The sequence below is a fragment of the Protopterus annectens genome, chromosome 12.part0, assembly GCF_019279795.1.
Source record: "Protopterus annectens isolate FY-2018-M chromosome 12.part0, PAN1.0, whole genome shotgun sequence".
In the NCBI taxonomy this organism is placed as follows: domain Eukaryota; kingdom Metazoa; phylum Chordata; order Ceratodontiformes; family Protopteridae; genus Protopterus; species Protopterus annectens.
This window is the reverse complement of record NC_056746.1, coordinates 983,361,915-983,434,003: the sequence shown is the minus strand read 5'-3', so window position 1 is coordinate 983,434,003 and position 72,089 is coordinate 983,361,915.

Here is a 72,089-nt window from a genome sequence, read left to right as displayed (position 1 = left end):
AAATTGGGTTAGATTGGAGGTAGTTCTAATGTGGTATGGAAGTAAGCTCCACTGTTTAGAGACATGGCATGAATAAAGTGAGCTCCCTGCAATATTATTAGTTTTATTTGTAGAACAAAGTGTAGGTAAGCTGGTATATGGCTGAACTACGTTTAGGAGTGAGGGAGATTCAGGATGGTAAAGAGGTTTGTGAGTAGTTATTAGCTGGTTATATAATAGAAGCTGTGGTAGTTCAAGCCAGGAGAGATTTTTGAAAGCTAGGCAGTGGTGTGTCCTATTTATGGAGTCAGTGGCAAATCTTGCCATTTTATTATAGCATATCTCCAGTTTGTCGAGGTCTGAATTTTTTAGATTAGTAAGTAAGGGTGTTGCATAGAGGAGGGTTGATAGGTGGATTCTGGCAATAGCTACCCGGGAGCTGTCTGTTATAAATGTTTTGCTTCTATAAAGAGTCCCCATTTTTTTGTGTACTTTTGTGATTGTTTGAAATATATGAGTATCAAATCTCAGTTAATTATCAATTATAACACCAAGCAATTTGGTCTGTGGGTCAGGAGATATTCTTGTGTTATCTACAGAGGTAATATCGAAGGTGTAGAGGGTTCTGTGAGTTTGATTTAATGGAAGATCATACATTTGGTTTTATTGGGGTTGAGGATAAGTTGTGAGTTAATTAGCCATGTTTCGATATGAGTGAAGGGCGTTTGTGTTGTAACTTCATCACATTATCACATTATCGGTATAAAATTTCACCTATTTCAGTCTAAGAATTTGAAAAAGAACACATTGCACACTTCTTATAACTAACTGAGATGCTTCACACTCTTCTTGTGCCTTGTTAATTTATCATGCTGCATTGTTTAAGCAATTCCATTATACCTTTGTCTAATTACACCTTATTTACATAGTTCCCTCTCTAAACACTACAGTGTAGCTCTTCGGCTGACACTCCAAATCCCCCCCCCCCCCCCACACACAAACAGGCACACAGGCACACGCACACACACACACACACACACACACACACACACACACACACACACACACACACACACACACACACACGCACACACGCACACACACACACACACTGCGTTCACCACCCACATACTTGCTGTTTTTAACTCTGGTTCATCATACTTTTTGATCCTCCCTTATCATAATTCTTCCTGTACCACTCTCTTTATGTTTCACTTTACCAGGTTACTTTTATCTTTTCTAACTTGTTGATGTCTTACAACCATACTTTATTGTTTTCCCACTTCACAGCCATAGCTGTAAAACAAACCAGGTCACTGCTGGATAAGCTTAATTCACCAGCAGCCAAATCCAGTGTACTATATCACACATTTCTAAAACTATTAAATGAAATAATTCCAAAACCGCTTACTTGTATCTTTAATGTCTACTTCACAACAAATATAGTCCTACCTGCATTCAAGCATTCAATCATTATTCCATTACCCATAGTCCAATATAGCCATCAAATTACAAAGGCTATAGACTTAACTCTAACCTATATCCTCTTGCAAACATTTAAAAAATGAATATACCAGCTACTATTTAAATACAGAAATCATGATAATCTTCTCTGTGATAAACAGCATGGTTTTAGAAACTCCTTTAGCAACCAGACTATTCTACTATCAGACACTGATACCATTTACATCAACATTAACAAAGGCTTCATTACTGATTTTGTCAACGTCTCAATCATTTGAGAATGCAGACCATAGCCTTATAGTAGACAATAAAAAAGAACTTTCCTTTCTAATCTACTCAAATAACCAGTTGTCTCTAAAAGGCACACTTAACCTAGGAGTCCCACAAGGCTCTGTATTAGCCCCCCCCTTATTTTTCACCACTTAATAATTACATAATTCAAGATTTACATGACCATAGCATATTATAAGGTCTATATTACTATATCGAATGGTAATAATCGCGAATGCTGATATCAGTGAAAATGCAGGTAAACAAACTTTTTTGGGGGGTTGAGGTACAGTGAGGATTGTAATATTTGCCCTTTCCTCACTGTAGTGCGACCTCGGAGTTCGAATATATATTTACCGGGGGGTGTGGGGGGCACAGCCTGCCACAATAGCAAGTTTGTTTACCTGCGTTTTCGCTAATATTAGCGTTCGGGATTATTACCATTCGATATGGTAATATAGACCCTCTTCATCCACCAGTAGGTAGTGTGTGTGTGTGTGTGTGTGTGTGTGTGTGTGTGTGTGTGTGTGTGTTTAACTCAAAAATTGCAGCAATTTATATACATAGGGAACATGAAGAAAATAAATAGTGGTGTATTTTTATGACTAAAAGACAAACTGCAAGAAATCATATTTACAATGAGTACTAGAATTGAATTTTGTGACACTCTACACAGATGTTTTATTTTTTGGTTTGTGTCAGCTGCTGTCACAAAAACAGGTACACTTTAATTAATTTTATAGAAATAGTTATATATTTTATTGAATAATCATAATGTTTCTGAGTTGTGTAGCCCTTTGAAGGGTTTGGTGTTTTATTAGATTCCAGTAAGAGTATATCATATACATATATAATATGGGATCTATATTGCCATATCGAATGGTAATAATCCCGAACGCTGATAACAGCGAAAATGCAGGTAAACAAACTTGCTATTGTGGGGAGGGGCTGCACCCCCCGGTAAATATATATTCCAACTTTGAGGTCGCACTACAGTGAGGAAAGGGCGAATATTTCAATCCTCACTGTAACGTGACCCCCAAAAAACATGCCATTCCTAAAACTTTATGCCAGTTACCTTCAGCCACTCTAATTTTAAATTTGACCTCCTCATCATACCTCTCAACTTCTTAGAGCAAGAAATCTGGACAAGGCCATAAATAAAAGTGGGGCAAAGGCCCAAAAATAGGGACACTTTTTAAACATTGCTCTTGCAAACTTAGAAAGTTGATAGAATAACAGATGTTGCTTTAGCATGAATTTTAAGAAGGACATAAAATCTGAAACTCAAGTGTCTGGGCCGGATTCACGATGACTTGCACAGAGTCTAAGAGTAGAGTAAGACTCCATGCAGCCATCATGTCCGACGAGCGATCCAGGAACAGCCTGCAGGGGCATGCAAGAGAGCTCCTAAAACGGCTCTTACATGGACAAGGCTGGGATATGCAAATTACCTCAATTGCAGGCGAAAGGCATGCAAATGAGGTAGATTTGTGATTCAGGAAACCCGAACCTGTCCGAGTAAGAGCAGTGTTATTTGCAGAAATGTACTCAGTTCACAACTGAGTACCGTTCTGCAAATAGCAAAACGGAGCTGTGACAGCTCCAAATAAAGGTCGCATCCAGTGCAGGAAGCATGCCAATGGCCAAATATATGGCCATTGGCAATGTTTCCCGATGCAATATGAAAAAAAAATATTTTTTTTTTCCGATTTCCAATCTTTAAGCATAGCGCAGCGCCATGCAAATGGGCTGCACTCTAAAAACCAGAAAACTAAAAAGTAAAACCCACAAATGTGGATCTTATTTAAATTATTTATGTACAAGGGAATGGCAGGCTGAAGACAAGTAGAGGTTGCTAAGGGGGGAAGCTCAGTCTAAGAGATGTAACCAAGCATTAGTAGGCAATCCTATGCAAAGGAAGGTTAGGACAGTGAATCGCAAGTTTACATAGCAAATGAGCACAGTCAGTGGAGTGTAGGAGTAGGATAAGGGGAGTAAGAGAGTAGAAGATAGGTGACATCACGAGTGGGGTATGTATGAAAGAAGTGAAGCTCATTGGAGCAGAGTGGAATGTGTCAGCTGCTATTTACACATCATGGAAAGAGGTGTGTCAACAGGTAGTCTAGGTAAAGGCAAGAAATGGAAGGTGTATGCCGTGGATAACACCAAAGTTTCTTGCTGAGCGGGTATGCTCGCGTGTGCGCGCCTGTAAACCCGAGTAAGACAGAGTGCATGCGTGTAAGCGTGAGTGTGCGCGTTTAAGCCGGAGTAAGCATGTATAAGGCTGTTTAAAGAGTTGTAAGCGCGTTTGCGCTGGTATGCACATGTTTTAACCCGAATAAGCAAGTTTTAGTCCGTGTAAGCATGTGTGAACACGTGTGAGCTGCTGTGAGCATTTTTTCACTTGTGTGCGTGGTGCTGCCCCCCCCGAGGAAACAGAAAGGAAAAAGGAAGCACAACAAACAGTAGGAAGCTACCAGGGAGTACTAGCAGAGCTAGCAGGTGAAAACAATCAGAATCAGGCAATTACACAGGCAGTACACTAGCCCAGCCCAGCCTAGCACTTAAAACTCTGCAAACAACAGTCCATTATGTTTCTCACAAGAGACACTGCAGTAAGCTAATAGAAGTGAAAACTGAAAAAGCTTTACTGAGACAAAGAAATGTTAGGGGCTGCCATTGCTGTTATAAGGCGACATATGCAACATGCTGAGGGTGGTGACAATGGAAATGCTGCTGGACAACCCACAGTGAGGAGACAGAGAAGAGTATACAGGCCCAGGGTAACCTACCAGGGGCTACATGAGCTGGAAATAGTGGAGCGCTATAGAGTGGACAACGACCTCCTGCAGGAAATTGTTGAGCTGTGCAGGTCACGCCTCACACACAGAACCAGCAGAGGGGAACCCATCCCAGTGGAAACCAAGGTATGTGTTGGCCTAAGAATATTAGCAACAGGTACCTTCCAGAGACCAACCGGTGATATGATGGGGATATCACAGGCATCAGCATCCAGGGTACTGCACCAGTTCCTGGATGCCATGTCAGCACATGTTGGTGATCATGTATATTTCCCCAATTCCTGTGAGGTATTGGCCAGCAATATGCGTCTCTTCCAGCAAATAGCGGAATACCCTGAGGTAGTGGGTGCAATAGACTGCACACACATACGCATCAAAGCACCAGCCGGCGAGCGGGGTGGGGTCTACTTCAACCGCAAGGGCTTCCCCTCCATCAACTGCCAGGTCATGTGTGATGCCCAGGGCATAATACTGAATGTGTGTGCTGGCTGCCCTGGAAGCTACCATGATTCCTATATCTGGCATCTGACGCAGCTGTACCAGACATTTGCCAGTGGGGACATCCCACATGGTCACCTAGTGGGGGATGCTGGCTATGCACTGAAGCCGTGGCTGATAACACCCATCAGAAATGCACACACACCTGAACAGGAACGCCATAATGAGGCACACACACAAACACGTAATGTAATCGAGCATGTGTTTGGGCTGCTCAAGTCACAGTTCCGGTGCCTGGAGACATCTGGTGGAGCCTTGCAGTACTCACCAAGTACATGTACCCAAATTGTCATGGTATGTGCTATGCTACATAATATGATCCTGTGAAAACAGTTGCAGCAGGACCAGCATAGGCCTGGGCCAAACAGCTCCCCACCATTGCCAAGGCCATCACAGGCAGAGCGTGACTTGGAGGAGGAACAACCTGAGCCTGCCCCAGTAGGCAGAAGGAGGCATGCCCAGTATGCTTTGGCCTTGGCAAAGAGGCAATGCATAGCACATACACTGGCTCAGTAGGAGCTCTGGAAATGATACCTCTCTCTGACTTGCACGTATAGTAAAAGGGATGCCTATGTTGACACTACCTGCTTTCAAACATGTACAGGGAGTGTAGTATGTGCATCCAACATAGGCAGCCCTGCAGCACCACCTGTGACATGATTGCCATGTGTTAAGCAATATAAAGCAATGCTAAACAGCATTTACCACCATGTAGTATATGCAAACAAAATCACACACACCAACTAGCGCAACTGTGGTCAATGTTGAGTAATATTGGGCAACGTCCAGCAATGTTGGTGAATATTGAGCAATATCGGACAAGCCTGGTCTAAGTAGGGCATAGCTGAACAAAAGCCAACATTCTCATATTTGCTTAACTGGCCCTTAAGCAGTCTGGTCTGCTCAGTATGAAAATATAAAGCAGTGATGGGTCTCAAACCCAGGATACTGTGCACTATAGTTAAAGTACTGAACCACTAAACCATGACAGCATTGCAGTGGTCAGCCCGTATGAAGGAATGTTGATAAGTCTATGCAAAGTATCTCATGGAAACCCTGCAGGCACAGCATAATCCCTGTCGAGTTATGACACAAAGGTGAGTCCTACAGTAAGAACAGAACCGGACTTCCAACACACACAGTATAAATGTTAATATTGGTCATGTTCACACACATCAACAAATGTAGTGGACCTCAGACAGCAACATACTGAAAGGTCACACTGGGCATGCTCACACACTTGAATAAATGAGACAAATGTCAGGCAACAGAACATGGAAAGCCTGAACTGGGCATGCTCACATACTTAGGCCATGTCTGAGTACAGTAGTGGGCCACACATATCTGGCAGTTGCATGTGTTAACCCAGGAACCTTTCACTATCCAGCAATCTGGCCTGTGCACACAGTTATATGACAACAGACACATATATAATATAGTGGAACCCTGTCATAATTAAATATGTTCTACAGATACTTAAGTTGTTCATAGAAACTGGTAAAGCAAAGACGATAAAGACCTGCAAACAGTATCAGCAATAAACATTGTGCATCCCAAACATTAGCATAGGTTCAGAGGTCGATACTGGGCTATCTGCCCTAGGGCATGTACAAGCCTAGCCAGAATGTGTTTGTCATTCGCAACCCTGTCAGATTACTACACTGTGCGTGTGAATAGTAGATCACACAAGATAGCCCATGTATGTTTAGGCTAGTGTGCCTCTGTCTAGCAGTGGCACAGAAGATATCCCAGGGGTAAACATACGATCATCCATGCAGTCGTCAAGATGTCTCCTGTAGGTGGTCAGTGGGTGGCTCTGCCTATGTGAAACTGGGATTACAATCTGGAGTGAGTGGAGCCTCTGGGATAAGAATCTGTCCCTCCAGCATGTCCTATTAACATCTGTGCTGAGGTATATGTCCCTGGAGTGTGTAGCTCCAAGGGAGTCAGATACCCTGAGGTGGAGCATGTCTAGTAATTCTGGGTTGGGTATATCTGTAAACAACAGGCACACATCATATCCGAGTAGGTGGTAAGCGACTGAGTAGAGCTGGAGTTACTGCATCTGAACTGTGCAGGGCATCCGTGTGAGTCCCTAGATTTGCTTGGTGAGGAACGTCTGTGGCCAGTACAGTTGCTGCAGGTGTCGGGTAAGGTACACCCCAAATATGGCATTGTAACCAAGCATGGTTGTGATGAGTATAGGGGCACAATGACCTCACTCGATCTAGATGTGAAACCATATGGGATAAGGTGGCCTATATAGAAGGTCTGTCCAACCACTTTGGCAAAGTGATTGTCAAAGGCGACAGTACGAACAAGTCATGTCCCCAAACCCCTAACAACTCCTACCGTATGTAATGGAGTACTATCTATGTGGTAATGTGTGGCCATGTTGTTATTCCCAAAGGGGATGACTATGCAACTAATGGCATTTAGCTGTAGGCCATGGCTCAGGCATCAGTCATCCATCTCTGTGAGACCCTGTTTGAGTATGCATGTGGCAGCTGGAGAGTTGATTATGGCACCCAGTTTGCAGTCAAGTGCGAACATGGTCAGCCATATTCCCCCCTGTGGTAGCCTGTACGTCAGACAAATATATACTGAACAAGAGAGGTCCCAGGACTGAGCCATGTGGGATGCCACATGTAACTGGTGTATAGTCAGACATGGCACATGCAATTCTGACCATGTGGGAGCTATCCCTGATCCAGGTAGCAATCCATCGTGTGAGATATGTGTCCATATCGACGCTGGTGAGCCTATGCATAATGGCCCAGTGGGTTATTGTGTTGAAGGGTTTTGCAAGGTTCAGGTAGGCTGTGTGGACAACCGTCCCTATGTTGATAGACCTGTTAACCGTTTCAAGAATACAAACAGGTTCAAGAGGCAAGATCTGCCCACAACAATGCTGAAATGTGTAGGACACTGTATCTGTAGTTTCCCGATGTCTATGTGTATGAGTCCCATGACAAAACGCTCCATAGCTGTGCAGAACAGGCTAGTTAGGCTTATAGGGCAATATTGTCTGTGGTCCGTTGTGGCACCAACTCTGTGGAGTGGGACCACTGTCGCTGTACGCCATTCCTTGGGTACATATCCTGTAGTAACTCCGATATTGAACAGTGATGTAATGTGAGGGTTACGTCTGTCATAAAGCTCGTGTAAAATGCAGGCTGGGACACCATCTGGTCCCACTGATGCTGTGATGTACACTTTGGGGAGGGCAGCACTCACCTGTTACTATGTGATGTCAGGGAGGTTACACTCTGTGGGGATGGATAGTTGCTCCTCAGGGGGGATGGGGGTGAGACATCTGCACTGAACCTGTTTGCCAGGATGTTGTCAATGCTAGTGGGTTCAGGGTAAGTTTAGTCAGTATGCAGTAATTCACAGCATATCAGTGAGTGTCCACCCAGGTTCCTGAAATAATTGAAGAAGGCTGTGTGATAGTCCTATGTGTCTGGTGCAATTGTCCAGTAGAAGCGGCCCTTAGAAAAGTTCATGAGTGATCATAGCTGTCTGCTAGTACAGATCAAAGATGCTTTCCCGATCTGGGATTGTGCTCTATCATGAAGTAGCTTCCTCCTGACGTTGTACAGTTTATTAATGGCTGGGGTCTACCAGACAGGTCCCCTGCCATTGGAGGACTGATTCCTGCTGTTATTTGGGATAGCACAATCCATGCAGTCCACTATGTGTCCATAGAATGTGTATGTAAAGGATTCAGCAGTCTGAGCCATATTTGCCACTGTCTCTGGGTCTCTGAAGGATACCACCTTGCTTTGGTGAAGTGAGATGTTGGCACATGAGACATTCACCAAGATTACCCAGGATGGGTGTGTGGAGGGTATATGTATGTCCAGTGAGATACATGTATGTTCTGACCTTACCAATGAGGGGTATATCGCGGGTGTGAAACATAGAGTCCCCATGTTGGTGATGATCAGGTCCAATATGTATTCCCCCTTGTGGCTGTGCTGACTGGTTGTGCCATAGCATATGAGTCTACAAATTGTAGTGACTGTTGGGCGAGGGTGTTGTGGCTTGAGTAGTATCCCCAGTCAATATTTGTGTATTTGAAGTCACCCAATATAATGGTGTTTGTGGAGACCTTCATATTCTCCATAGTTCTCATGAAAGCCGAGTGTGGTTCCTGAGTTTGGGAGGGTGGTCTGTAGCAGGCAACAAACTGAAAGGCAGCTTTGCACAATGGTAGTTGTATATGTATGGTCTGTGATGCTTTGTGCAGTGCTACTAACCCGGAGGTGTGTGTATGTGTGATGTATATGGATACTCCCCCTAGTTGTGCTGTCTGTTACAAGTCTTGTGGTCAGAAAACATGGTATGAAACATAACCTGGTAGTGCTGGTGTGCATAAGTGAGCCTGAACCAGGTGTCTGTTAGTGCACAGATATCGCTAGCCTCCATACTGAGGAGAGTCCTAAGTGGCTGCAATATGAGGGTAACAGATCTGGTGTTGAGCAGCATTACCCTTAGTTTCATTTAACCTGTAATGTCTGTGGAGGTTGGTTTGTCTTCTGAGCCCTGCTTAAAAAAGGCACTATGGTGGTAGCAAGAGCCTTAGCCAGCATTCAAAAGTCCAAGGGTGACAGGTGCAAGCTGCCCATAGTGAAGCTACGTGGCATGTTGTGCATGTCACCACAGGCTGACAGACACTGTATCCCCTATGAATGACACCAATTTGTTAGCCAACTGTTAAAATTGATATGTTTGTCTGTATACTGTGACATCATAATTGGTGGGTGTAAGATGCTAGACAAGGTCAGGGTCATACTGGCCTGGGCTACATGATCAGAGTGTTCCTCCATGTATCATGTCATGTGGTCCAGGGAGTAATGTCTGAGGTTTTATGCACCAGCATGGACAATGATGGTGCCAGTCTTGTACTTGCTTTGGAGTGACCTGACTGCATGTGTTATGTGGCAGATCCTGTAACCTGACAGACAGCCCAAAGTGACTATTCCCTTGTTTGGACTGGTGAGTGGTACATCAGTGTGTCTGACAATAAGTGCCGCCTATTGCAGGTGTATTAGGTGTGTTGTTTAGCCCGAAGGGTAGTGACTGTGTGGCACACTGACATTGTGAACTATGTGATATGTGGGTATTGTTGCGGGGTAGCAGTTGTGTGTGTGTCTGCTTTGGAGGTCTCTGCTGCTTAGGCAGAGTTCATTTATAGCATCCGAGTATGTCTATGTGTGATAATGTGGTTTGAGTGCTGTCGCTAGAGGATATGTGAGACTGATATGTGGTGTGTGTGGTTACCTTCACCACCTGATAGACTGTGCCAGTCATGGGTCGACAGAGTTCAGCACCCTGTATGTCTATATAGGTGCATCTCACACATATATCTGAGTTTGACGGGTGGAGGAGAGGGTTGTCTGTGTACATGAGGCAGATGTGACATTGTGTCAAGATCACAATATTCACCAGCTGGACTGGAGAGTACACACGAAACTGACCCCTGGACATGCCAGGATATTATAATGACATACTCTGTAGCCTGATCACAAAGGATCAGTAGGGTGTTAAGTGTGTAAAAGAGTATAACAGGGATTAGTGCTCAGGTTCTTTGGTGTTTTGTAAAGAGTAGCTGAGAAGGAGTCCAGACTGAATCATGACACCTCCTTCAGCTATGTCATAAATAGCAATGTACACCCATATATGTCCTGAGTCAGGGCCAACTGTACCTGACTGACAATGCCGACATCCTGACAGACAGGCCCATATATACATACCCACCTCCCACTGATGATAGTCCATATCATCATACCAGGAGATATCAAATGTAGAATGGATGAGCAGCTACCCCCAATGCCAAAAGCATGGCAGCAAGTGGAATATATTGATTCCCATATGTGTCATGCATAAACTACAGAACAAACAGATCCTGCACCTGAACAGTCAGCTGAGCCTCACCCCCTACACAGGATGTGGAACCGTTGAATGTGTTACAGCAACATATGGCACTCTCCACAAGTGTTGGTGCACAACACACCATGGGAAGTACAGTCCAGTACACCTATGAAGTCTGATCTGCAAGGTCATGGAGTCCATCATGGTTGAAGTCATAAACAGAGCTATTGGAAGCTGACATACACACAACCCTACCAACTGTGGTATGTTCATGTGCGGATCATAGTTCCCAAACATGCTATACTGTTTGCAAGGCAGCCACCCAGGACATACATCACTGAACACAGCTACACATGTCTCCCATAGACTTTGAATAGCCCTTTATCAACATCCCAGACATATGTAGTATCCACAAAACCAACAAGCTGTGCATAAATATGTGTTGACATATGAAGGAATGTCAATGTGTTCACAGATAGATTACACAAGGTAAGGATTATGAGGTCCTGTTCAAGCTGTTGACACCTTCTGACCCACATGGACCATTCCTGGAATGGCATAAAACAAAGTGTACACACATCACCATGTCCAGTCTGATGATGTCACCATCCTACAAATACAGCAAGAGAAGGGAAACCAGCTAGTAAAGCAAATAGCGTGCCGTGTTAATGCGTCTCTTTCTAGTAACATAACATAGTTAGGTAGGGGTTTGAATCCTGCAAACATTGACTGTGCGTGTGTGTGGGGGGGTGTGTATGTGTGCAGTTTCCTTTGAGAGGAGTGCCCTTTTCGGAGACTGGGAAAACTCACTAAAAGAGGTACATTCCTCTTTGGAAAGTCTGATGATGTCACCATCCTACAAATACAGACGGAGAAGGAAAACCAGCCAGTAAAGCAAATAGCGGGCCATGTTAATGCATCTCTCTCTCTCACTGACAGTGTGTGTGTCACTGTTGGTCAATGCGGTGTGGGCTTTGGTTTTACTATGGTAGGACATATTATGATTAAAACAGTAAGTGCATTGCACACATCAGGTATCTGCGTGGCAAATATATATGTGTACATGTTCCCTCAATCAGTACATAGGTGTGAAGCCTGCATACTACATGAATACATCTGTTTCCATTGACAGGTTGTGCCGCTGCTTCTCACATTGTAGGTCACATATGTATGTATGTGACAAGGCCATCCACTGTTGTGATCTGTGGCCAAGGTCATCTGTGCCACACACACCCATGACAGTTACTAAAGAGTAGTGTGAGTGAGGGTATATGCCTGGGGTATATGTCAGACATGTACATACACAACAACGACTGGCAATAATGGACAGTCTGTATAGGTGTACAACTGGCTTGTGGATATGCATTCAGGCCTCTAATGTCTTATGTGATACACCGAGGGACTCCACAATACCTATGGATATGTGGATACCAAGGGACACATGACATAACATGAGGCTGTATGTACACATTGGTACCCAGCATACATGTTGAGGTCTACCATCGATGTGGTACAGACGGGATAGTATGTATAGTAAATGTGGATAACTATGCCATAGCCGGCGTACTGCTATACAGCATGTATCAGACAACAGGTATCTGTCTGTATGATACCCTTGTGTAGGATATGCGTCCCATCCAGGGAATGCATTGTAGGCCAATGCATGCATTTCCAGATGTGGATGGACACATCCCTAGTGTGTTTGCATGTACCTAAGGGGGCTATATGCCAAACAGGTGTGGTCCCAGGAATGGGTGGAGTACTGGAAGGATCCAACTGTTACGGAGTTCCCTACAACTGTGTGTCATTTGTCAGGACATCATCCAATGATTGATTATAGTCATGCTGTTGAGGTTGTGTATACTACCAGACTGCAAATCATTGACAGATATTAACAGTATCACCCACAGCATAGTGTCAACCCATGTCAAACACACATGCGGACCCATGTTAGTACATAATTGTAGTAGAATGCATACTGGCCATTGAAAGATACTATGAGATGTTAACAATGTGTACAACAGGGTATGCCACATGTCCCATGTGTCCACCATACACGTACATGCAGACAGTGCACACCCACCATGTTCACAGATGTACACTTGCTAATCTGTACTGCACACATCACACACGTACTGTCCACTCACTAACACATGCTGGCAACACATTACACTTCAGCCAAGGGGCACATGGGTGGACAATACATACTCAGACCTAACAGTGGTGTAAACAATGCTACATTGACAATCAGAGCTTTGATGCATAATGCCTGCTCAGACATACCTACAAGAATGTCATTACACTTTCCTGTTGACAACTTGCTAATATTGCTACACTGCTATAATGTCACCCTGTGCATCAGCACTATGTTAGCCTGTTCCTGCATCGATGTTACAGATGACAGGAGGCAACACAGGTATCATCATATGCACAGGGTGTGTTGTTATTTGCCAGAGCCTGACATTGACCCATCTAATCGACATGTCTGTGTGTGTGTGTGTGTGTTTGTGTGTGTGCAAGGGACAACAGTACAGCATGGGCCAACGTTGATGTAATGTGTGTGTGTATGTGTGAGCCCTAGTTGTTTGGTTAATATGCGTGTGTGTGTCTGCATGCACACAGCTCCACCATGTGGCTGCCATATACGGTAGTTTGTGGGACAGCCACAGACTGTACCTGCTAGGCTGTACAGATCACTGTCTCCAGCCACGGACACAGTACCTGTACCTGGCAGGGGTGCTACGGACAGTATCGGGTACCAATCCTGACTGGGTACTGTCATCAGAGGCAGAGGTATGATGACTGGACCCATGTCCCTGCTGGGAATGGCCAGAGCCACGTGCACATGGTCTACTGGGATGGTCAATGGACAGGCCAGCCCCAGCATGGCTGGGGCTTGTACTGCCATTACGGGAGCAGCTGTGAACTGTGGGCCATCCGCGACCACTGCCAGCTGTTGTTGCTGGCATGCATCCTCGTCGACGTTGCAACCATCCTGCACGGTCCTGGCTCATGGAAGACATATTGTGGAGGGCATTGACTATCTCCCCCCAACGTCTATCAATGACCTCGGTGTAATTCCGGATGGCACCAGGAAGATCACGGATGCTGTCATTGATAGCGGTGTAATGGGCCCTCTGCGCCCTAAGTCCCTGTCTGGTGTACCGTTCCATATGTGCCTGAGCCTGCATTACAGCACAGAACATACTGGACATTGTAAGACCTGTGAGGGCACATCTGCCAGGGGCAATACGACCAGTGGTACTCCCCCGAGAATACCTGGACCTCTGCCTATGTGGTACCGTTCCAGGAATCCGGCTATGGCTGCTGTCAGGGGATGCAAGTGCCATGGGTACCACACTCTCCTCGTCAATGCCAACTGTATGCTGTCCCTCGCCTATGGCCATTGGTGATGAGGGATGTATTGACAGTATGAGTGTGCACATAGATGGGGTTGAACGCTGTGTACTGTCGATTGGCGGACCAATGACAGACCCTGTCAAACCTTCCTGTGCCAGAATACATGTCTCACCATCACCACTATTCGTGGCACTGGCTTCAGGTTCCCTGCTGCATTCAGCCACCCCTAACTCAGCACCTGTGAGAGGAAGACAGGAAACACACTTTACAGTCTGCACATGATGCGTGCACACATGCACACATGCACACATGAACACATGCACACATGCACACATGAACACATGCACACATGCACACATGCACACATGAACACATGCACACATGCACACATGAACACATGCATGCACACATGAACACATGAAGACATGCACACATGAACACATGAACACATGCACACATGCACACATGCACACATATACACTCCTCACTACAGCACATACACACACACACACCAGCAATCCAACACATACTCTATAGTGGATGAAGGCGGGTGTCAGTATCACAAGGCAAACAGTCACCACACATGTGTCAGCATGCTGAATATGTGTTGCACAAGACCATGCAGTGCAAGTGTAGATGCCCCTATTTCATGGCATTGATGCAACTGTGTAGTTGTTCAGTGATTGGCTACTCCCTGGAACACAATGTGTACCTGGACACGACATTGCTGTGCAAGTATTATCAGCTCTGCAATGCAATGTGCACCATCACTCACAGGTATACATGCCATGGCTGCATGTGTTATCTGTGTGACACATAGATTTCCATGTCTGAGTACAATGTCTGTATCCATAGCAGATAATAGTGGGCACAGGTGTAGCACATGCATGCTATGTACACACATGGAATGTGTGGTGCATGTTGACGTGAAGGAATCCCAATGCTCGACATGGCCAGTGTACAGTGGTTATGGTGAGTGTGGGACATATTGTAGATATGTCAGTGCCAGCCATGGCATGGCATGCTACACGACTGCAACATTAAACACCACACATACCCAATGTGTGTCATGTGACCTATACACCCACTAGCACTCCAGGACATATATGTGACAGTTTGTTTGGATGGCGACTGCTGTGCATATTGTGTATACTGGCATATGTAAACAAACACACAACATGCTATGCATATTGTGTATACGTGCATATGTTTACACACACACAACATTGAGGTGCACAGCAATGACTGCTATGAGTAGTACTGTGGTCACTGTAACTGGATGGGGTGTAGTACCCTGTGCCATCATCATCATGCATCTTGTGGTCACTCACAGCTACTAATGTGTGCAAGACCACCGCCTAGCATGCTGTACCTGAACTGCAGTGCTGTGGCTACGTTCACAATTATACAGCCACTTTGTACATGGGTGTGTGAGGTGCCCAATAGGGAGCATTGCCTAACATGACTGTGTTATGCATTGCAGAGTGTTGCATAGCCCCATGATAGGCCTGACATGTGGGATACTGAAGTGTGACCTTACAGCGGGTGTGTGGTAATGCCAAATGTAGCATATTTTCATGTACTGCGTATGATAAATATGTTCTGTTGTGTACAGCTGTAGCAGCTATGCATATCCAATGTGCAGTACAGTGTTGCCACAAATGTGTCTGCTGCTCTGTGCATTGCATGTGATTGAGGCAGCTACTGACTTTACTGAGATGTTTAATGTCTCACAGCAAACATGCACGGCATGCATTATGCGTAGGTGTGTTACGTGTACATGGCCTACACCTCACCTATGACATGCACATGTCATTACCAATATTAAAGTGTTAACACACTCACCAGCATGTATCGTCTGCCCTGCTGTCACACCAGAGGGACCTACAAGAATATGACATAGTTTGTCAGTGGCCACAACTGTGGCATTGCTGCTGTGAGTGTGTTAAACTACAGTTAAACAACAGTCAACAGTCACAGGTGTACAGATACTATTCCAAATATCAGAATTGCACACAACAGGCAGCACAACTGCTGAACACACAGTACACATTTCACATATGCATATTCTAATAATGCAGCTAACAGTAGTCTACAGCTAGGGCATATTACCTGCACGCTACATGTCATCATTCAGGGTGGCTCCGGCCTCCATGATGACACATATGTGATGCTGTTGCTGCTGTAGGCCAGGAGCCACCATGCTTAGGAGCAGCTCCTCCACTCTGGTGAGCGGGGGATTTATGGCCACCCCACCACCTGTGGCAAGCTGTTGCCTATGGATATCAGACGCACGCTGCCGGACATGTCTAATTAAATCACTGCAGTGATGGCATATCTGCTCATATGTCTGGTTATGCATGCCTATGTCATTTACCCGATGAACAAGATCTTGCCACAGTGCAGTACACTCATGCTGGTGCTGGCTTCCCCTGGAAAACAGCAGTGTATAGTGCTGCCCCTGGCTGTTATGTATTTCCTGTTCCTCCGCAGCTGTATATGATGGATTGCATTGATGAGCCATAACCCTGGAAGACAATTAAACGATATGTGTGAACAAGTCATGTGGCAAACTTAACATTATTAAGTACAGATATCACTTAACTGCCATATATAGCATCTGTTTGTCTGTCAGAGGATACACACATTCAATACCACATATCAGTGCTCAGCACACAACTGACTGACAGTGCCTGCCACACTTCATATAACAAACCAGTATACACCAGTACTCGGCACACTGTTTAGGATACAATGCACAACCTCACCACGGGGGTATATATCAAGCTAATGCATGTAGAAAGATGTCATCCGATGCAATGAATGTAAAGTACATTTACAGTATTACCAGTAAACCACCCTAGTCGTTGATGCCATACCCCTTCCTAACATATGTGCACGGTTGTTAATATAGCTGGCATACTGGTGTAACAGGGTAAACATGTTGCTAGGTGCACACACATACCCTGTAACACACATGTGATTGTGGGCATGGTACAGGCATCATTACGCACACATCAGACATACATACAACACAGAAATGTATGCCAACACAGATGAGTATTACCTGTGTACCTTACAGTACTGTGTGCCACTACTTACAATTACCTATGCCTGAGGTATGTAATCTGTGCAGAGTACAGGAAACACACAAGACAGTGTTACCAGGGAATGTGAACATACACCATACTGTACTGTTTAGGCCTACAGTTTCAGGTAGTACAACAGTTCATATGTGAGCTGGATTCACCAGCAGTACCACTTACTGAGTGTACATGTATTGCTTCAGCCTACAATGGGACACCACAGTCGTACACAAGGAACTACGTCACAACATATGCCATCCTATATGTCTGCATCCCAATAACTGACACATCTTTCTCTGGCCTCACACCTAGGACACAAACTACCATGACAGTAACAACCTCACACTAAGCTATCACACCTTTACAGACCTTGCACACATTCACTGTCACACTCATTCCACCTCACATAGCAGGTATTGCACTGAGTACATGTGTGTGCATTGTGTCATAGGTAGGTAATACGCTATTGGCCCTAGGGCCTAGAACAGCCTAGCCATATGCTACCCTGTCCTTTGACACACATGTAATGTGATTTCACTTGCTCCTGTCAACCGGATACACAGAGGTGACTCCCAGGGCATATTACCTATCTCCCAAACAATCATCAGGGGTATGTATAACACCTGCTAATGAGGAGCCTTGTTTGTTAATGCTGGGCAGTTTAGTCCAGAGTATGGCATATTTGTGGATAGGAACATGTACCTCCAGCATGTGCTGTTTAGTGAGGTGGCGAGGATTAGGGCCCTAGGTCATGTAGCCTGGAGGGATTGTGAGGTGTTGACATAGTGGTTGGCTGACTGCTATCGGTGTGACATACCTCTGTATGTCCGGCAGAGGTAACCTCTGGGTGGGCGGTATGCAATGCACTCTAGCTGTGGTTTTGTGAGTCAGTCTGCATAGGGCATGTGTTTGAGGGCAGTATTACTCTTTGTGAGGTATGTCTGTGGCCTTTCCACTTTCTGTAGTTGTCATGTGAGGTACATACCACATGGGGCATTGTGATGAGTAGAGGGGAACACTGACCTATATTTCCCTAGATGACACACCTTTTTTGAAGACATGTACCACATAGACAGATTACAAGACTAGTGTGGCACTGTGATTATCAAAGGTGAGGCTACTGTCCACATGTGTCCCATGTTCCCTTCTGACACCTTCAGTGTTAGGCAGGCTACCACTTATGTGGTAGTGACTGGGTAAAGTGTTTTGGAATGGGGTATGGCACTGCAGTACCAACACTGGTGTTCAGTCCATGCCTTGGTCAACAGGCACCTGTTGCAGTATGTATGACCCTGTGTCTCCCTCTCTCTCTCTCTCTATATATATATATATATATATATATATACATATACATATCATATACATATCTGTACATATCTGTACATAGCTATACATATCTATACATATCTATACATATATATATATATATATATATATATATATATATATATATATATATATATCCATATATATCTATATATATATATATCTATATGTACCTATATATATCTATATATATATCTATATATGTATATATGTATATATCTATATATATATATATATATCTATATCTATGTATATATATATATATATGTATATATATCTATATCTATATATCAATCTATATATATATATATATATATATATATATATATATATATATATACATACATATATACACATACATGCATACATCTATTGCTGTACATATAGATGCACATATGGACACATATACTGCCCACCTTTCATGGTGGGGATGGCAATTATGCAACAGTTGTGAGACATACAGTTATGTAATAATATTGCACAGTGTTGTGCAGAATGCATTTTGCTGTCCCCAGGCCATATAGCTGTAGCAGGCCTCACTGCCTGTAGCTCAGTCCCACAGTGTTTAACCACCACATGACATAAACCGGCACTGCTTGCTGTCTGCAATGCCACACACTACAACCTACACACATATGTGCACATAGCAACCTTCAACAACATATATATGTCCAGCCTTCACTAACAGTTGCAGTATGTCCCTTGCCCTATGCACATGTGCATATACATACAGATATGGACTGCTGCCACATATGGATGATTCACAGTATGTAGAGTACCCTTCAGACGCATCATTAAGATGCCAGCAAATACATATCTGTTACATACCTTACCTTTGTATTCCTCACCTCCGTCTGTTGTAGCTGTTGATTTTTTTTTTTTTGGTTTTGGTTTCCTCTGTGTGTTGGTCTTTCTTTTCAGTGTCTGTCACTTACAGCCTGTTTGTCTCCATCTGTTTGTCTGTCTGTCTGTCTGTCTGTCTGTCTGTCTGTCTCTCTCTCTCTCTCTCAGTTGGTGCAATGATATTATTGCATGTGTGGACAGCAAGTACAAGCTGCTTTTCTAGGTATCTGCACATGTACATGTGATGGCTTCTGCACCAGTTGGTGCCCACCATTTAGTAATTGCATGCAGCCTCCTGTGTGGTAATTGCAGTACTCACTGTGATTGCAGGACACTGATTTAAAATGCTAGGTTAGGTAGGTGTAGCCCTTTCAGTTGTGCAAGGTGGGGCCCATGCTTGTTTGCTGTGGGCACTGTTGTTTCAGTCAGAAGGTTGGTATATGTCTCATATCTGAAGCTAGGGTTGTAGCCAGTGATATGCATGTTGTACTGAAACCTGACTGTTGCTTCTTCCAGTGCACTCTTCTCAGTGTGTAAGTTTACTCACACCTTCTAATGCTAACACTGGATATATGGGAGTATGTTCATTCTTTTCAAATTAGAGAATTAACTGGCATACAACAGTAGTTCTTGCAATGTGTTCCTATGGCTTTCCTATTTTCCCTTTACATTCACTCATTGTAATGCATGATATATTTCTTACATCACCAAGTTATGTTATAACTGCTGTGGCTTAGTGGTACTTCATGCAGACTGGTGAGTCCAAGGTGTGGGGGTCGAGACTGACAAGGGTATTTTATTTTGCTGCTGTGGAGTACAAGGGCCCTGTCATACACAGTGACTAAGGCACTTTTAAGCAGTTGTAAGCAGGTTTGTGCAGGTTTGCGCGACACTTAGCTAAGTGCACACATGCACACACTGGTGCAAACCCGCTTACTACTGTTTACAAGTGCTTACTCTCTCTAACCCCTGTGCTCATTTCTTTGACAAAAATGTAAATGGGGAGATAGGAATGTGGTGATAAAGGGTGCACAAAGAGGGGAAGACAGTAGGGAAACCAGCTCGGGATGTACAGGATGGGTGTGGGGAAGGTCCATAGCTGACCTTTTCTTTACCAGCAACAGCTGTGCATATGCAATACATTAGGAGTGAAATTTGAAACCTTCCACCCCTGAGAGAGGAGTGAGGACAACTAAGTATGTTGTTCTACCAATTATGAATATTAGGCACATGCACTGTTTGTGAACTGCTATACTGTAATTAGTGCGTTACTCACTTCTGAACAGTTTGTGGTTTGTTTGTGTTGACATTAGCACAGTCTGCTCAGGACAACTGGACATATTTCAGTACTGTGTATGCCTACCTACACCCGTGGGTGTGCCTGACTACACAGATATATGGTACTTTTGGTAGGGGTGCAGAACTGCGGAGAGCATTATTTATTATCGTGTGCTGTTTATCTTGCTGAACATGCAGAGTTGCTGTGTACCTGTTAGTCTATAATGGCTAGTAGTCTGTCTCAGTAGCTCCCACCTGTGGACATATCCAGATGGTAGACAGAGGTTATCCTAGTATCCTTTGACTGTGCACCACACCAGTCTTTTCAGCACCTGAACAATGGCATTGTCACAGGTGGTTGCTAGCAGTACATGACTACATCCTTTGATATTTCTGTGGTGTATTCCTACATATGGGCATGCTTGTGGAATTCATTCTACAGCTATTTGCTGAGTGTGTAACAGCAGACAAGATGATATGCCTGTGTGTTTCTGACACTTCCAGGCCTCAGATACTCTCAGGTAAATATTTGAACAGCCTCAGGGAAAGATACATATAAGTGGGATACACCTGTAATATATTTCAGATATTTTGCTGTTGAGACTTTGGGGGATTCAGAGCATATGTATTACTACACCTTTTCTGATGTGCAAGCAGTGTCTACTCTCACTTATTGACATTTTTCATTAAGTGAGATTCCCCACCTTTCTGCCTACTGTTAATACACTTCACAGGGAGTCAGAGTGGTACAGCTAACATTTGTTTGCAAATCAGGGACATCCCTGTATATCAGTCACAGTTGGGAGGTCTGGCCTCTGACCTATTCAAATATGCCAGTGTTTATCCTGCTCTGATACTGTGTGGGGTTTGTAAGCTGCTACTGTAACATTATTCCCTACTAGCATGGCTGGTTCTCTTTTCACAGTCATGTCATGCAGTTCCACAACCACTGCTGGTAAAGACCCACAGAAAATGATTAGTGTTATACCATTCCTAATTTTCATTTACATTCCCTCATTGTAATGCATGATATATTTATTTCAGAATAAAGTTATTTGTATGTCTGCTGTGGCTTAGTGGTAATTCATGCAGTCTATTGTGTCAGTGGTCTGAGGTTTGAGACTGGCAGAGTTATTTTCTTTTGCTGCTGAGCAGAACAAGGGCCCTGCCATGGAGTGACTAAGGCACTTTTAAGCAGTTGTAAGTGGGTTTGTGCAACGCTTAGCTAAGCGCACACATGCACACACTCGCTTAAACCCACTTACTACTGCTTAAAAGTGCTTACTCCCGCTAATCCCCGCACTAATTTCTTTTAAAGAAAAGAAAATGGGGAGATTGGAAAGTGGTGAAAAAGGGGGCACAAAGAGGGACACACAGTAGGTAAACAAGCTTGGGATGTGCAGGATGGGTGTAGGGAAGGTCCATAGCTGCCGATTTCTTTAACAGCAACAGCTGTGCATATGCAATGAATTTGGATTGAAATTTGAAACCTTCTACCCCTGGGAGAGGGGTGAGGACAACAAAGTATGTTGTACTGCCAATTCTAATTATCAGCTTACATGTCTGTCTGATGGACATGCGTGCGAAATGGGCAGCTATGTATGGGGCATCATTTTTTTGTGGGTACAGATTGCCTTTTTTTTTTTTTTCAGGTGAGAGTGGGAAGTGAGGTAGAGGAAGTAGGTATGTCCTGGGAGGTAGGTTGGGAAGGTAAACAGACAAGACAGACAAGACGCATACAGGGGCGGTGTATGACACATGGGGTGGGTGAACACAATTGACAGGGTCGGATGTTTGGAAATCGCAAGGCCATGAGCCCACAGATGGTAACAGTGGAACTGAGATCTCCACCCATGGGCAGTCACCACTGAACCTTCACAGCCCTGAGGGTGGCTGTGCTGGGGGCTGCATAGGATGGGCAGGCTCACCCATGAGACACGCCACTCTCGCCTCAAGCTGGCATAGGGGATTAGCGACTGAACGCTGGATCTCCCTACGCACTACAGCCCGGACCCTTCGAAGGGTGACAGGTGGCCCTTCTTCTCCCACGCTTGCACTGGGGGGACGAGTTCCATCCCCTGCAGTGCTTCCACCCAAAGGTGGCACAGGACCAATGGAGGAAGGGAGCCCGGGCTGGGCACCGGACCTGCTCGTGCCAGGTGCACTCGCGGCTGAGGAGGGACAGTTGGGTCTGCTGGGACCGGCCTTCCCATACATTCTGTTATTAGGTGTGTTTAATTACAACATAAGCAAAACAGCATTCCAGATTAGTTGTAACAGCATGCAATAATATTCCCATTAACCCAACACACCAAGGGTACAACAGTTGAACAGCAAGCATAACACATGCATATATTGAACCACAGTGGTTATTCCAACAGCATGCAGGGATGTTTGGTAGCAACAGGCCACCATGAATGTGGTGTTTAAACAGGGCACCTGCATCAACGTGAATGCAAATATTTATAGAACAATAGGACATATGTCCCAACAAATATTTAAGATTACACATACCCATTGAGGTGTGGAATTGCATGGTTTATGCACATACAGTAGGGTGTAGAAAAAACCTTGGTTAACATCTTATAATGACCTTTTAGTCTACACTACATTCCTAGTGACTGCAAGTGTATATCCCCTACCTGTATTATTACACTTGCCACCATACATTAGGTTGTGTAATGGGTTTGGCTAGTTCAATATATGCCTGACCTATATCTGACATACTAACTGTCCAGGATGCAGATGTTACTGCTACGTATTTCTTGATTGCATTTATATTTCTTTATCTACATATCTGGGATGTTTTCACATGACATTTTCACTTCGATTTGTACAGAACCCTGCATTTCTTGACACACACTCACATTTCTGGGGAAAAAATAACATGCTACACGTGTGCCAGGTTTACTTATTCATGCCAGCCAGTAACTGACTGTTGTGGACTGTATATATGTTTCTCAGCTACTAGCACTTCCATCACCCACTTTATATGGGACTGAACAACTCTGGGTTGCCAGCACCTTTTCAAACAGTACTGTATGTATAATGCAAGGGTAAAACAACATTTCAGAATCTGTGACACAGACACACTCTGGGTTTTAGACCTTTATTAATGACATTACACACTTTTCCACAGGCTCGCTCCTTTATTTGTTTTAACAGTGTATATGGCAGACATGTTCAAGACATATTATACCTTTATTAATAGGTTAGAACAATCTTTTTTCAGGCTCACTCATTTTATATGACAGTGCCTGCAGAGATATTATTCCAGACATATGTTACCTTTCTTAATGGGTTACTACACTCTTTTTCTGCCTCTCTGACATTTTTATCTGACAGTACATGCAGAGGACTTATTCAGGCAATTTTATGGCTGTATTATTGGATTACAACACTTTCTTTCATGCTCTCTCCCATATTTTATATAACAATACATGCAGAATAATCACTAACCTGCCTGGTGGCACAGCCTTAGCAGCCTATCAGCATAGGCTTGCTGATTCGTAGCACGGTCACCTGCAGCTGTAAAGTAAATGAAGGGATATTGAGACATACCTATCCATTATACATACTCCATTATCAATTCTTACATACTGCATTCCATGGCTACATACTCAGTTGTGGGGCATCCCACATCCCACGGGCCTCCTGTATCCATTAGTTCAGGTGGTCCTGCTTTCATCTCTTCAGGTCTGCATGGTGGTTATGGACCTGCTCACCAGTCCAAGGAACGCCTGTGGCACTGGTGAGGTCACGAGCTAACCAGTTCCAAGCCTCTGCCTTGTACTCCGTCCCTTGGAACTGGTCCTGCAGGAGTCTTGACTCATGACAGTGGACAAGGAGCCAAACCATGTATTTGGACTCCTCGATGCCCCAACGTTGCGCTCAGAAGCATGTTCCCTCTCCGACACCAGACATTCTAACTGTAGATGTGAGCTACAATCAGTTATGGTGTGTATTCCCGCCTGTGGGGCTTAAATATGCTGCATTTCCCCGCGCTTTTTTGTGATTGGCCATTTTGTAAAATTCTCGGCTGACTGCAGACCTGCTTAGTAATGGTTAAACTACCATTCGTAAGTATATGAATGTTAATAGTGGCCATTTCTCCTATGTTGTCATGGCTTAGTGGTTCTGTACTTTGCTTCTGATGCACAGAGTCCTTGGTTCGAACCTTGTCATTCATTTTATTTTCATACTATCCAGACAGGCTAGGGGGTGTGGCTGCATTTAAGCAACTTTGCTCTACGTTGCTCCTCGGTGCCCTATGGTGCCATGGTTGGTGTGGCGCACACATCCGCGCAAACACATTGCGTTGGGTAAAGTGCCATTGAACTATGGGCAACTCTATTGCGCTTGGTAAAGCGCTTTGAAACAATGGGCAACTCTATTGCGCTAGGTAAAGCACTATTAAACTATGGGCAACTCTATTGTGCTGGGTGAAGTGCTGCTTAACTGCAGGCAATTTTATATCAGGCTCCTTTAAAATATTTATTTTGTTCACTGATACATTGGCCATTTCACTGCTTTTTAGTAATGTTTAAACATATTTGTCAGGTATTATTTCATATACTGATTTAAAAAATAAATACGAAGGGGAGTGGTGGGACTCGAACCGTGAATGCCTCTTTTTTGTGCGAAAGCTCTACCATTACGCTATTGCTATTTGGTGTGATCTGCATTAACATTCTTTCTTACGCTCTTCCATGTCTGAATTGCTAACTCTAGCTAGATAATGGGCACACCCACGCACACATGTGCAAATACAGGCAGCTATTTTGGGGATTTAACAAAATATATTTAATGTTTTGCATTTTAGAACTGTGATAGGGGTTTACAATATCAGGGAGTGTGGTGTTGGGTGCAGGGACATTTGAGCGGACTCGCTCTTGTGTGTGTGCTTTGTTTAGTTTTCAAACACTTGCAGGGGCATGGACATTTAGACTGCTCGGCAGTCGATGGTCCGTGTAAGACGTACGATTGAGTCAGTGTGCCCTCATGCATATTCATGGCATGCTGACGTCATACCGTTCAACTGCAGCCTCCGAGTAAGACTTATTAAGTCTTACACGGAGGATTAGTGAATCCGGGGGTCTGTCATTATTTTCTAACTACAGTCTTTAATGATTTGCCATGAATTTGCCAGAAAACCACAATTTTATGAAAAACAGACCAAAAGTATAAGGCAAAAATCTGGACATTTAGATATATGCTCCTCATTCAGACCTCTCTTCTCCTCAATTTGAAGTTACTAACCTGCTCCACTATTTCCCCATCTGTCTCAAATTTCAAGCAGACTAAATATTCCTACATCTGAATCTTTCCTATTCATTTTCTGCTTCTAAGTTCCTCTATTTTCTTTAATTATATCCCCATATCCATTCTCCCCAGCAAAATCCAAGCAGAAGCTTTCCTTCTTCTTAACTTTTAGCTTACCTTCAAGCATTTCTCTTTTGTAGCAGTGCTGTCTAAGCCTACAGTGGTTGGCATACCACTAGCTTAGCATAAACCTATAGACGTATGAGTCACATTTATTGTAATTGTCTAAAATGCATTTGATTGGTCCTTCCTTGGGAATCCTTTTTTTTAGGTCAAGCCTGTTTTAACCACAACTAAATGAAAATGCAAAGCAAATATGTGCAGGATGTGTAAACAACTTCAGGACCTTCATCTAGAATGCTGCAAAATATGTTTTTTTTTCTTTAGAAGTAGCTATTTTAAGGTAGGTATCTCAAGCTTGTGTGAGACTAGCAAGACCTGGATAAATTGGTGGACCTCACTTAGATTATATCCATGGAAAGAGAGTCCTGTCTGACAAAATAGACAATGTTCTGAAAGTAATCTAGCATACACAAAAATAAAAGCTGGCATGTCTTCAGATGTGTTTTTTGTTCATTGCAGAAGAAGACAAAATAACTGCTAGACATTTTAAGCAGCTTAATCAAGCTTTCTAATTTAGGTAGAAAGAAGGGCAGTGTTGCATCTCTCCCTCTCTCTCTCTCTCTCTCTCTCTCTCTCTATATATATATATATATATATATTTTTTTTTTTTTTTAAGACGGATTTTGATGAGGTTTTCAAATATAAGAATTACCAAGCACTAGGTTGATTCTTCTATAAATCATTTAAGTTTCTTAATAATGAAAATTAGTCAACTTAAGTTAAAAATCCTGTATTTGAATATATAGCCAACATCCTGGCAGATAGGTTCAGTGCTAACTTTACCCCCCTCTCACCCCCTAAAGAGCCCATCTCTATACTGGAAGAATGCAAAGTTCCTGTACTCATGGCTGCACAAGTAAAACCACACTCTCCAAAGCCAAAAACACAGCATCCATGGGACCAGACAACATCCCAGGCTGCGTTCTACATGAACTACAGAATGAACTGGCATCCCACCTAAGTACCATGTTCAATCATAGCCTCACCTCAGCCTTTGTGCCCGCTGAATGGCGCACAGCGACAGTTATCCCACTCCAGATGGGGGGAGCCACTACGGATCCTGGGAACTACCGCACCATTAGCCTAATGAGCCTGGTCTGCAAGGCCATGGAAGGTATCATCATGAAACTTATAAACAAAGACAATGGTAATCTCCAAACTCTGGACCCAACCCAGTTTGGGTTTGTAAAAGGCAGATCATGTCTCCTAAACCAGACAGACTTCTTTGAAGCAGTCACCAAAGTTGTAGACGAGGGTAAGGTGGTTCACACAACCTATCTAGATCTTGCCAAGGCTTTTGATACCATCCCCCACTCTGGAATTATAGATAAACTCACTAAACTAGGTATAAATCCCTATGTCACAAGATGGATTTCCAACTGGCTCACTGACAGAACCCACACTGTGAAAGTAGCAGACTCCAAATCCGACTTCAGACCAGTGACAAGTGGAGTACCACAGGGTTCAGTCCTGGGTCCTCTCCTGTTTGGTATCTACTTCTCTGAAGTACAGGCTAACACAGAAGGTCTTTGGCTAATGAAGTTCGCAGATGACTGCAAACTAGGAGCCATAATCAAAACTCCTAATGATGTGGACATCCTACAAAAATGCCACACTGAGACAGATGCCTGGTGTCAAAGCCATGGCCTCAAGCTCAAAGCCAAAAAGTGCATCGTCATCCCTTTTGGTAAAAACTCTGTACCCATGAACTACAACATAGGCAGTAGCTTACTTAACACCAAAAGTGTGATAAGAGACTTTGGGATACAGGAGGACAGTAGTCTCTCCTTTGATAATCACATTGCCACACTAGTCAGGAAATCCTTCTATATGGCATACCTCATCACAAAAGGTTTCTCATCCAGAAAAAAAGTGGTCATTGTTCCCCTCTACTCATCACTCATTAGACCCATTATAGAGTACAACGCCCCTTTTGGTATGTATCTCACAAGACATCTACAACAACTGGAAAGGCTGCAGAAATACCTCACAAAGAGGATTACTGGCCTCAAACAGATGCCCTACACAGACTGTCTCAAAAAACTCTAGCTTTACTCCATCCCATATCACCTACTCAGAGGTGATCTCTGCCTAACATACAAAGCTATGTCAAACCCAGAGCTGTTGGACATGCTCCACTTAAAGAAATCCCAATCCCTCTGAGCTACACGCTCTAGGGAACTAAACCTTGTCACCACAATAAACAGAACATGCCGGAGGGATAGATTCCTGTCCCAGAGACTTCCCATACTCTGGAATAAACTACCTATCTATATGAAACAAAGCTCCTCATTAGCACTCTTCAAGAAAAATCTTGATGATTGGATGGGAAATAGGAAATTCACCCCGAGGATCACTTCTGTGGCTCTGCTCAACAGTGGCACAGGAAAGTAATTTTCTTGGGTGGCAAAAGCTAGGGTACCTATTTGACTGGGCTTGTATAGGCCCCAGGGCCAATAGCCTAGTATCTACCTATGAACCTATGAACCTGTATGCAAAGCAAATGATAGCATTAACTAAAGAAAAGGAGTACTTCATACTAGTATTCTAAAATATGGTTTATCCATTAATTCAGATTTCAAGAAATAATATATACATGCCTATCTCTGAGTTAACAGTGTAACTATTATAATAGAAGAAAAAAGTGTTTAGACTGTGAATTACCCCCAGAAATGTAATCATGGCCATAGACCTCAACATTTGAGAGCTGGCATTATTGTCTGTCTTGCATACATTCAGTTCCACCACCCTGATATTTCATGGATTTTGAAACTTTTTACTTCTGACTCCCTTGCCTTACCCCGGCATCACAGGAATGGTGGAATTCACAACTTGTCACATAAATGGAGTAGAAGTAAAGGGTTACATAGCGTACTGTGAAGCCTAATGGGTGTTGTTTCATCACTCCTTACTATGACCATCCTCCAGCTTTCTAGGATGTGATCCTTTTTTCCATAACACTTTGCTTCCCATGAAAACAAAGGCAGCCTGCTAGATACATAGTTAAGTTCCCTCCAACAGCCACTAATAACATGTTTGTGATCCTATTTAGTGGGTATTAAAATGGTAGCAGAAGGAATAGGCAATAGCTGACCACAATGACATTTTGTGTGCCTTCACACATTAATGTGCTGTGCTATGTTATTGCATCATTTTTTTTCTTCTAGTTATGAACACATCACAAGTTGCATTTAAAGATCTTGGCTGTTGTTCAAATTTAATCAGTGCCAGTAATGCACAGCAAAAAGCAGTTAATTTTCACAGAATCTAAAACATTTTATGAAGTACAGATGAAAATATGTATGAATATGTTACTGTTTAGATTAGCATTTTGTGATGCACTTCTGCAGAAACAGAAAGCTTATCAAAGATACAAAAGCATACTAAGGAATGAAAATTAATTTCTGGATTATTGCATAACATTTCTACAAAGTATGAACTTAAAATGATTCATATGCTTAATGTAGCAGTGATTTCAAGACTCTGCCTGCAGGGAGAGACTTAATAACTGCATAATTCTTTTTATGCTCACCTTTTACTCTGTTCTTGTTAGCATATGGTGGAAGCTTTTTCTTTATACTTCATACACTGTATCCTATAGTTCCATTTTTCTTAGTAGAGATCCATTTTTGCATACTAACTAGAAATACAATGTTACCTTTTAGATATTATTTTGCTACTCAGTGATACATTTACATACAGGAGAAACATGAATCAGGTTTTCTGCTTCATTTTAAATTCTGAGGCATGTGTTCAGGAAGAGACACAATGGAACCATAAAATGACTTCTTTCTTCCATTTAGTAGCTATCAGTTAACACAAAGTATTACAAGGTTAAATGTAACATAGGAAATACAAAATCAGTAGGGAATAAATCAAACTGCTTTTTTGAAGTTACCTGACCTTAATTCATTAAAACTGAGCTAGAATTGTGACTCAATTTTATAAGCAATAATTATCTTGTATCTCTTAATGATTTCCTCTGTCACTATGCTTTAGAAAGGAACATTTTGCTCTTGGATGCATTTATAACATTCTACAGTAAAGAAGAAATCATATAAGCCAGAAGGAAAGAAAGAAAAAAGAAATGATATGAAGGTTAAATCTTTGTAGTAAAGCCATACCCAGCACTGATAAAACATCAGGATCTTTAATGTACTTTATGTCATTACCATAACAGTCAAGTAACCCTTTAAAATAATAATAAATATCTGCTACCTAATGTACACTTAATTGTCAGTAAACAAACGATAGGTGAAAGTTAACATAATGCGGCAGGCTGTGTCATTAAGAACTTAAATGCTTAATAGGCTGCAGTGGTACGGGCTGTAGAGAGTACATATAGTCCTACTAACTATACAAATTCAGCAATTGTTACTTTGGGAGATGGACACATTTGACAGGCAGACAGCTACAGTTGTGGCTCCAAGAACTAGTCATACTTGTTACACTGTGGTACTTACTGGTCTACTTATTCAGCTGGCTGTGCCTCCAGGAACTATAATATCCAACATATCATGGTGAAGAGTTATACAGATCCTGCAGACTATATTCTTTGGAGATCTAGGGATTGTTCTACAGGGTGCAGTAGTGTCAATTTTGGTACAAGGACCTGCACATAGTCTACAGTATGCAGCAATAACAGCTGTGGCACTAAGACCTGTACACTGTCTATAGGATGCAGCAATAGAAGTTATGCTTAAACATCAGGCTGAGAACCAGGAGTTACATGTACATACACACATATCTGTCTAACTATCTATCTATCTGTCTATCTATCTATCTATCTATCTATCTATCTATCTATCTATTTATCTATAAGTTCATGGGTAAGTACTAGGCTAGCTGTCCTTGAAGGCCATTTTAAACTTTGCCACTTTCTATTTTTTTTGTTCAGTATAACCTATTCTGTTTGGTTATAGCTTGGTCATACCCATCTCATGGTCAATAATTATATATTTCCCTTAATGAGAATAACTGAGATCATACAATAGATAATTCGATTGGACCCATGCATGGGATAAAACATTTAGGAGCTTCATCTATCCATTAGTAGTACAGGGGCAGTCCTAGGGGAAATTTTCTGTTTTCCATCCATAGTTCTAAGTTGCAATTGAAAATGGACAGGGATGAATTTCATGTCTGTTTAATAGCAAACCATTCTGTTGATGCTGAAGAAGATGTTTAAACCCCTAGACCAAGAATTTATGATGCCATTTGACTTGATGTTGTGTAGTAAAGCCATCAGTAATGGGTCAGAGGATGACTTGTATGCAAGACACAGGTCACCTCTTAGTAATATGTAGGATATCGAGTATAGTGGCAAGGCTTTGAGTCAGTCTATGTAGGACATGTTGTTCTGGCCTAGTATCCTTTTAGTAAAGTATTTCTGTGGCCATTCTAGTTATTGTATGTGTCTGGACACATACATGCCAAAGGCAGCATTATATTCAATGACTGAGGGCTGAGTAAAAGGGGACTATGACATCCTTATATCCAGGCATGATCCCTTTGTTTATAAGCTGTGCAATATAGAAGGACTTTCTTACAACAAGAGTAACATGGTGGTCAAAAGTTTGATCACTGTCTACATAAGTTCCCAAATTCCAAACAACTAGGCTATCTCTGAGGGACATGTTATCAATGTGGTAGTTCCCTGGGATAGATGACTCCTTAAAGGATGCAATAATGTACTTTTTTGAATTTCATTTCAGACCATGATTTTGACACCCATTGTTTATTTGAGATAAACTTTCTTGAAGGATGGCTAATACATTTGGCTATTCAGTGATTGCTCCTCACCTGCACCCATCTGCAAACTTAGTCAGCCAGAGACCTTTGATATTAGCTTTTACTTCAGAAAAGTATATGGCAAATACAGAAAGTGCCAGCACAGAACTCTGTATATATATTAGATATATTTTATACACACACACACACACACACACACACACACACACACACACACACACACACACACACACACACACACACACACACACACACACACACACACACACACACACACACACACACACACACACACACACACACACACACACACACACACACACACACACACACACACACACACACACACACACACACACACACACACACACACACACACACACACACACACACACACACACATACTTATGGAGCATGATGCAATACACAGTAGTGAACGTTATGCTTAAACAGCAGGCTGAGTCACCAGGAGGTGTCTGTATGCTTGCAGCATGATATAAAGATGTGAGCTGTGGTTATGCTACAGTGAAAGTTCTACTTAAACAGCAGGCTGAGTCACCAGGAGGTGTGTGTTTGTGTGTGTACGCAGCATTGTCTCAGAAATTTTAAACTGTCATTAAACAACTTCCTCCTTAACTCTCATATCTGTCATTGCTCCTTGTCAAACCGATAAACTTCTCCTTTCCCCCTTCAACTTTCTCTCTTCTAATCATTTCCACTATATATAATCATATCTTCCTGCCTCCCATTTCCCCTTCTTATTCTCCCCTCTCTCACCTCCCAATCAGCTTACTCCCTCCTGCTGCTCTACTCTTTGTACCTGTCTTTTTATCCCCTCTTCTCCCGTTATTCTATCTCCTCGTTCTCCTCCCTACCCACACCTATCATATTATATCTCCCTTTCCTTATCTCTTCTATCTTTTCCCCTGCTACTACTATGTTCAAACTCAGTAAATCCCTAAGAAACTATTAGTTGTTGTGTCTTTTGGCTTTTCCCGGTTAGGGGTCGCCACAGCAGAACTCCAGTCCGCTAATGATTGGCAGTTGATTTTTACATGCCGAGTTGCCAGCCCTGACGTACAACTTTCAATGAAGGTACGCCCATTCATGCATGTCTCCACGCAGAAGATGCTCTAGCTGAGAATCGAACCGAACAGCGTCTTACTGTGAGGTGACAATGCTACCACAGCACCACCGCCGCGGCTGTCCTGAAATGATGCCTGTCTCACCATGCATACATACACCTAACAATATACTCAAATTACCAACCATTCCTCAACCTTGTACAATATTACTACACTACTGATTCCTTTCTCTAATTTCTATGTTCTAGTTCCCTAGCCTTGAACTTTAAACTTCTTTACGTTCCAGATATTTTATTTCTTGTATACTGCTGCTCTTTAATATTGTACCAATGTTAAATAATAATAAAATCAACTACACCTGGCAACCATGCTGTTACAATGTTTTACTGTTTACAACTTCAGCTTTAACCTTCATTTGTATGTATATGCATTTCTATTGACATAACCAACTCTAGTTGTTAAAGTATAATTAATTTATTAATTGTTAAAGTGTAAGCGTTCCATTATTGTTGGAGCTTTTCTCCCCACGCCTCCACTGAAAATGGGTTCTTGACCTAGACAGACTTTCCAGGTCACCAAATGTCAATAACTAAATAAATAAATAAGCAAATAAATACAGAAATAAATACATAAATAAATACATAAGTAAATAACACAATGATGTGAAATGTGCTTGCACAGCAGTGAAAGTTGTGTTTAAACAACAGTCGGAGACACCAGGAGGTGTGCGTATGTATGCAGCATGATGCAGTGATACGAATTGTGCTTATATGGCTGATTATAGAGCAGGAACAATATGTATTCTACAGGTTGTAGTAATGGTAGCTATACTTATGTAACAGGCCATAGCAGCAGGCCCTGTTCATATTTTGCATGTTGTAGTAGTGTTAGTTACATTTATGTAGCAACCCTGTTATTTATTTTTGTTAGATGTAGTTTCATTCACATCACTTTCTCCTCCTTCATAACAACCTTAGGTTCTGTTTCTATAATAGGCACATATATATATATATATATATATATATATATATATATATATATATATATAAGCTAGTGTGGTATAGTATTACAGCATTCACTATTAGTCACTTTCCAACATTCTCACTGCAGGGCCAGCTAATTGGCTCCTAATCATCCATCCCTACAACTCTAATAAGTATCAAAACCGCAATTAGTTGGTAGATAACAGTACAACATTTATCTTTTAATCCTGTTAATTTTTGTATCACCATCCCTAGAGTCATGAAGCAGGCATTTTTTCCCATTTATTTGTTTGAAACTTTAGATGCTTATTTCAGAATTATTATTGTGATGCATTTGATCAGCATCATTTCGTATTAAATACAGTAAACTCTCAGATAACCAGCACCCATGGGGATTGGTAGATGCCGGATAACTGTATTTTCTGGTTGCTTGAGAGTTACTATTAAAATAGTACTAATACTGTACCATATACTATTTTTTGGTTTGACTAGTTCTCAGACTGGGGAGAGAGGGAATTTATGCCTATCTTTCTTTTTAAAACCTTAAAACTCTAAAAACGTAAGGCATGTTTCTGCAGAAGGGAAACAGAAAGTGCAACACATGAAAATTGTACGGTATTTCGTCAATTTTTTTTTTTTTTTGCCAGTTGCTTGAGAGTGCCAGTTGCTTGAGTTTCTGTTAACTGAGAGTTTACCGTATACCTATAGCCAAAGATTCATAAAAATCTCAACATGTTATTATTGAAAACAACACTTAAAGCTAAGCCAATTATAATTACTTCTAACTAAAGAATAAAACTATATACAATGTATTCAAAACATCTCATAAATATATAACTACAATAATTTTTCTTTGTTATAGAAGTGGATTAGATTTGTGAAATAATTTTTTTATTGTTTATAGTTATTTTCACTTCTACTATGAGTGGTTGAATTTCAACCTGCTGAGGATCAGAATCTCTGAACTCCATCCTAACCCCAAAAAATACTGAAAAAAAAACACATTTTAAGTACTTTTTGCAAGAGGTTAGGCTGCTCTGTACTACCTCCAAACTTATATATATATATATATATATATATATATATATATATATATATATATATATATATATATATATATATATATATGTATATATCAACTCATTCAACAATACATGAATAGTTTTACTAGTATCTCCCAACTAAATACATTATTTTGTGATACTACTCACCCTCCACCCCCATATGTACAAATAAACCTTATAATAGCAATATATAATTGTCTCTGAATCTGATTTATACCTTACCTCTTAACTATATTATTAACATTTTCTGCACTACTTAGTTCCTTCTCTTACTCCCATTTCTTTGAATTTCTAAGCACTTATCCCATGATCTAGTATCTATCAAACAAGCCCACAAAAACACCACTTAAAATGGTCAATGGTCAACATCTACTAATACATAAATATGTTTTATGCCATAATAGTTGCCTCTACTTTGAGGCTATGAATGTAAAGTAATAAGGAACTGCATGTGTAGTTGTTACATATTATTTAATATTTGCTCTTGTATATTACTGAATGTCTGTTTAAAAATGTAATATGTTGGAACTTTTCTCCTTCACTAAAAAGAGTTTTTGAGTAAACCCAGTTGGACAAATATGATAAAATAAATAAAAGAAAGAAAAAAGTTCACTGTTACACCAACTTGTAAAAGGGGGAAATTACCCCTAAAAAGGAAATCACTGCTGGCACAACTCATGACAGTGATTTCCTTTGGAGCAGCTGCAGTCCTTGGTGGGTTAAACTTCGGGCAAATGATGCTCAAGAATTCAGTCTTCATCTACCCATACGTTACCTGTTATTTTCAAGCTTATCTAAAAGTAGAGCTACTTTACACCAGAAAGTAAAATGAATCACTGGAAATATAACCCCTGTTAGAGTAGCATTGTTAATCACTGGAAATGCAACACCTGTTAGAGTAGCATCGTTAATCACTGGAAATGTAACCCCTGTTAGAGTAGCATCGTTAATCACTGGAAATGTAACCCCTGTTAGTGTAGCATCATTAATCACTGGAAATGTAACCCCTGTTAGAGTAGCATCGTTAATCACTGGAAATGTAACCCCTGTTAGAGTAGCATCGTTAATCACTGGAAATGTAACCCCTGTTAGAGTAGCATCGTTAATCACTGGAAATGTAACACCTGTTAGATTAGCATCGTTAATCACTGGAAATGTAACCCCTGTTAGAGTTGCATCGTTAATCACTGAAAATGTAACCCCTGTTAGAGTAGCATCGTTAATCACTGGAAATGTAACCCCTGTTAGAGTAGCATCATTAATCACTGGAAATGTAACCCCTGTTAGAGTAGCATCGTTAATCACTGGAAATGTAACCCCTGTTAGAGTAGCATCGGTAATCACTGGAAATGTAACCCCTGTTAGAGTAGCATTGTTAATCACTGGAAATGTAACCCCTGTTAGAGTAGCATCGTTAATCACTGGAAATGTAACCCCTGTTAGAGTAGCATCAATTTCTTTATTGTAAACTACTGTAGACAGACACATACATTTTGAGAATGAAGGAGTTATGGCTTTTCTAGTCTCTTGTAATTGCTTTCCTTGCTATTAAAAAAGCATTAAAAAAGGGAATTCTGATCTTTACTTAAAAGATGAAATTGAAGCAATACGTTAAACCAAGCAACTTGATGTTTAATTTGTCCATCTATAAAATGTATGTGAATGAGTGAAATTTGTTGTAAAATTGAAATAATTCTGAATGTAGAATTATGCCACCTCTTGCATTCCCTACTTCAACTTAACTTCTAACAACAAGTCCTTTAATAGCTTAGCCTCTATTGCTCAGAAAAATAGTTTTGTAATGTTGTCATTTTCTGTATTACTGCATGGTCCTGTCAACTACTCACAACTTCACCATTATGCCTGCACATTCTCACTCCATTATGTGTTTCTGCATTGCTCATTATTTGTACTCTTGCCTGGGCAAAGTCTGCAATTTGTCTTTTCTGGTCAGTGCTTTACCCAGGTAAATATGAATACATAAATAAATAAGTAAATTCATACATAAATAAATCATTTCAAAGTAAGTAATATCTCAGTCAACATTAATTTGTAAGCTCCATTCCCAAAAGATTTGTTTTCAGTTGTCCATGTTTTCAGATGAATAAAAAGCTTAATGCAGAAACTTCTAACTATATATTTTAAAGAAAAATAAAGTTACAGTTTTTGCCACTGAGTTTAAAAGTACATTTTTCTAAATTTCTTATATCTATATTTTTATTTTTAAACATACATTTCTAATACAAGTCTAACACCAACTCATTATATTTTACTAAAGACTTCTAAAGGTCTGGATAAGACAAAATTTGAGATGACTTTATTAGACAGTCAAATATATATTCTAGAATTTTTGGGTACAATTTCATATAATTTAAGAGACCGTTTTGCAATTTTGCAGTAACATTTCTCACACTTTCTATATTGAATCAATCTAAATACATGATATATATACAAAAATCGACACACATATGGAGCGACATGTAAAGAATCTCACTACAAAATATAAAACAAGAATAAAGAAAAAACTAGCGTAAACAGCAGGCCATCAGGCATAAACAAAACTATAACAAAATAATTAAAAACATGAGATGAGCGCTTTCAGCTTATCCCAAATCCTTCCTCAGATCTACCATTACTTAATCAAAGCATTTTTAAATAAAAAATTGACAGTGTTCTCCAGAGCAATGCCCTCCCATGAACCAATCAGATTTATCTGAGCAGCCCCCACCCTTTTAGGGGTGGTTTCAACAGTAAATTGGCATTCAAACTGCGCTTGTAGCATAAAGAAGAAGCGATGTTCCACATTTTCAATAATGTGACTAACAAGTGGATTTTTCAGATCTTTCAGTCTGGTATTGCTACCATGCTTAGAAGTATGATCCTTAAAAGATCTATCCATCTTTCCAATATAAAATCTCAAGCATAGGCTGCATGAAGCTATGTATAATAAATGTTTTATCCTGCAGTCTGCATAAGTGTAACATCTATATTTCTTTCCTCTATGAAGATGTATAAATTCATTCTGGGATGAGATGTGCTTGCAACCAGTACAAGTCCTACATGGGAATGTACCAACTCTATTTGATTTGGGATGTTCTAGGGTACTGTGAGAATAAAAAACCCAGAGAACAAACCACTTCACAACCAAATTGGCAATGGAAAACAGAAGCAACACAAACTTCACCAACTACTTGAGGAAGCAAACAATCCAGGTTTAAAAAATTTTAACGCTTTCATCCAGTTTATATCAAAGACTTTTTCAGAAGCACATATAAAACAATGATCACATTTAAATACTCTCAATAACAGTCACATGCTCACCCATATCCAATAAAAAATTCTCTCTCTATACCATTCACATTCATCAACAAAAGTCCGATTCTAAAAAAGGAATTTTATTCCCATAAAACAATAATACAATAAAATCATATATACCATCATGTTAAATCACACTTTCAATGAAAAAAGTTTCAAAATACTGCTTATTGACACATTCTCATTTAAACCTGGGGGACTATAAGTATTCAGCTTAACTTGCCACGGTAATGCCTTATGTTCAAGTAATACTTTCCTGGGGCCCCCTCTAGAGTTTTCTTTTACTGTATCTATCCCCATGACCAGGAAATTTCAAGACATGTTTAGCTAAAACACTGCAGTTTGTCTGGTTTCTTATGTCCAGCATGTGTTCATATATACTTTCACAAAATTTTCTTTGAGACTTTCCCACATAAAAACAGGGACAATTTTGGCACCTTGCTAAATACGCAATGCCATGGGTGTTACAGTCACAATGAAAATGGTTCCTTAACTCAATGTTATTAACCATAATCATGTGTCCTACCTGGATGTTTTTACATTGTTTACAAAACCCACATCTAAAGGTCCCTATATAAATATATATATATATATATATTTATATATATATATATATATAGATCTGTATATATATATATATATATATATATATATATATATATATATATATATATAATGTATATATATACATACATATATATATTTGTATGTATATTTTATATATATAATATACATACTCCATCTTAGCAAAACCAAATCTACTCGAGCTACACGCTCTAGGGATATAAACCTCAACACAACAATGAATAGAACATGCTGGTGGGTTAGATTCCCTTCACAGAGACTTCCCTTACTATGGAACAGGGTCCCGATCAACATAAGACAGAGCCCCTCACTATCACTCTTCAAGAGGAACCTTGATGAGTGGATGGGTAACAGAAAGTTCAAACCGGGGATCACACCAACAGCACTACTAGATAGGGGCCAAGAGTACTAGCTGCTAGTACAAGGGTCTAGGGAACTACTAAAGGGGCGGTGAATACCGCACAACATGGCTGGGCTAATATATGCCTTTGGGCAGATAGCCCAGTACCAACCTATGAACCTATATATATATATATATATATATATATATATATATATATATATATATATATATATATATATATATATGTGCGGGTCTAGTATACATGATCAAAATTTCAAAAAGCCAAAACCCATATGGCTGAGACCATATGTTCGACTTTTGAAATTTCGAACATGTAAAAAAAAAAAAATACCTACATGTTGCTAGCAGGGGGGCAAGGCACCCTGCAACCCCATTGCAATACAGTGCGGAAAATGGAAATTTTCAAATTCTGCACTTTAGGGAGCTGTCCGTTCAGAACGTTCAAACTTCTAAAAGTCGATCATATGGTCTCGGCCATATGAAAGTCAGCCTTTTGGAAGTTCGATCATTTGTAGGGGACCTGTGTATACACATACACGTATACACACACACACACACACACACACACACACACACACACACACACACATATATATATATATATATATATATATATATAGAGAGAGAGAGAGAGAGAGAGAATTATTATTATATTTATATATTTACCCTTCTGTAATTTAATTTAGTCAAATTAAGGTCTGTGTGGCTCATACTTAATTCACTATTCCGTTCTTTATTTTCTTTTGTTTATACCATGAGACTATCTAACTTTACCTGTATTATTTTAGTGCACCCCATAATGTAGCAGTGTTTACTTCATTATTATCATTGAAAGAAATGAAGTCTTTCAGTTCTTTATCAGACTTGAATTCTTTCAATTTTGAACCACGTGAAAAGAAGTCCTACTAATTATAGCCCGTTTATTATAGTTAATGATTAGCTTTAACATCAAATCATTATGGTCTGCTAAAGGATCAAATATAATTCTGAATTATTCAAGTTTAGAACAAGGTTTGTTAGGCATAAGTATAACCTAGAGTGATCTAAGCTTAGACCACCTGTTTTTATTTATTTATTTATTTTTGATTTTATTTATTTGACATTTGTTAACCGGGTAAGTGCAACTGGGTCAGAGGCCCATTTTCAGTGGAGACCCGAGGAGAAAAGTCCCAAAAATGCAGAAACTATTAGGTACATAAGATTAACATTACAGACAATCAAAGGTACATAATATTTACATTCAAGTATGAAATAAATTTACAAAATATTCAAGTAACAAAGAAATTTACATTACTTTTTTTTTTTTGTGTGTGAAAGTATGAGCAGCAAAGGACCTAATATAGAGATAGCAATTGATTATATTGATTAAGTAAAGCAGAGAGACGTATTTAGGCCTGGGGAAGTAATAGTTAGCTATGTACATGGGGTGAATGTAGTAGGGGAAGAGATCATTTAGAAGTAAGACTGTGAGTAAAGGGAGGAGGCTAAAGAGGTAGTATAGTAAATGGTCTGTGAGATAGGATTCATTAGTATATTATGTCAGGTGGGGTCATTACAGGGGCAAGTCTTGGTTTTTAGCAAGTGAAGTTTAAGTTCCTGTTTGAAGAGTCTGGTGTGGGGAATAGAGCTAATGTGTGCAGGGAGTTTGTTCCAGGCTTGTGCTATAGTGAATATGTAAAGTAGCTTACCAATGCTTTTGTAAGGTTGGTAAATGTCAAGTAGTAACTGGCTAAAGGTGTGGAGAGTACAATTAGGGGTGTAAGAGGAGACCAGGGTAGAGAGGGAAGGCAGGAGGAAGGTTTGTGTAGTGCTGAGTGAGCGATTTGAAGCTGGGATAGGAGGAGTTGTTGGGGGAACTCCAGCCATTGGAGAGAGTTTAGAGCAAGGCAGTGGTGGGAGTTGTAAGGAGTGTTAGTGACAAATCTAGCTATTTTGTGGTATGTTTGTTGTAGTTAGTTAGGATAGGGGCAGCATAGAGAAAGGAGGGGAGAAGGAAAGCAAGAGCTAGGGAAAGTCTAGAGTTAGAAGTTAGAAATGTTTTTATTTTGGTACAGTAGGCAAAGTTTTGGGTGTTTTTTTAATGCTTTGAAGGCTATGTAGATTAAATTTTAGTGCGTCATCAATGATAGTACCAAGGAGCTTAGTGTGGGATTCAGGTTGAATGATTGTTTTGTTAGAGGAAGTAATGGCAAAGGTTGATTTGTGTTGAGTGAGAGTGCAAGGGAGAAAAAGCAATAGTTTAATTGTCTTTGGGTTTAAAATGAGTTAATTATTGGACAGCCACCTTTCGATGGATAGAAACGTGTCTTGTGTTTGAGCACAGAGTTCTGAGATGTTATTGGAGATGGAGATGAGAGTGGAATCATCGATATATTGAATTAGCGAGGATTGATTGCAGGCTGTATGTAGTTCATTTGTAAAAATGTTAAATAGGAGGGGACCAAGGATGGAACCCTGGGGGACACCGAATGTGACAGGAAGGGAGGGGGAACAGGAGGATAGCCATTTTTCAGACTGTAATCTATTTGAGAGGTAACTGGTGAACCAGGTCAGGGAGGGAGTAGAGAGATTGAGGTTAGCAAGTTTAGATAAAAGGATAAGGTGGGAAACAGTGTCAAAGGCTTTGGAGAGTCGAGGAAAAGACAGGATACAAGTCGGTTGTTATCTCTGGCCTCTGCTACAGTATTAGTGAAAGATAAGAGGGCTGTAGCTGTGCTGTGGTTAGGCCAGAAGCCATGCTGAGTTGGTGTGACAAGGTTTTCTTGTAGAAGAAAGTTTAGTAGCTGAGTATGAATGCATTTTTCAAGTATTTTAGATAGGGGGGAAAGGATGGTTATGGGTCTGTAGTTGGATGGGTCAGTAGAATTTCTCCCTTTATGCAGTGGGATGGTAAAGAAGGATTTCCAGATGTCAAGGAAGATAGCTTCTTGAATGGATCTATTAATAAGCAGGGATACAGGGCAGGCTATGGATTCAGCAGCTAGTTTGAGTAAGGTAGGTGAGAGATTATCACAGGAGGGTGCACAGGGTTTGAGTTTAAGTAAAAGTGATTTGATATAGGCAGTGGGGACAGGCTGAAAACAAAAGTTTTTTATTAAGTGTGTTGGATGAGGTAGGAGGAGTGTTTGGGTTGTGATTAGTTTGTGTAAGTTTTTGAATAGTTTCAATGAAGTCATTGCTGAGAAGCGTAGTGGTTTCAAGAGGGGTGTTATTTTGGAAAGGGGAGGGTGTAGATGGGGAGCCTGGCTGGAGAATTTTGTTTTTAGATATGACTATTCTACTATTGCTGTTTGTATTTTAGAAGCATAGAACTTTGACTTATGGCTTTTCTCAGTTAGGGGTTGCCACAGCAGAACAATAGTCCATGGGATGATTGGCAGTGGATTTTTTTTTTTACGGTGTCAAGTTGCTAGCCTGGCACCCAACCTTCCACAGATGGCACATGCACCCATACACTCATGCCTAGGGTCAATTTAGAGTGTTCAATCCCCCTACTGAATGTCCTTGGGATGAAACCAAAGCACCCAGAGGAAAGGCACATGACCGCTGATTCTGCACAGAAGGCACCCCAGCCAAGAATCAAACCAGAGAACCTCTTGCTGTGAGGTGGCAAAGCTAACCACTGTACCACAGTGGCCACCCATTTTAGAAACATAGAACTAATTTTAAAAAAATAATGGTTTACTATCATTTGATTGAACATTACTTGACTGAAAAGTCAAATGTTTGAAAGAATTTGATCAAAAGCCCATCTGATCAAAAACCCACTTGACTGAAACCCATTTTCACTGAATCACAAATCATACAAAGTATTCAACGTAAGAAAGTGCAACATAAAACACTGTTTTACAGAGGGGCAAGCCCCCATGCACCTCCCATATGAGGACCTTTCCACCCTCACCCCACTGAATTATATATGTGTGTGTGTTTTTGTGTGTGTGTGTGTGTGTGTGTGTGTGTGTGTGTGTGTGTGTGTGTGTGTGTGTGTGTGTGTGTGTGTATGTGTATATATATATATATATATATATATATATATATATATATATATATATACACACACACATATATATATATATATATATATATATATATATATATATATATATATATATATATATATCTTCTTCTTTCGGCTGCTCCCATTAGGGGTCACCACAGCAGATCAACTGTTTCCATTTCCTCCTGTCCTCTGCATCTTGCTCTGTCACACCAACCACCTGCATGTCCTCTCTCACCACATCCATAAACCTTATCTTAGGCCTCCCTCTTTTCCTGTTATCTGGCAGCTTCATCCTTAGCATCTTTTTCCCAATATACTCTGCATCCCTCCTCAGCACATATCCAAACCAACATAATCTTGCCTCTCTGGCTTTGTCTCCAAACCTTCCAACCTGGGCTGAACCTCTAATATACTTATTCCTAATCCTGTCCATCCTCGTCACACCCAATGCAAATCTTAACATCTTCAACTCTACCACGTCAAGCTCTGACTCCTGCCTTTTTGTCAATGCCACTGTCTCCAACCCATATAACATAGCTGGTCTCACTACCCTCTTCTAGACCTTCCCTTTCACTCTTACTGGTACTCATCTGTCACAAATAACTCCTGACACTCTTCTCCACCCACTCCATCCTGCCTGTACACTCTTCTTCACCTCTCTTCCACACTCACCATTACTCTGAACTGTTGATCCCAAGTACTTAAACTCATCCACCTTCACCACCTCTATTCCCTGCATCCTCACCATTCCTCTATCCTCCATCTCATTCACACACATATATTCTGTCTTAGTCCTGCTGACCTTCATTCCTCTTCTCTCTAGAACATATCTCCACCTCTCCAGGGTCTCCTCCACCTGTTCCCTACTCTCACTACAGATCACAATGTCATCTGCAAACATCATAGTCCACGGGGACTCCTGTTTCATCTTGTCTGTCAACCTGTCCATCACCATTGAAAATAAGAAAGGGATCAGAGCTGATCCTTGATGTAAACCCACCTCCACCTTAAATGCATCCGTCACTCCCACTGCAGACCTCACCGCTGTCACACTACTCTCATACAAATCCTGTATACTCTTGCATACTTCTCTGACACTCCCGACTTCCTCATATAATACCACAACTCCTCTGTAGGCACCCTGTCACATGCTTTCTCTAAATCCACAAAGACACAATGCAACTCCTTCTGACCTTCTCTGTACTTTTCCATCAACACTCTCAGAGCAAACATCACATCTGTAGTGCTCGTTCCTGGCATGAAACCATACTGCTGATCACTAATCATCACCTCCCTTCTTAACCTAGCTTCCACTACTCTTTCCCATAACTTCATGCTGTGACTGATCACTTTAATCCCTCTGTAGTTACTACAGCTCTGCAAATCACCCTTATTCTTAAAAATCGGTACCAAACACTTTTTCTCCATTCCCCAGGCATGCTCTTACTTTCCAAGATTTCATTAAACAATCTAGTTAAAAACTCCACTGCCATTTCACCTAAACAACTCCATGCTTCCACAGGTATGTCATCTGGACCAACAGCCTTTCTGTTCTTCATCCTCTTCATAGCTATCCTTACTTCCTCCTTGCTAATCCACTGAACCTCATGATTCACTATCTGCACATCATCCAACCTTCTCTCCCTCTCCTTCTCTTCATTCATCAACCCCTCAAAGTACTGTTTCCATCTGCTCAACACACTCTCCTCACTTGAGAGTACGTTTCCCTCATTATCCTTTATCACCCTTACCTGCTGCACATCTTTACTAGCTCGGTCCCTCTGTCTAGCCAATTGGTACAGGTCCTTTTCTCCCTCTTTAGTGTCCAACCTTTTATACAACTCTTCATACGCCTTATCCTTAGCCTTCGCCACCTCTCTCTTTGCCATGCACCTCATCTCTTTATACTCTTGTCTACTTTCTTCATCTCTTTGACAATCCCACTTCTTCTTCGCCAACTTCTTTCTCTGTATACTCTCCTGTACTTCTTCATTCCACCACCAGGTCTCCTTGTCCTCCTTCCTCTTTCCAGATGTCACACCAAGCACCTTTCTAGCCATCTCTCTTACTAGCTCTGCTGCAGTTACCTAGCAATTCGGTAACTCTTCACTGCCACCCAGTGCCTGTCTTAACTCTTCCCTGAACATCACCTCACAATTACCCTCTTTCAATTTCCACCATTTGATTGTTGGTGCTGCCCTCACACTCATCCTCCTCTTCTTGATCACCATTGTCATCCTACAAACTACCATCCTATGCTGCCTAACTACACTTTCCCCTGCCACCACTTTACAGTCTCCAATCTCCTTCAGACTGGCCCTTCTACATAAGATATAATCCACCTGTGTACATATATATATATATATATATATATATATATATATATATATATATATATATATATATAAAATGCATATATTATCTAGATAGATAGATACAGATGTACTAACTCCATGACCATGCATTGTGTATGGTGTTTTTTTGTTTTCTCACATGGGAGGTACAGGGTGGCTTGCCCCCTTGCAAAAATACTATTTTCTGTTTTATTTTCTTATTTTTAATATTTTGATGATTTGTGATTCAGTGAATTGAGTCACAGTCAAGTGGGTTTTCAGTCATTTTTTTTCAAACACTTGACATTTCAGTCATATAATGTTTAATCAAACTATAGTAAACCAAAAATAATGTGTAAGAGTCTTTAAAATTATTTAAATCCTTTAGATTTAAAATTTAAAAAAAGTCCAGTTTTTAAAGCTTTATCAGAGGCTCTTATTGTATATTATTTGTAATCACTTATACCTGATCTTTCTAGAATAAAGATGAAGTCACGTCACTTTGATATCTTAATGAATAATAAGAAATTCAATTTGATATTAGCAGGTGACGTTAACACTTGTTTACTATTGTATATGATATGGAATATATTAAATATTACTTTGTTAGCACTGCCCATATCTACTTTTCTGGGTGTATCAACAGTTTTATTCCGTAATATTGATACATTTCTTCTTTTAGATTTCTTCTGTAAGATTAAAGAATTAAGTAATTAATGCAATGTATTGATTATAAAAGTCTTTCTACATATTCCTTTAAGAAAGTTATATCTTGTTGAAACACAATATTTGACTTGCTTAATTTTAAAAAGTCCACTTCATCTCTACATTTCTTGCTAGTATTAAAACAATTAATATATAATGATATCACATTAGCAGACATTGTAACATCTTCACTTATTTTATTTGTGTAATTTTGTAACTATTAGCACCCAACAGTTTATAGGTGAAATGATTTTTATAAAATGTTGATACATTCCATACAGCCCACCTCATTTATGGCCATTATTCAAGCTTTTGACATATAATGATATGACACTGAGATACTATAATGCCTTCTCTTTTTATTTGTATAATTTTATAATTTATTATTAACACTCAACACTTTATAAGTAAAGCTGATTTTGTTAAAATGAATCCTTCTATGAAAATGTATATGTACCTAGCCAGGCACATTCAGCAAGTGGAACATCCACAAAGGTGCCTCACAAAAAAAAATACAGGGCATAAACACAATGTCCTATGCAGATTGCTTCAAAGCCCTGTCTGTATACTCTGTTTCCTACAGACTACTAAGAGAAGATTTATACCTGGCATACAAGACATCCCTGAATCTCTGTCTGATTGGCCTTTTCCATACCTGCAAAATGAGCAGCACCAGAACTTCTAGCTCTAAGGATTTAAACTGTGCTTTCAATTTAAATAGTACATATTGGAGGACAGGTATGTATCTCAGAAAATCCCCATTATCTTGAATAGGCTTCCCATCCATGTGAAGCAGAGCCCTTCCCTAACCCTATTTAGGTAGCATGGACCACTAGATGGGAAATTGGAAATTCATCCACTCTGACACCTATGTCTCTGATGGACAGAAGCAACCATTAAATCATGCCCTAACTAACATGCACCCCTTAAAATAACCTCTGAGGTACAATAACTCATGAGATACATTTGAGTTGCATGGATAGGCTTATAAAGGCCCCAGTGATCATTAGCCTAGTATATACCTATGAACCTGTAAACATCAAGTAGCAAAATCACAACTAACAAAAACGCCATAAACTAATGCCCAAAACACAGAAAGATGAAAAGGTAAAGTCAACATGTTTCTTGCAAGGAACAAGCCTCCTGAATACTCTATAGTATTTGAGATAAACTTCACTACCCCTTCTTACACACATATATGCTAACTCCATGTTTGCACCAACTCAATGAAGGGAGAAATCTCATAAGGAAGACAGATGAATGTCAGTGCACACTTAGAAATCCCAAAAGCAGTGATGTTCCTCAGAATGATGTTGTATTCTTCACTGTCTTGTACTTCAGGTTATTAGCAGTACGTTATAATGGCTTCCCTACACATGCTCCAGTTGAAATTGTTAAAGCATCAATAGCCATAAAAAAGCTGAACAGCATAACACCAAATGTGTTTCCCATAGGAAATCATTGCTGGTATGATTTCTAATTGTGCATCACAAATTATTCACTTCTTTACAGGGATTTCTCCCTTCTTCGAGTTGATGCATCTGTAAAGTCGGTATATATAGGTTTGGTGGTGGGCTTGCCCCCTGCAATAAAAAAGAAAAAAGGTGTTTTTTTCCCTTTTGGATTTTGGACTTTTGGAATGTCAATTTTCAGGAAGTCAATGTTTCATAGTAGAATCAACAACAATGTATAATAACCTCTTCAGCTACATTCACACTCCTGTGTACCAACCTGTTGGAAGCAATGCACAATAAAGAATGCAAAACATTACTGCTTACTTGTTTTCTCCCCTTCTTATGTATTAATCTCATTTACTAGAGCACAGAAAAACATATATGTATATATATATATATATATATATATATATATATATATATATATATATATATGGGTCTACCTGATAACACCGACACGCCAAAACACTGACAATGAAATAACCGACATGAAAAAAACGACAAAAAAAGAAAGTTCAAAAACACGAAACTTCACATGCCCGACAAACCAAAATCCCGACAATCAACAAAACAAATACCTTTCCCGAAAAACACACACACAACACAAGCACACCAAAAACCTTACAAACCTACACTAAACTTTACATACACAACTATCTATGCACTAACCTTAACCCAAACCTTAACCCTAAGGTCTGTCACTATCACACAGTTACCTTACCCGCACCCTAACCCTAACTCACTTAATGCGCCCCTAACACGTAACTCTGTCACTATCACACACTTACCTTACCCGCACCCTAACCCTAACTCACTTAATCCGCCCCTAACCCTCAAGTCCATCACTATCACACACTTACCTTACCCGCACCCTAACCCTAACTCACTTAACCTGCCCCTAAACCTAAAGTCCGTCACTATAGCACTCTTACCTGACCCGTGCCCTACCCTAACGTCCGCCACTATCATACGCTTACCTTAGCCACACCCTGACTCTAACGTCCATCCCTATCGCACACTTACCTTAACTTGTCGGTGTCTCAGCATCGGAATACTCAACTTTCGGTCTTCTCTGTCGTTCTTTTGGTGTTGGTGATATCGTCATCAGCGTTGTGCACTTTCGGCATTTTCAAGTAGACCCATATATATATATATATATATATATATATATATATATATATATATACACACACACACACACACACACACACACACATATATATATATATATATATATATATATATATATATGTATATATATATATATATATATATATTTAATTATAGCACTTCAATACTTAAAAGGGAAGTATTGAACAGAATTACCCAGCATGCTAGACTCATACAGTATGCTGAAGATGCAACTCTTATATGCTCTGCACCGACCCTTACCACATTACAACAACTTACTCAGGAATCCTTTGCCTGTGTGGAAAAATCCAGCTAATCCTAAACCCTACCAAAACCAGATTACTACATTTTCCTCCCAATAAATGTAAACCCACCCCTTTTCCTTTTATAGTCACATCCAAAAACGGTACTGACATGTCTACCTCCGACCACACTAAGCTACTCGGTATAGAAATTGATAAAAACCTACTGTTTGACATACACATTTCCCAAACTTTCAAAAAAGTCTATAAGAAAATGGTAACTTTATGCAAACACAAGAAATTCCCTCTCCGCACATATGAGAAATATCTACAGTGTATCTCTAAGGCTAATAACTCTGCAGGAAAGGGACTTTACTCCCATAGCATAGCAAAAAAAAACTGGAATAACCTACCTCCAAAACTGACTTCTATCCCTACAACTACACAGTTTAAAAATTTCCTAAGAGCACATCTGATGAAGTCATGAATATGCCCATGTATTACATGAGCCCCCCCCCATTTCACCACTGCACTGCCAACTTATTTCCATTCCTACTAATGTGTACTATTTCCCTTTTAACGTTGTCTCTACGGCTATTAATCATATCGCCTTTTTCTCTCTACTGATGCTTCATCTTAAAAATATACCACACTCTGCTATGTCTTGTCCTTTCATAATTTTGATAATATTGTTAATAATTCTGTAAGTCTGTTTAAGCACTGTTATGTACATATATATATTTTTTAAATGCGTGGAAATATATCTGTGGAACTTTTCTCCTCGGGCCTCCAATGAAAATGGACCTGTGTCCAGTTGGATTTCTCCAGATAAACAAATGTAAAATAAAAACTAATAAATAAAACAAATTGTTACTGTTTTATATTAGACAATGGATGACTGGCTTAGTCCATCATTTCCTGTTAAAGAAATATTCTACTTTACATAACTTCTTATCTTACTTGTGAGACAGATAGAATTTCTGAAATATATTTTTAACTGTATAGTTTGTCAGAGTCTTCAGAAGATAACCACATCATTGTTTTTTTCTTTTTTGAAGACTGGGAGTTAGTTTTAACTTTCTTTGATGCAACAAGAGTTTTCTGGTTATCTCGGTTATATTGTATTTGCAGAGAATAATAGTTCTTTGTATGGTGTCCCTACTGGGTATTAGGCTTTTGTTTTGAACTGAAGTTGCTGCTGCTTCTAGACAGTTGAAAATGTTTTACTCCGTTCAGAAGAAACAAAGTCATGCTGGACATAAAATATGTGTTTCACTGTTGCTTTGTTTAAAGAATTTGGTGAATGACCAGCATTGTCGCCTTTCTAAAATCATAGGGTATTGCTGCTGTCTTAACTGGTGCATTGGATCTGTTTGCTTTCAACACTAGTTGTTTTTACAAAAATGTGAAATTGCTAAATAGTCATTGAATATGGAAGTGCATTGCATTCAGTAGATTTTCCAGCTAAGGACCTTTGAATGCTTTCTGCACCAGTGACTTTTCCTTTCACCCAACATTTCTACCATGCTCTTCTCTCCATTTTCATGCAGCGTTAATGCCTGCTACCATATTACAGCTACCCTAAACTCATCCTGGTCCTCCCTCAACCATACACTGAATGAGAGACTATAGTTTACGCTTTATGTTCCCTGGTCATTGAAACTGTGATTAAAACATTGAATACTGGACCTTCTGTTATATGGGTCTATATTATAGCAGTGAATGCTTAAAGTAGCTAATGCTGTATAATCAACCCAAAAAATTGAAATGGCAAAATGCCACACACGGAACAGCGATTTTTTTTCCCAGGTAAAAAAATCACTGCTCTGTAAAAAAACAAAAAAAAAAACAAACACAAAATAAAATGGAGGGCTTTGCCTCCCACACAGCCCCATGTGGGCTGTGCAAGATCACACCACAGTGGAGTAAATGGCAAATTCCTAAAAATGGCCCAATGATTTTTCCCTGGGAAAAAAAATCGCTGTTCCGTGTGTTCGGGATTTCACCATATCAAATTTAAAGGTTTGATTAAAACAGCATTCACTATTTTAAGCATTCGCTGATTTAATAGGGAATCTGTTATATTGCTTCTGGGGCTGTTTTGATTGGATGATAAAGTTATTCATCCTAGCTCTTTCAAGTCCCCTGTTTAAAAACCCGCTTTGGCATGGTTTTTGCACTTGTTTCTGACTCAGCAAGCTCCTCGTGGTCCTGCAGAGTGGTGCTAGCAGCAGAGGAATGAAAAAGCACTAAATCCTCTCTTATACTCTTCTAAATCCTCCTAGAACAGTCAAAAGTAGAAATCACAAATATCCTGACATGTACAGAGGACAGTTTCATGTGTACTCTCCAGTCCAGTTGGTAAATATGGGAATCTTAAGGCAGTGTCACAACTGCCTTATGTACACAGACAACCCTCTTCTCCTCCAAAAAAGCTCAAATATATGTGAGAGATGCAACTATATTGCCAAACTGGAGGCTGAGCTCTCTCAAACCATGACTAGCACAGTCAATCAGGAGAAGAAGGTAACTGCACACATCACATATCCAGTCTCACATAGACCTATAGAAAAAACAGACCAAACACATAAACACACAAAAACATACTCTGAGGCTCTAAATAAAAGCCTGCCTAAGCAACAGAGACCTCCAAAGCATACCACCAAACAACTGCCATCACACAACAAATCCCAGGTATGACATAGTCCACAAAGTCAGTGTGCCACACAGTCCCAGCCCATAAGGCTAAACAACATACCAAATACACATGTAATAGGTGACTCTATAGTCAGACACACTGATGTCCCACTCACCAGGCTGAACAAGGAGATGGTCACTGTAAGTTGTCTGTCAGGTGCCAGGATCCACCACATAACACACGCACTCAGGTCACTCCAAAGCAAGTACAAATATGACTCCGTCATTGTCCATGCAGGTGTGAATGACCTGAGATGTACATCCCTGGACTACATGAAAAGAGACATAGAGGACTCTCTGATCATGTAGCCCAGGCTGGTATGACCCTGACATTGAGTAGCATCTTACCCTCACCAAGAATGATGCCACAGTATAAAGAAAAAATGTCAAATTATAACAATTGGTTAAAATATTGGTGTCACTCAAAGGGGATCCAGTGTCTGTCAGCCTAGGATGACATGCACGACAAGCCACACTGCTTCACTAGGGATGGCTTGCACCTGTCATCCCTGGGCTTTTGAATACTGGCTAAGGCTCTTGCCACCCCCATAGTACCTTTTTTAGGCAAGGCTCAAAAGACAAACCCACCTCCATAGAAAATACAGAGAAAAGGAAACTAAGGGTAATGCGACTCAATACCAGAAGTCTAAACCTCAAAATGCACGCACTCGAGACTCTCCTCAGTATGGAGAACATCGATGTCTGTGCAGTAGCAGAGACCTGGTTCAAGGCTCTAGAGAGCACCCTAGCACTACCAGGTTATACTTCATACCATGCGTTCCAGCCACAAAGCTCGGACCGAACCACAAAAGGAGGGGGAGTATCCATATATATCAAAAATACCCACACCTACAGGTTAGTAGCACTGCACGAAGCAACGGAAACCATCCACGTGCAACTAACAGTGGGAAAAACTGCATTTCAGTTTATAGCCTGCTACAGACCACTCTCCCAAACTCAGGAACCCCACTCGGCCTTCCTGAAAACATTGGAGAACATGAATGTCTCTCCAAACACCATCATATTGGGTGACTTCAATTACCCAAATATTGACTGGGTAAACTACTCAAGCCCACACACCCTTGCCCAAAGGTTCCTAGAGTTTATAAACTCAAATGCTATGGAACAACTGGTCAATACCCCCACAAGAGGGGATAACATATTGGATCTGGTCATCACAAACATAGGGACGCTATGTTCCACACCAGAGGTATACCCCTCACTGGTAAAATCAGACCACAAATTGATCTCATTGGACATCCACATCCCGACCCCACCCCCAGCCAAGGTAACCACGGTGAAGAACATCTCAAAAGCAAACTTCACATGTCTCAAAACTGAGGTGGAAACCTTCAAAGCCCCTGGGCCAGTGGAAAACATGGCTCAAACCACAGAATCCTTCGCAAATGCATTCTATGGACACCTGCAGGAATGCATGGGTCATGCCATCAGAAATAAAACCAAGACTCACTCCTCCAAGGGCAGGAGACCTGTCTGGTGGACCCCAGGCATAAATAAGCTGTACAACAAAAGGAGGAAGCTACTACATGATAGAGCAAGATCCCAAAAAGGGAAGGCAACTCTGATCAGTACCAGCAAGAAGCTATGATTCCTCATAAAATCATCTAAGGCCAGCTTCGAAAGAAAAATTGCACAAGATACTAAGGACAACCACAAGTCATTTTTTAGATATGTCAGGAACGTAGGCGGCAACTCCCAGATATGCTCCGAGTTAGTGCAAAACGACAAAAAATACACTGAACCAACAGACATTGCCAACATCCTGGCAGACAGATTCAGTGCAAATTTCTCCCCCCATCCCCCCCAAAAGAGCAAATCTCCACCCCAACAGATTGTAACCTCCCAGACATCACAGATGATCAGGTGAGAGCTGCCCTCTCCAAAGCAAAAAAACACAACATCAATGGGACCACACGGTGTCCCGGGATGCATCCTACATGAGCTACAAGATGAGCTAAACCCTCACCTAAAGTCCCTGTTCAACCTCAGCCTTACCACAGGATATGTACCCAAGGAATGGCGTACAGCAACGGTGGTCCCGCTCCACAAGGGAGGTGCCACAATGGACCCCGGTAACTATCGCCCTATAAGCCTGACTAGCCTGGTCTGCAAAGCTATGGAGCATATCATCATGGAACTCATAAACAATGATATCAGTAACCTTCAGACACTGGATCCTACCCAGTTCGGCTTTGTTAAGGGCAGGTCTTGCCTCTTGAACCTGGTTGACTTCTTTGAAACAGTTACCAGGGCCATAGACGAAGGGAAAGTGGTCCACACAGCCTATCTGGACCTCGCAAAAGCCTTAGACACAATACCCCACTCTGGTATCATAAATAAGCTCACCAGCTTAAATATCAACCCCTATGTCACAAGATGGGTTGCAAACTGGCTCATAGATAGAACCCACGCAGTCAGAAATGCAGGAGCCTTGTCAGACTCTAAACCAGTTACAAGTGGAATTCCACAAGTCTCAGTCCTGGGACATCTCTTGTTCGGCATTTACTTCTCTGAGGTACAGGCAAACATGGGAGGACTATGGCTGATGAAGTTCGCAGATGACTGCAAACTAGGTGCCATAATAGACTCCCCGGCTGACACAAGCATTCTCCAAAAGGGTCTCACAGAGACAGATAACTGGTGCCAGAGTCATGGCCTAAAGCTAAATTCAAAAAAATGCATTGTCATCCCCTTTGGGAAAAACAAAGTGCCCACAGACTACCACATAGGAGGTAACACACTAAATACGGAGGAAGTAATTAGATACTTGGGGACCAAGTAGATAGTAATCTCTCCTTTGACCACCACATTGCCAAAGTGGTCAAAAAGACCTTCTATATAGCCCACCTCATCACGAAAGGTTTCACATCTACATCAAGTGAGGTCATTGTACCACTCTATTCATCACTCATCAGGCACATAATTGAATACAGTGCCCCATTTGGGATGTACCTTGCCTGACACCTGCAGCAACTGGAAATACCCCAAAAGTACCTCACCAAGAGGATAAAGGGACTCAAACAGATGCCCTATGCAATCAGGCTAAAGAAACTCCGGCTCTACTCAGTTGCTTACCACCTACTCAGGGGCGACCTGTGCCTGACTTATAAAGCCATGTCCAACCCAGATTTAATGGACATGCTCCATCTCAAGAAATCCAAATCCCTTAGAGCTACACGTTCTAGAGACTTAAACCTGAGCACAGAAATAAATAGGACATGCTGGAGGGACAGATTCATATCCCAGAGACTCCCATCACTCTGAAACAAAATCTCAGTCCAGGTTAGGCAGAGCCCCTCACTGACCCTCTTCAAGAGAAATCTTGACGAGTGGATGGGAGACCGTAAGTATACCCCCGGGGTCACTTCTGGGTCCCTGCTAGACAGAGGCACAATATATTAACCGTAAAGGGACAATATTCTGTGACCTACTATTCACAGGCACAGTCTACAAATCTAAAAGGGTGGCAAAAGCCAAACACACTCTGGCTAGGCTTGTAAATGCCCTAGGGAAGATAGCCTAGTATCAACCTATGAACTTATGAACCTAATAGTTTCTTTTTTTGGAGGGGATAACTGATTTAATTGTTGGTCAGATCCCCTGGAATTATATTATTTTAAGATCTGCCAGATGGGACTGTCTTATCACAGACACTTGCTTGATTTCTCCCTGTTTGTTTCCTTCTTCTTGGGCCTTTTGATCTCTTTTAAATACACAAGGTTGAGGGCAAAATAGAGTCATTAGAGTCATTAGACAGGGGCAATGGCAAGCTTCTTTTTCACTGTGGTGTTATGCTGGAGTAAGGGGTCCTTAGAACTGCCAGGGGGTGAAACACAATCTCTACAGGGCAGTGCCTCATCTGGAGCTAAATAGAAATCTTTGGCAATTGGTAGGGCCTGACCTCCAGGAAATCTTGCTTAAGTCAATTCATTTTGATGCTAGAGTGATCTGGGACAAGCAGAGCATTGTGTCTGACTTCAGCCATAAGTCTAATCTGGCATTCATTATGGATACCTGGTTGGATGATAATTTGACACAGATGTTGAATCACCAGTTCCTCCAGGTTTCTGGGCTAATCACAGTCCTAGGCAGAGTAATACTGGAGGAGGTGACATTTATTTTTCTCCTGCTTTGGAGTTGACCTAGGCTGTAGCTGGTGTCTATCTCCTTTGTGTATATCCCTGGAGCAGTAGTGAATTACAAATTCCTAGTGGTGTATCATCAAGCAGTTTACCTAGAAACATTTCTGTAAGTGTCCTTTGTTTTTATGCTCAGATTAAAGGATAAGTCACCTAGGTGGTTGAGCCTAGTTGAATTGGTGCTTGGGTAGAAGTCAAGAGCAATGAACTTAACCTGAAGCTTCTTCATCCGGTCATCATTGGTCACGCACTGGACTTGATTTTCCAGTTAGATCTTGAAATTAGGGATTTGGTCGTAGAACTACTTTCCTGCTTCATTTCAACTTGGCCGTCTCCATTTACCATCATCTAATGCTGTGAAAGCTGATTGTCAAGACCTGAGGACTGCTAACATAGGAGCTAGACAGGGTCAGTACAGATGCGCCATTTGCACTTGTTGTAGCTTATAATGCAGTATGACTGCTACCCTGGAAACTCTTATCTGAATTTGTATATGACCCCAGTCTATCACACAGCAAGTACGTGGTGTCATCATAAGCTATGACAGTCGCAAAGACAGAGTTGAAGGCTGAACTGAAGATGGTGAAGGACAAATGTTCTTGAAGACAAGCTTAGTCTGGTCCTGCATTGTGCTGTATACCATATGGAAATGTTACATAAAAAGGCACCTTTTACGTCCTGTTGTTATTTCCACAACATCAAATCATCCAGATGCACTTTTTTCAAGTTGTTGGAAGATTGTGCTACACAGTATTTGTAGCTGTTCCCAAAGTTTTTTCTTACATTGCTGAGAGGAAGTTGCAACTTAGTTTGAGAATAAGGCTGCCAAGATAAGGAAGTTCTTCACTTTGGAGTCATCCATTGAATGTTGCAAACGATGGTTCATGGAATCACCAGATTTTTGATAGATACAGTTTAATTATGATAACTGTGAAGAGGTTGTGGAGATTGTTTCATTGATGTGAGTTACCCAATATAGTTAGATCCTAGACTCACAAAGCTTATGCTTTCATGGTTCAGGTTTCTGGATACAGATATTTTCTCGACAATGATATCACTGAGGCTGAAAGTCTTTCCATTTTCTTTAAAAGTGGCCATGAATCACCCAGTCCTTAAAAAGCCGATACTTTACTCAAAATAACTGGAGAATTACCAGTCTGCCTTCATACTCCCATTTGTTAGGAATGTTATTTAATAAGGGTCATGTAATAAAGGTCTTCCTTTAAGACCCAACTTTTCTCACACCTATCCTCCAAATGGAAATGTCCTTGCTTTCACCCTATATAAATTCAAGGGATTTTCTCCACTAAGCCCTCTATACTCTGGCACCAATCTATTATCTACTCTCTTATTTCATTTCTATTTTCTGCCAAAATGGTTTTAGCTGACTTTCAGTTGACTGTAAGTATGTAAATACTGTAAATATGTAATTACCTAAGCCAAAATAATAATAAAAAAAATTATTCTATGTATACTCTGCATTAGACAACTTCTTGACTTCTTTGGACATTGTATTTTTATCACTTGCATTATGTAACCTTGATTGTACTGCCTATACTCTGCATTTCACTTTTTCTTAACTGTTTCTGACATTGTATTATTATCTCTTGTATTATGTAACCTTGATTGTACTGCCTTTGGAGCTTTTCTCCCCGGGCCTCCACTAAAAATGGGTACTTCGTGGCCCAGTGGACTTCCCCGGTAATCAAACTGAAAATAAAATAAATAAATAAATAAAGGGTGTGTGATCAAATGCACTCCTTTTTAATAGTCCATGTCCTCTAGGTGATTTCAATCCAGTTTTAAGTCTAAGCACAGCATAGTACTGAACCTAACCCAGTTTGACTTGTCAATGTTCTCCTGATGCTGAGTTATCAAAGGTTATACTGTATTATGAGTTTCCTTTATCTTTATGTGGCTTTTTACACTGTAGACCATGGAATCCTTATAGAACACCTGAAATATTATTTTAGCTTCATTGGTCCCATTCTCAAGGTGGCACAGTGGTGCAGCAGTTAATGTTGCCATCTCACAGCAAGAGGTTCTCCAGTTCAATTCTCAACTGGGGTGCCTTCTGTGTGGAGCCTGCACGTCCTTCCTGCATTTGCATGGGTTTCCTCCTGGTGCTCCGGTTTCCTCCCACATTCCAAAGACATTCGACTGGAGCCTTTTTCCCTGGGCCTTTCCTGAAAATGGGCTCTTTCCCAGTAAACAAATGCTAAATAAATAAATAAAGTGGTTTTCCTTTTCCATTCCTGGCCACTTACAGAGAGTAATTTGTGAGTAATCCGGGAGAAATCCCTCTGGAACATTCCCCTGGCATGTGGATTACATTAGGTCTCTGCTTTGTTTCTTACTCTTTATGTTGCATAAGTTGTCTCTGAAGAAGGTAACTATGGAAAAAGGTATTTATTTTCAGCCATTCTAATGACATCCAGCTTTACCTTTTCTCAGGAGTCTGTTCCTGAATTACTGTCTTAGAAGGCTGGGTTTGATTTCGCAATGACTGAAAAATAGTTGTCGTAACAAAAACAAAAAAAAAAAAACTTGGACATGCTGCTTCTTATTACCATTCATCCAACTCATCTTCCATTGCTTTGCCTTAAAAATTTAAGGGAAAAATTGGCTGCAAATTATTTCTCAGTCTTAGGATTTGGGTTTGCTTTTTATCAGTAGCTCAATGTTTAAAGATCAAGTTTCAGCCATTGTTGAGGCAGCCCATTTCCTGTTAAGGTATATAACTTGGATTTTCAGAGATAGCAATGGTAGTTCAGACCTAGGCTAATTAAGAAGACACAAAATCACACAAATACTGAGCAGAAACATCTTGAACCAGTGACATTAGATTGCTCTAGGCTCTGCACTGGTTCGTGTTCTTTGCTAGATGCCGCCTTAAATTCCTGATGTTTCCTTGCCATGCCCTTCACAACCTAGGTCCAGCTTATGTAAAATAATTTTTGAGACTTCATGCCCATACTATTTACCTCAACTCACCAGGTAAGGGGCTTCATGCAGCTCCATGGACCTATATGAATACATCAGACAGGTTATCCTTTGCAAACCTTGCTCTAGGCCTGTGGAACAAGTTACATTCTCTGAGATACACTTGCAGTTTTAAGTACTCATTTAAGAGGTATCTAAAGTGCAATATCTTTATGAAGCTTCCCATATATCTCATGAATTACAATTGTCTGAAACTTCTACCACATGGAAAAAAAGTTGATGCTTCAGTCCAATGAATGACTTTTTTTAGGGAATAATCCCCTGATGTACTCCAGTGTGTGTGGGGGGGTGCAAAGCCCCTACACACGTGTTAGTTACTACATGACTGCACAACTACAGAGAAAAAGAAAAGACACATGCTATGCATCACAGCCAGTGAAGAGATAGAAACTTCAGTGGCTGTGGTTTTCTATCACAACACCAATTATCGTATTGAAGATTACAAGTTAGGACTGACTAGTTGAGCCCTGATCCAGTAAAGACTTGGCAACTAGTTGGTTAAATCTTTAGAATATTCTATTTGCTTCCTAGTAGAATCCAAGTAGGGTTATTTCACCTTCTTTTAGATATTCTAATTATTAATTCCAAATATTTTTTACTAGTTTAAAAATACTTCAGTTTTGAATTTGAATCTGCCACCATTTATATGCTGTTTGTGCTTATTTGCCAAATGCCTGTGATACAAGCATTTGGATAATTTAAACAAACAAATAAATAAATATACTACATAATTCTTTCCATGTGCTAAAATTCAGTTAGCATTTTGCACCAGTAGCAATTTAAATAGCGTAAAACTGTAATATGTACAACTTTTTAAACTCAAATATGAAATAAGTAAAAGAAAATGAAAACTCTAGCCTCCCACATGCTGTCATTTGCATGTTCATATGTACATCTTCTTTTTCCAAGTATTCTGGGAATACTGCTGTATCCATAGAATTTATAAATACAATGAACTGTTTGAGATGGCTTTAGTATTTCTTAATTTTTTTGTGCTTTTGTCTATTCTTGATAGTCACCTCTTTGCTAAAGGAATGGCTGACATCAACAAATGTTAATTCGTAAGAAGAGGACAGCAATTTTCAACAAAGTATGTGAAATGCACACTTGTTAAAAATGTTAAAAACTTAAAAAACTTGTTAAAAAATGTTTAGAGTCAGTTATGCCATTTTGGAGATGTATGATGACTTTGAAGTTTATTATATTAAGTAAGCGATAGGGGCAAATCTCTATGCATGACAGTGTGCAGCCTTTAGAATCAATTTAACTTGGATTTGAGACTTAAACTCCTTGTTCACAAATCTGTGGAACTTTCAGCTTCCTGCACTCCTTCCCCATTTTTGTTCTCACAATAAATGCTTCTTTAACCTGGTTTATTTCATGTATTCATACATTTCTTCCCTGGTCAAATTAACTTAGCTTTGCTTGCATACTTTTACTACGCCATGACCTGGGCCTCAGGTGCAATGTTAATAGCATGGGCAGTTCAGAGTAACCAGTTAGTCAACACCTTTACTGGGGTGTCAGATGAAATCACTGTATCCATACAACAATAAATGAAACATAGGTTCATAGGTTCATAGGTTGGTACTAGGCTATCGGCCCTATGGCCTATACAAACCTAGCCATAACAATTCCCTGCATATTTTTTCCCACAATATTTACTTCCCTGGACCCGTGTCTAGCAAGGCAACTGACAGGATCCCAGGGGTGAATTTCCTATCTCCCATCCAATCATCAATGTTCTTTTGAAGAGGGCCAAGGAGGCACTCTGCTTGAAATGTATGGGCAGTCTGTTCCAGAGTATGGGGAGTCTCTGGGTCATAACCCTCTCCTATATATAGAGAACATATAACCTCAATACAGATAGTAATAAAGGTAGGACCAAATTCCAGTCCCTGGATATGCAAGTAAGTAATCAGCTCCAACCCCTATCACAGCATGCAGTGTAATATTATAACCAGAGATAGTAAAGTGCACTATTAATGAAGATGAAATATGGATTTGAATTTTATCAGCTTGCATACTAAGACACCAAGATTTTTGGTTTTCTTGTGCTCCTGTGTCTCGACAGAGAAAGGTACATTTCTTTTTAATTTAATTTATTTATTTTTGCACACTCCCAATCCCCAGGCCATTATAGCTACTACTCTCCTCAGGCTATGTTCCTGGTTCCTGTGCCACTCTCCCACATTAACTTAGCAGGTCTTTTACAGTAGTTCTACAAATAGCAATTCACTGGGCAGGTCTCCTGACTTTCTAATGAGAGGAAACTAACACTTAATCTACTTAGGGCAAGGGAACTGAGGAACTGAAGCAGGCAGTGGGCTGGGAACTGTCACCCTTTGGTGACTGATTAGACGGGGGCTGGGAGCCATCATCCTCTAGTGACTGATCAGACGGGGGCAAGGAGCCATCACCCTCTGGTAACTGATCAGACAGGGGCCTGGGAGTTTTCACCCTGTGGTGAATGATCAGACAGAGGGCTGAGAACCATCATCCAATGGTGAATGATCAGACGGCAGCAAGAAGCCATCACCCTCTGGTGACTGATCAGACAGGGGGCTGGGAGTTATCACCCTGTAGTGAATGATCAGACAGGGTGCTGAGAACCATCATCCTGTGGTGACTGATTAGACACAGGGCTGGGAGACATCATTCTGTGGTGACTGCTCACAGTCCCTAGACAGAAGGAAGTGACATGCAATGACATCAGTTGTGTTGCTGTGTTTGCATCCACACACCATGAACTGCAAGCACATTGTCACTCCTTCTTAATGTCTTTTCTACTTGAAGTGACACTTAACCTCTACCAGAGGCTGCTGAGGTTGTTGAAGAACACACACTCCCCCTGGGATGGGAGAGATGGAGAATGGTTGTTCCATCCTTTCTCCAAAGCTGATCTTTCTGGTGGCCTGTGCTTATCCCTGAACATGGATTGTCAATGCTGCAAATGGAAACCCTTGCATCTAGGCCAGGAAAAGGGTACATTTGTGTTGAGATGATTGAAGCTATGTAATTAGTAAATTGATAAATAACATAATTAAATAAAAATAAACAGATAAATGAATAATCATACATTTCCCTTACAGTCCACATTATCTGCTTAAGTCTACAGAGCATCTGCAGTCTTTCTACATCATGTCCTGTACATTAGCAATGGCATTTGCAAAGTGTTTATTTTAACAATGTGCTTATTTTTATTAGTCCCTGAGATATTTTGTTAAATTGTAGATTTGGATGCATTACTGATTTTCATGCATCTATATCACATAACTGAAGTTTTAAAACATAGAATATGATATGGTCGAGATCATATCATCAAGGTTTTAAAACTTTGAATATGTAAAAAAAAAAAAAATAAGAAAGTAACGTATCTAAACATTTCAAGCAGGGGGACAAGCCCCCCTGCACCCTCCCCACATCCCCCGCTACTTAAATATACCAACTCTGAGATCGCACTACAGTGCAGTAAAGGGAAATCTTCCCTTACGGAGATTTCCATTAAAACATTTGATGTTTCAAAACTTCGATGATATGGTGCCGACCATATCAGTTTTGAAGTTTTGAAACTTCGACAAATCAATGTAGACCCAATTTTCATAACCCCCCGTTTATTTTTCTTGAAGTACTTCCATGACCTTTCACTCTGCTTCTATAAATGCACTTAAGGCTGCATCTCTAACATACCTCTCAACCTCTCAGAGCAAAAAATCTGGACAAAGCTTAAAGTAATAGGGAGACAAAGGCCCCAAAATAGGGACAGATGTTAAATATTGCTCCAATAAACTTAGTTGCTAGAATAATGGGTTTTATATTGTTATGTATTTTCTGAGAGATATGATGTCTGAAACTCAAATGGTTGTCATTATTTATTATTAGTTAGTGATTCAATCTTCAATGATTTGCCAGAAAAACACAAATTTTATGAGGAACAGACCAAAAATATGAGACAAAAATCTGGACTTTCAGCAAAATCTGTACAGTTGAGAGGTATGATTGACTTTTGTATTTAGTTGAGTACCAAATGATAAAGCAGTAAAATATCTGTGCTAAGTGAGCCAGTGTACTGCTGCACACTGTAATAACAGAAGAAAGATCAGCATTTAGTCATCAGGTTTGTGGCATGTGTAGACAAAGCCCATGGTCCAGATGAATCATGTTCAATTTGCAGTTCAGACACTGTAGGAACCAATGAAGTGTGGGAGTTGGTTGATATGGCATACAGCTTGCTGGCCTCTTGTGTGTGTGTGTGTGTGTGTGTGTGTGTGTGTGTGTGTGTGTGTGTGTGTGTGTGTGTGTGTGTGCGTGTGTGTGTATTATGAGAGCATGCGGCATGCAAGGATGAAGTTATGTTTCTTGGTGTTGATTGTGATCATTGACAAGATGGGGGCCAGATTGAATAGTGGGGCAGGGTGCTACAGGAGTGTCACCATGTACACAGCACACCCCTCATAAAATGCCCATTGCACAGACCTACCCAAGGCATCACTTTACATACTGTGGAAATGATGTGTTCACCATGTGCATGCCACCCCCTCATAAAATGCCCATTGCAAATGCCTACCCAAGGCATCACTTTACATACTGTGGAAATGATGTGTTCCATTCCCTACAAGCTCTGCAGGCAGCCAGACAGCTGCAGCATGATGGCCAGTGCACAACTACCCTCATCCTCAGTCATTGGGGTCAATAGCTTGTACAGGCAAACTGCTCTCCCTACCTGGAGAGGCAAAGCCAACCAGTAAAGGACTATGCCAGTGTTATGCTATAAGGTGAAATGGACCCAGGGAAGCACAGAAAAGAAGGACATATGGTCTGATGGTAGAGCTGACTGAGTGCACAAACTATGATGGCCAAAAATAAATAAATAAATAAAATGATATTCTGGTTTCTGTTTATTCTGCCTATATCCAGTACAAAATGGCTGAAAGGGATCCATGAACTACTTAATTGGGATGCCTACAATTTGAGTCCTTAAACTTAAAAAAAAACATGCACTCTCCTCAGAAAAGAACAATGAATCGAGCAACTCACTGTTTCACCTTCAGTTTTTTTTTGGGGGGGGGGTGAGGCACATTATCTCCATTATATATATATATATATATATATATATATATATATATATATATATATATATATATACACTCAGTTCAAGATCTCTGTACCTATAGAAGAGGAATACATCAAAAAACAGCAGTTTAAGACTATTTGTTTGCCTGTAATCATACATCGGTTGTTGTGTTTCCAATTATTCCACAAATGGTTCTTGTACATACAACAAGACCTCCATAATTACTTAACACATAAATAAGTAACTAAATATAATAAGGTGAGTTATCACTTATCACAAAAAAAAAGTGATTACCAAAGTCATTTATTCATTCTTACCATGAATTAAATTTGCCATTGCTGTGAGTACAGTCCATTAATATAAGTGGACACTGACTTCATTCACATTTCTCATGAAATGTAATTGCACAATGTATTATTCAGGTATAGTACTCAGCAAGGACATTCCAAGAAATTAGTGCCTTGTAAATGCAGTCTCAAGTGGAGCAGGAAAAAAAGTAGTTGTTTTGAAGCTAAATGCAGCATAGAGTTGTTTCTTTTGATTTTCCCAACACTAAGAAGGACAATCTTGAGCTTATTTTCTGTATCAAGGATGATATACACATTCACCAGGGAATAAAATAATGACAAGTGACTACGCATAACAGTAGAATGCATTATCAGCTTACTTTAGTGGAAGACTTAAGAGTATAGTGCATTAGTCTCAAGTCTGATTGATGTATTTCTCAGCATCAGTTGCTTATCTAGCTGTACATTTGTATTAGAGATTAGAAAATTACAGTGTTTTTATTATGATTCTTATAGCAAGGAATGGTCTAAAATCATACAACTAACAATTTAGTTTGGCAAAAGGGTACTTGTGCACCATCTGTTCAGATGAGCAATAAAGATTGAATTGGGTTTCTTGGAAACAGTATGACATTTTCCTTGGTGTCCTTGTCTTTTCATTAAGAATTCCACTAACAGCTTAATACATTTAATGTCACTGCTCTCATGGGTTCTTCCTTTAAGAAACTGATTAAATGTCAGTGTGCAGAAATGTCTTGTTCTCTGCTCTGGACATTAGCTAAACACACATAGAAAGAACGTCTGGCAGCAGGTGACATCCAATGTGTGTATTTTAGGGTTATTTTTTCTTCCTAATTTGTCACTGATAATAAGCACTGCAGTATATGCACTGATTTAACACTTCAGAGCAACTTTGCCATTTTTAGTTCTGAATCCCACTGTAACGATGTTTTACTATTGAAATACATGGCTGGGCTAATTAAAACTCACATTCAAGGTAACTGGCCAACTGCCCTGTGAAGATTGGGTGAAGACAGATGAAGGCTGCCAGCCTAGCCAGATAGAATTTTGGAGATAATTCTGTCATCTGTAAATATTAATGTAAACCACAGGCTTGTTGTCTTAAATGGTAAAAATAGTGTTACATGTGGAACTGGAAAAAAATGTAACAACAGTGCACCCTACTGACCAAGTAAAGCATGTTGTAACCCTTTGATGTTAAAACTCAGAGCCAGTAAGTCTAGAGAGAGGCATCCTGCCTATTGTTTTAAGGCCAGAGTTAATGGCCAGAATTTGCATGATTAAATGTCCTTTATTGCTCTGGTTTCTGCCCAGAGGTGAAGAATGTAAATGTAGTTTCTGTTAGCCTGGGAATCCAGGGAAGTGTGAAGAATGATGTAATGTGAACCTGGAATGTGATTTTAAATACAGAGAGAATCAGAGATCATTAAGCATTTTTGTCTTGACAATCCAACTCACCAGCACTGTCTTGCTCTATATGTAAGTTTATCTTAAACTTGTGTTTTCTCTTAGAAATAGCTAGAAAGTAAAAAGATTAGACTAAGTGTTTTTTCTGTGATATCAGAACTGTACTACTGAATTATTGATTAGCACTGTGTAGTAAAAAGTATTGTCTTGTGTTTTGACTATTTGTTATTAAATATGTTTAAAGCTTTTCAACTCTGGCTGTTTTTGTAGAGATCATTTAAGCTCTTTAGAGTACTTGCATGCCTTTGGTAAAATTGTACAAAGCCACTTCAATAGCTTTAGCCCTGGGCTATCCTACCAATTGGATGATAATATTGCACAGTAATAATTGGACGCCCTTTTAAGGGCCTTTGAGTAGCTGATAAATATTAGTGGGTGGTGGCAGCTGGTACTACCATATAATCTGGGATAAAGGAGCACAGCTGGAGAACCTGTGCCAACCTTCCCCAGGAGTGCCTGTGTGGTTGTATAAACTCTTCTCAAAGTGTGTGTGTGTGTGTGTGTGTGTGTGTGTGTGTGTGTGTGTGTGTGTGTGTATCAGCTACTTGGGCAGGGACACAAAGCACTGGTTGGACAGAGAGGGTGCTGGTGGTTTTAGCTTGCCCACTAGGCTGAGATCTGGACCATATAGCTGTGCCAGTGGGGAGTCTTACTGGGGACCTGGAGAGCAAGGGATCGACCAGCCTTGGACTGACTGTGATCTCTGTGTGCTCTTAAGGGAAATTGCACATTACTGTGGGTATTTGTTATCCTTTCCTCATATATGAGATGCCCCTCACTGGTGTTAGTGGTGAGGATTGAGGCTCCTTGATTGCTGAGCCAGGGCATGGGCATCATATATTAATTGTTTGGCAGTGGTGGGATATCCACACCACATATTAATTGATTGGCAAACACTAATTAGCTTGTAGTGGTGTGGGTAGAGTGACTACCTGTAGCTGGTATACAGTGAGCTCTGAAGGTGTTTGGTACTCTAAATCAGCCATGCAGTGAATACTCAGAGTTCAGATCATAATTGTTTTATTTCTTTTGTTAGCTTGGTTAGTCAGGGCGAGCAGGCAGCATGTCTGCAGAGGAGTATGGAAAGCTGACAAGGAGCCAGCTGGCAGAGATGTGTCAGGCTAGGGGACTAGTGCATGGAAACCTGACTAAGGCAGACCTGATTGCAGCCTTGGTTACAGCTGCATCAGAAAACAGCAACCAGGAGGACAATCAGACTGGCAGTGGACATGTAATATCCTAGGAGAATGGACAGCTAAACCTTTCTACAGAGTACTTAACAATCCATCTGGAGCTAAAGAGGCTTGAGTTGGAGGCCAGGCATTTGGAACTAGAAGCAGCTGAGAGAATAAGTCATCTAGAGAGTGAGGACAAGGTGAAACTGCAATGTTTGCAGGCTGGGGAGAATGAGAAACTGCTACGCCTGGAAGCTGAGGAAAAGGAGAGGCAGAGGCAGCATGAGAAGGAGATGCTGACTCTTCACCAGAGTCATGGAGATAATTGGGAAGAGAGTAACTGGACCCCAGAAGCACAAAAGGTCAGTAAATTTCTTCCGCAGTTTAAAGAGGGGAATAATTTTGATAGCTTCATTCATATGTTTGAGAGGTTAGCAAACAGTATGGTGTTGACCAAAGGCTCTGGGTATGGTCCCTGACCCCTTACTCCATGGTAAAGCTATAACTGTTTTGTCAAAAATGTCTGACATTGCATGTTTTGATTATACTACTGTTAAAAATCACTTGTTAGAATTGTCTAAGCTAACACCTGAAACGTATAGGAAAAAGTTTCATGAGCATAGACGCAAGGCAGATGAAAGTGTGTGTGAGTATGTTACTAAACTGGGCACTTATTTCCATAGATGGGTGAGTGGATGTCAGGTCACCACTTCTGAATGGCTGGCAGACATTTTGGTGAGGGAACAAGCCCTTAGCGCTTTGCCTGAGGAAATGAGGATCTAGTTAGCTGATAGACAATGTGCTACTTCAGATGAGTTGGGGAAGAAGGGAGACCTATAACTGGCAAACAGGGCAGCCCTGCAAAGGAAAGGGACCCCAGTACTGCTCATGGGTCTAAAGGAACCCAGGGTGGGCAGCACAGACTGCCCCAACAGAATCTGCCAGTAGCAGGGGTAGCCACTAGTCCAGGTACACGTCCAGGAGCTAGGGTTAAATGTTTTGAACGCAGCCAGTGGGGCAATGTGGCATACAGGTGTCCATGGAGGCAAGGTGGGAAAAAAGGTGAGGGAACCAGTAAGTGAGAAAGACAAAATGCCAATAGTAGGTTGTCTTAGGACAACAAGGGTTTCAAACTACCCCCAGAGGTTATGTCCTACTATAGTGAATGGCAAAGAGGCCATTGCCAAGAGAGACACAGTCCCTGATATAACCGCTGTAAAGTCTGCAATGGTTACAGAGGAGCACTACTTGCCTGGGCAGTCTACTCCAGTCAGGGCTTTAGGAGGGATTCCATTCCAAATACCTTTGGCTAGGGTTCACCTTGACTGGGTGGATGGAAAAGGAAGCCAGCAAGTAGGTGTATTTGAGGATATACCTGCAGATGTCTTGATAGGGAATGATTTTGATAGTGCAGTACCCTGTACTTGTGCAGTTACACGCAGTCAGGCTTGGAGACAAGCAGGTACATCTGGTAGCCTGGGGGAGACCCAGACAGACTGCATACTTGAAGCCAGGACTGGTGAGGTGGTTACTTCAGGGAGGGAGCTACCCTGTAGCAGTGAGACTGGAGGTGAGCCACAGCTGCTTGGGGATACTGATGGTCCCCTGGACAGAGTGACTGCAAAGGTAGAGGTGAGTAGTAGTACCCAGGCTGACAGTGAGGCACCACTGTCAGAGGATGCCAGACTTCCTGTGGAAGGGGAGCTAGGAAGGGCTACAAGGAGAGAGTTGAGACAGGCTCAGCTCTCAGACCCTACATTGCAAGGCCTGAGGGAGGTAGCTAGGGAGGCACCTGATTCTCAAGAAAAGGGGGAATCTGTATACTGGGACAAAGGGTTACTATACAGAGAGTTGACCCCTGAGGGAGGGCTAGAAGGTGAGAGAGTACAGCAGTTGGTAGTGCCTAGAGTCTATCATCTGATGCTTCTAGTCATAGCCCATGATATTCCCTTTGCAGGTTATATGGGCATAAATTGTGCAAAGAAGCATATTATGCAGAACTTCTATTGGCCTGGAATTTCCAGAGATGTTACAGGGTACTGCAGGACCTGTGAGCACTGCCAAAAGGAAGGCAAGGCAGGAGACAAGGTGACAGCTCCTTTGATGTCTTTGCCTGTGATTGAGGAGCCATTTCAAAGGGTAGCTATGGATATTGTGGGTCCTCTGAGTACCCCAAGTTTCACAGGGAAAAAGTATATCCTAGTGGTAGTGGGTTATACTACACGATACCCTGAGGCAGTGGCTTTGTCCTCCATTGAGGCAGAGTAGGTGGCAAATGCTTTGTAAATACTGACTGACAGAGGTGCCAATTTCATGTCAGACCTGCTGGTTTGTCTGTGGAAGTCCTGTGGGGTGAAGCACATGAAGACCACACCCTACTATCCCCAGACTAATGGTCTTGTTGGGAGGTTAAACTCTACAATCATGTCCATGCTATGGGCATTTGCTGATCAGTTTAATAGGGAGTGGAACAAATATTTGCCCCATCTGTTGTTTGCTTACAGAGAGATTTCTCAGGAATCCACCGGTTTTTCACCCTTTGAGTTGCTGTATGGGCATAGGCTGAGGGGACGTCTAGATTTAATTTAAGATGAGTGGAATGGTGAGTGCGAGTCTCACAAGGAGTCTGTTGTGGCATACGTCCTGAACCTCAGGACAAGACGCAGGGAACTCATAGGCTGGGCCCAGGAGAAACTGGCAGAAGCCCAACAACAGAAAAAGGTGGGGTATGACAGGAATGCTCGAGCTAAAGAGTATGCTGTGGGGCAGCAGGTTATGGTTTTCATTCCTGTCAGACACAACAAGCTGCATGCAGCTTGGGAGGGACCCTACAAGGTGGTAAGAAATGTAAGTGATGTTAAATACATGGTGGAGCTGCTTGGCAGAAGGCAGGGGCACAAATTGTAACATGTTAAAATGATTAAACCTTACCATGATAGGGAGGCCCTTGTGCTGAGAATTTGCAGTGGATTGCACGAGGAGTCTGAGGGAGATCTGGTGACTGATTTCCTCAGTGAGGCTCGGACTGACACCTCAGTGGAAGGGGTAGCAATGTCCCAGCAGCAATCTCCTACCCAGGTTTGAGAAATCCGAGCAGTGTTGCAGGAATTTGGGGACATGTTCACTGGGAAACCAGGGTGCACCCACCTGGGGCAGCACCAAGTGGATACAGGACCCCAGATGCCTATTAGGCAGACCCCTTATAGAGTGCCTGAAAGAATCAAACAGACTCTGAAGGAGGAGGTACAGGAGATGTTGGAACTAGGGGTGATTCAAGAGTCCAACAGTCCCTGGGCCTCCTCAGTGGTGCTGGTGCCAAAGAAGGATGGCAGCACCAGTTTCTGTATGGACTACTGGAAATTAAATAGTCACACAGAGTCAGATGCTTACGCCATGCCTAGGACAGATTAGGCCCTAGAGCACCTGGGTGGGGCTAAGTATCTTACCACCATTGATCTTACCAACAGTTACTGGCAAGTGCCCTTGACTCACAGTGCTAGAGAGAAGTCAGCCTTTGTGACTCATTTTGGCTTTTATGAGATCAAAGAGATGCCCTTTGTGATAAAGAATGCCCCAGCAACTTTCCAGAGGCTGGTAGATCATATCCTTCCAGAAGCAGGAGAGTTTGTCCTTGCTTAACTAGATGATATTGCCATCTACAGCCATTCCTGGCAAGAGCACCTTCAACATATCAGGGACGTGCTGGGCAGACTACAGAGGGCAGGGTTGACCACTATGCCGAGCAAATGTCAGGTGGGTATGGCAGAGGTCTCCTACCTAGGACATAGAGTGGTAAGATAAGGCCAAAACGTGCCAAAGTTGAAGCCATTCAGGCATGACATGCACCTGTTACTAAAAAGCAGGTGAGGGCATCATTACTACAGAAAGTTCATCCCCAGTTATAGTACCATAGCTGCTCCCCTCACAGACCTGACAAGGAAGAACAGGCCAGATAAGGTAGTGTGGACCCCAGCATGTGAGTAGGCATTCCAGAAGCTTAAAGAAGCTTTGGGAGGACCTCCTGTGTTAGCCAGTCCAGATTACAACAAAGAATTTGTTGTGCAGGTGGATGCTTTGAACCATGGGATGGGGGCTATACTTAGATTTCTTCAGAGGGGGAAGAGCATCCAGTGGTTTATCTCAGTCATAGGCTATGCAGCTGTAGAAAAGGAATGTCTAGCCATAGTGCGGGCACTGCATTAACTTCAGCCTTATCTGTATGGATGGAAATTCACTGTTATGACAGATCACAACTCCCTAACATGGTTAAACAGAGCCAGCCAGAAAAATGCCAAGTTGCTAAGATGTAGCCTGGGATTGCAAGCATGCAGCACCGCAGTGGGATTAGCAATGCCAATGCAGATGGGCTCTCAAGACAGGGAATGGGGTAAGGTATACGCAGATAGACCTAACTTCCTCAAGCAATGTTTCTCAAGGGTCATTTGAAAAACTAGCTTGAGTTCTCCAAGGGGGAGATATGTGAAGATTGGGTGAAGATAGATGAAGGCTGCCAGCCTAGCCAGATAGAATTTTGGAGATTATTCTGTCATCTGTAAATATTAATGTAAACCACAGGCTTGTTGTCTTAAATGGTAAAAATAGTGTTACATGTGGAACTGGAAAAAAATGTAACAACAGTGCACTTTACTTACCAAGTTAAGCATGTTGTGACCCTTTGATGTTAAAACTTGGAGCCAGTAAATCTAGAGTGAGGCATCCTGCTTATTGTTTTAAGGCCAGAGTTAATAGCCAGAATATGCATGCATAAAAGTCCATTATTGCTTTGGTTTCTGCCCAGAGGTAAAGAATGTAAATGTAGTTTCTGTTAGCCTGGGAACCCAGGGAAGTATGAAGAGTGATGTAATGTGAACCAGGAATGTGACTGTAAAAACAGAGAGAATCAGAGAGCATTAAGCATTTTTGTCTTGATCACCCAACACACCAGCACTGTCTTGCTCTATAT